General features: G+C 37.1%; 5 protein-coding genes and 1 long non-coding RNA gene across 12 annotated transcripts in view; 2 read left to right on the forward strand and 4 right to left on the reverse strand.

Moving 5' to 3' along the window:
- The window catches only part of LOC143553300 (putative phytol kinase 3, chloroplastic), a 9653-nt gene extending 6527 nt beyond the window's left edge, over nucleotides 1–3126 (reverse strand). The window contains exons 1-3 of the mRNA XM_077043329.1: nucleotides 2553–3126; nucleotides 2112–2179; nucleotides 1902–2033 (exon numbers count right to left, since the gene is read on the reverse strand). Of these exons, the coding sequence (XP_076899444.1) occupies nucleotides 1902–2033; nucleotides 2112–2179; nucleotides 2553–2822 (470 nt within the window). The 5' untranslated portion in view covers nucleotides 2823–3126. The remainder of the gene's footprint in view (nucleotides 1–1901; nucleotides 2034–2111; nucleotides 2180–2552) is intronic.
- A 15447-nt stretch (nucleotides 3127–18573) lies between these two features.
- On the reverse strand, nucleotides 18574–22630 carry LOC143553310 (uncharacterized). Of its 3 annotated transcripts, none has more exons than XR_013138809.1 (4): nucleotides 22336–22630; nucleotides 21877–21980; nucleotides 21481–21787; nucleotides 18574–19618 (listed from the first exon to the last, which is right to left on the reverse strand). It is a non-coding gene; the product is annotated as an uncharacterized LOC143553310 (long non-coding RNA). The 3 variants fall into 3 exon arrangements; XR_013138811.1 differs by lacking the exon at nucleotides 18574–19618 and adding an exon at nucleotides 20505–20987; XR_013138807.1 differs by lacking the exon at nucleotides 18574–19618 and having other exon boundaries at nucleotides 20505–21787; nucleotides 22336–22629.
- A 5561-nt stretch (nucleotides 22631–28191) lies between these two features.
- Nucleotides 28192–30963, forward strand: LOC143556009 (uncharacterized). The gene is made up of 2 exons (XM_077045449.1): nucleotides 28192–29296; nucleotides 29390–30963. The coding sequence occupies exons 1-2, from the start codon at nucleotides 28192–28194 to the stop codon at nucleotides 30961–30963; spliced, it is 2679 nt and encodes an 892-aa protein (XP_076901564.1).
- A 2074-nt stretch (nucleotides 30964–33037) lies between these two features.
- LOC143553320 (uncharacterized) lies at nucleotides 33038–35675 on the forward strand. Of its 5 annotated transcripts, none has more exons than XM_077043350.1 (4): nucleotides 33038–34522; nucleotides 34926–35263; nucleotides 35362–35432; nucleotides 35503–35675. In XM_077043350.1, the coding sequence occupies exons 1-3, from the start codon at nucleotides 34362–34364 to the stop codon at nucleotides 35382–35384; spliced, it is 522 nt and encodes a 173-aa protein (XP_076899465.1). In that variant the 5' UTR covers nucleotides 33038–34361; the 3' UTR covers nucleotides 35385–35432; nucleotides 35503–35675. The 5 variants fall into 5 exon arrangements, with proteins under 5 accessions (XP_076899465.1, XP_076899484.1, XP_076899478.1 ...); XM_077043369.1 differs by having other exon boundaries at nucleotides 33038–34266; nucleotides 34342–34522; nucleotides 35362–35675; XM_077043363.1 differs by having other exon boundaries at nucleotides 33038–33641; nucleotides 33747–34522; nucleotides 35362–35675.
- Nucleotides 35676–44367: 8692 nt separating this feature from the next.
- Nucleotides 44368–45550, reverse strand: LOC143553354 (RING-H2 finger protein ATL2-like). The gene has a single exon (XM_077043380.1). It carries the CDS (start codon nucleotides 45429–45431, stop codon nucleotides 44595–44597), a length of 837 nt encoding a protein of 278 aa, XP_076899495.1. The 5' UTR covers nucleotides 45432–45550; the 3' UTR covers nucleotides 44368–44594.
- A 24122-nt stretch (nucleotides 45551–69672) lies between these two features.
- LOC143555042 (pyruvate decarboxylase 2-like) overlaps nucleotides 69673–72089 on the reverse strand; it is a 3805-nt gene continuing 1388 nt past the window's right edge. The window contains exons 3-6 of the mRNA XM_077044678.1: nucleotides 71451–72089; nucleotides 71232–71349; nucleotides 70181–70369; nucleotides 69673–69938 (exon numbers count right to left, since the gene is read on the reverse strand). The exon at nucleotides 71451–72089 is cut by the window's right edge and continues 12 nt beyond it. Coding sequence (XP_076900793.1) covers nucleotides 69768–69938; nucleotides 70181–70369; nucleotides 71232–71349; nucleotides 71451–72089 — 1117 coding nt within the window. The 3' untranslated portion in view covers nucleotides 69673–69767. The remainder of the gene's footprint in view (nucleotides 69939–70180; nucleotides 70370–71231; nucleotides 71350–71450) is intronic.

The following is a 72089-nucleotide window of genomic DNA, read 5'->3' on the forward strand; positions in this document are numbered from 1 at the left end:
GTTTCTAATGACTTGATGAGGCTATACTGTGATAGTCAGTCAGCTATTCACATAGCCAAGAATCAAGTATTTCATGAGAGGACAAAACACATTGAGGTCGACTGCCACCTTATCAGAGATCGGGTAGTAGGCACACAAATTGATCCTCCTTCCATTCAACCAGTTCATGTGAAGACAAATTTCCAGCTAGCAGACATTCTAACTAAACCGCTCCGGAAAGCTCAGATAGATTTTATTTGTAACAAGTTGGGCATGATTAACATCTATGCTCCAACTTGAGGAGGAGTGTTAATTGTATTTAGTTAGGGTTTTAGCCCATTTGGTTAGATAGAGCCCATGGGCCTTTTATGGGCTGTTAGCTAGGGTTTAGTTGTGTATATATAGATGTAGTGGCTTATGTATTAGATACACCTTCAAGTAATAAACATTACTTTCCTACAAACCATTTCTTTACAGTTACGTTCATTTATGTTCATTAGTTTACGTTCATTTATGTTTATTTAAGTTTGTTCGTTTTTGTTCATTTAGAAAACTAGGCCCGTTACGTATCGTTAAATTAAATCATGCAAGTTACTAGATGAAATCAAAAAAGACATATTTGATTAGGCCTGCAAACGAACTAAACACTCAGTGAACCATTCGGCGGGAAGGTCGTGTAATAAACAAAGGAACGAAGATGAACAAAACTTTTTGTTTGTTTAGTTAAACAAATGAATGTGAACACATGTCTCGTTTGTCCATTTATGTTTGTTTGTTTACATTGGTTTATGTTGGCACATTTACGTTCAATTATGTTTGTTAGTTTGCGTTTGTTTGTTTATGTATTTGTTTAAATTGTTAGGCCTGTTACAACTTATTGAGTCAAATCAAGTTAATAACGCAAATCATAAAAGGCATATTTGATTAGGCCTGTAAACGAACCAAACGTTCACTGACCCGTTTGTGAACCGTTCGACAAGATGTTCGTTTTATTAAATAAACGAATGAACATGAACAAGATGTTTTGTTCAATTAGTTAAACGAACGAGCGTGAACACATGTCTCCTTTGTCCATTTATTTTTAGGAATGCCCGTTTATGTTTATTTGTTTACTTTCGTTTATGTTCATTAGTTTACGTTTATCTAAGTTCCTTTGCGTTTGTTAATATACTCATTTAGAAGATTTAGGTCCATTGCAATATTATCTAGTTTTAATAACTTTTTAAGCCCACCACATTGTTGGTCACGTTTTTACTTTTAGTGGGTCTTTGCTCAATTATGTTTTTCATCTATGTTCAGTTACATTCGTCCGTGAGTGGTTCATTTATATTGTTAACAAACGAACACAAACAGGTTCATTTTCTTAATGAACGAACATAAACAAGAAAACCCCATTCACTTAATTGTTTGTGTTTGATCGTTTGTTCGGTAAAGTTAAACGAACGAGCACGAACAACTTCGTGTTCGTTCAGTTCCTTTTCAAGCCTAAGGCCTGTAAATGAGCCAAATGTTCGTGAACAAAACTTTTTGGTTATTTAGTTAAACGAATTGGCATGAACACATATCTTGTTTGTTCTTTTATGTTCGCTTGTTTACGTTAATATATGCTCTTTTGTTTAAGTTTTTACATTTATGTATTCACTTAAAAGAATTAAATTGTTAGGCACATTATAATTTAGTCTAGTTTTCCTTAACTTAAAATATCACATGTTACAATTCAGTCTAGTTTTTAAGGCCCACTCAGTTATGTGCGTTTTATCGCTTATATTCATTCACCTATGTTCAATTATATTCATCCGTCTATGCTGTTAACATTCATAAACCGTTCGTTTATACTATTAACAAACGAACTAACACAGTTCGCTTAACTATCCATGTTCAATCATTTATTCAGTTAAAGTTAAACGAACGAATTACCGAACCTGTAGTCTCCATCTCTGCTCATAGACTTCACAGTTGCTTCATCTTTCCAAATCCCGAGTCCTATAAGCAGCACTTTTATTATGTTCACACCAGGGATAAGAGCTGCCATAACTGCACCTTGACGACCTGAACTGCACAAGTTCATCACTACCTTAATCATCAAGTGACATGACAAATAAACCCCTTCGTTAATCACGCATAACTATTACCTGAACAGAGGCCAACATAACATGAATGCCAGCCCGATCGTTGTATGCACAAGCTTCCTGTTTAGTTTCTGAACAAATGATCATACCAACTTAATCAATATAATCAAATTCAATGCGGGATACATTAATATCAAAAACCCATATCAAAAATCCCAAATTTAATTTAATAAAATCAAATTCAATGCGGGTTACATTAATATCGAAAACTCATATAAAAAATCCCAAATTTGAATGCGGGTTACAATAATATCGAAAACCCAGATGAAAAATCCCAAATTGGAATGCTGGTTACATTAATATCGAAAACCTAGATAAAAAAATCCCAATTTGAATGCGGGTTACAATAATATTGAAAACCCAGATGAAAAATCCCAAATTGGAATTCGGGTTACATTAATATCGAAAACCCGGATGAAAAATCCCAAATATAATAAGACCAACCTGATCAAAAATCTCTCTTGTGGCAGTTTCTTCAAAAATTCGAAGAATGGATAAGGCAAAGCAGCCGGAAAACACCATGGCGAAAGTATCTCCGACGAGAGGATTATCCGGGAAGAACATTGGTCCGGCAGCTACAGTTGAGCTAATTCTCCGACGATCCGCCTGCAGATGCAACCGTAGAGCAATAGAAGAAGAAGAATTAGGGTTGGTGAAACGGAATCTGGGATGAGGAGGCGAGAAAGTGTGGATTAAGCAAAAACTGCAACTCATTGTTTGTTTGTTTGTCACAGAATTCAATTGAATTGAATTGAGACTATTATTATTATTATTATTATTATTATTATTATTATTATTATTATTATTATTATTAAGGTGGGGTTGATTGAGTAGTTGAAATAATGGCTGATGATTCAAGGCTTGTGGATTTGAATTTGAACCTACGAACAAAACAAGAGATTATTGTTGATGATGATTTCGGATTTGACGCATCAAGCGCCATTTCTGAATTTTGCCCCCAAAATCAACCTTTTCTTATTTTGCAATAGCAGTGTTAATTTTACAGTCTGTTTTTTTTATTTTTTACTTTGGCCATACAAACTGCTCTGTTCATCTGTCCCTTGGAAAATACACGCTTGATTTTGGCTCGGTTTGTAGATAAACTGATTAGCTCGGTTTGAAAATGAGCCAAACACAAGTAAAGTTTCGCTCGTTTCATTTTAAACAAATAACTTTTTAGTAGGGGTGAGCATATAACCGAATTAATCGAGCCGAAACCGAATAAACGAAAAAACCGAACAGAAAAAAACCGAACCGAAGCATTAACCGACGATTAATTTTTTAGTTTTTCGAAAAACCGATTTTTGGGTTTAGGTTAAGTTATCCATTTTTAAAAAACCGAACCGATTAATCGAACCTATATTTTCTACGTGTTTTTTTAAGATGTTATGACCTAAAACATAACACCAAAGAATCTACTATTGATGGTGATGAATATGATCAAGATTAGGTCTAAACTTTGAAGATGAATAAGACAATGAATGAAGATTCGAAAAACCTTTAGTTTTTTCCATTAATAACGTTGTTTAATTTTAAACTCTACTACTCAAACAACTTTGTATTTGTTTGGTTCCAAATAACACATGCTTATTTTTGTATTTTGAATTCAATATGTATGAGGTACTCTATTTTTTTTTAATTGTTTTTTTTTGTAATGTCTTCTCACAATAAAAAAAACCGAAAATAACTTAAACCGAAAATAACTGAAAACCGAATAATCGAATAACCAAAAACCGATTGGTTGTTGTTCTAAAATAACCGATAGCTTAGGTTTAAGTTTGGGTTTCACCCAATAACCGAACCGAATCGTGCTCACCCATACTTTTTAGTTTAATACAGGGAAAGTATATAATGATAACTTAGTTGTATTGTAATATTGAAACTCAAATGTGTGGTCTATGGTTAGCCACATTTACCCATTCATTATTAAATTCAATAAACTTAAAAGGGTATATTAGACTTTTCACTCTTCTGTCATGTTCTTTTTATCACCATTTTTGTCATTTTTATTCTTATCACCTAATTCATCGTTCTCTCTATTTAAACTATTATTCTTCATCTTTTTCTCTCTTTCTTCAAAATCCATCAACCATCTTCAAGATCCATCCAACATGGATGCACCGCCCCACCACCAACAGTTTGAAACCCTAGCCCCAATTAGAACATCGACACATCATCGTCATCTTCCACCTTGAAATTTCAAGTGGCTGCGATCGTTGTTTGAGTTTCCGGTTGTCGTCGTCGTCATCTTCCACCTCGAAATTTCAACCATAACTCGGTTGACCAGATCTAGTGAATCTCAAAGAGAATGACCTTTCCCCATCCTTCTCCTTAAGAGCATTGAAGAGGTAAGTCCCGGCAGAGCCCAGTTGGACCCGCAAGACTCACCTTGAAGAGGGACGTCTGCGCAAGGACCAACTGGTTCCGCAGGACCCACCATGCTCAGAGATGAAGACCTTACGCGCAGTATGCCAGCTGTTCCCCCAGAAAAAGCCTCCCAATGGTGAAGTACCCCGCCTGTTCCCGCAGCTGCGGATACAAGCCATCAGGGAAGGCTACCCGCACTAATAGCAAGGCTACACGCATGAGGCACTAACTCTCAATAATTCAGTGTCACCTGAAGGAATGAGCAAGGCGGGAATACTCCCGCCCAAATGAGCCAGTCCGTACGCTTCTGGAAGATCTTTTGTACTATACCTGCCAAGGTATGGACAAAATAGACAAGATCTGACCAAAGCAGCCCATGAACCAATCACAGGGTGACAGCTCACCGACAACAGTACGAGGAGGAGCACGCTCTAGTACTGTTTGTCACTATTAGCCGCTGCCTACTCACCAACCCTTGTCGTGGCACGCACACAGCCTGCAGTTGGTGGAAAATGAACAGTACACAGCCGGCCTTGTCACTGTCAACCGCTGCCTACCCACCAACCACTGGCATGGCACGTGCGTAGCCCACAGTTGGCAGAACATGAATATTATACAGCTGGTTGTACCTGCTTGGAAACCTACCTTCGGCTATAAATACTCCAACACCTTGGAAAGGTATTATTATCTTGTATCTTACCTTCACTAGCTATTTCTCTCAATATACACTTATATTCAGAGCAATCTAGTCTGATTCTCACGCCGGAGGGTGGTCACAAGGAGGAACCCCCCCCCCCTTCTCAGTGACGAGCTCACGGTGTCTGTTTTGCAGGTCATCTAAAGAACATCCATCTTTGCCGGACCTAACCCTCGTGGGAAACATTACTTAGCCCCAGATTATCCGTAATCTGCCCGGGGTCACTTAGTGTTTCTTCATTGGCGCCATCCGTGCATAAAAGCTAGAACTAATTTTCTCAGTTTTTTCAAAACCTCTGAAAAGATGGTTAACGTTACTCCGGTCCCAAGGCCAGTGAGTGACCAAGAAACCCCGGTAACCACAACCCCAGCTACTGGGGGGAACACCGGCGGTTACACAAATCTTACGAACACTACCCCGGTTACCCAAGCCGGGGCAAGTGCAGTAAACAATCTTTCACTGGGATTCACCGATGCCCAGTTGGAGAAACAGACAAGGCTCCCCCGCCAAACACTCGATCAAGTTAAGGCGTGGGCCGAAACACGTCAGAAGGAATTCCAAGCTGAGTTGGATGAACGCTTGCGTTCACTCCAACAGGCTGACGAATTCGGAAGCACTCGACAACAACTCAACGAGTACTCGGACGATGATCGGGAGGAATCCGACACCGACGCAAACCCTCGCCATAGGGCGAAAGGGAAGCGTAAGGAAACGGACTTCCAACCAAGAAGGAATTTCGGAGAAACCTTCAAACCAAGGAAGGCGGGGGGAAACCCACGTGACTTCTCCAAAACCTTTAGACCAACTGCTGCAAATGCGGGAACATCCAAGTTTGCAAGGGACATTGCGGAAGCAATCGCCCCGAGAAGTGCCAAACAGATGTCCAACATCGGCACTTATGATGGTATATCCGACCCAGATGATCACTTGAACAGATTCATAGCGGGGGCAACCGTCAGCAACTGGACGGAACCCACGTGGTGTTATATGTTCCAGATGACGCTGGTTGGGGCGGCCAGAGCGTGGTTTGATCGTTTACCGGTCCACCACATCTATGATTGGGCGGACTTTCAACACAAGTTTAGCCAACACTTCAGTCAACAGAGGAAATACACTGAAGAGCAGTGGACGATCCTCAACTGCGTTAGAGAGGAGGATGAATCTTTACTATACTTCATCACTCGCTTTAACTCCAAAAAGTTGAGTCTGGGCACAATAAGCGAAGATCTTGTTCGCAGCCGCTTTCATCCAGGGCGCCGAATACCCAGAGCTTATCCGCACGTTGACGGGTAAGGACGGCATGCTATCCACATGGGATGCCATCATGACGGCGGCCAAGCGTTTTGCCGAAACGGAGAAGCAACTGGGAAGGGATCTTCCCCAGAACACACACCTCTACACGCAGAGGACTAGAGAAAACAACGTTCGGACCGCCCGGCAAAACAAAAAGAGGAAGCTAGGTATTTGGCAGTCAAGGGTAAACTTTGGCACCTCATCCAGCTCTCACCCTCTAGTAGGCGGAAGGGATAACACGCACCCTTCAAGCCGAAAACACAGGTGGACGCCACTCACCAAAAGCGTCACGGAGATATTTGCCACTGAAAAACTCCCATGGCCAAAAGCTCCAATAATCCGGCAGCGACCTAATGCGGATCAGAGCAAATCCTGTGACTTCCACGGGACAAAGGGTCACAACACTGAGGAGTGTACATCCTTGAAGGATATTGTTGAAACATTCGTCAAGGATGGAAGACTTGCACACCTTGTGGCATCAATCAAGAATGGAGGGAGGAATGATAACCGGTACAAAGGCAACGGACGAAAGCCCGTTGACATCAGCATCCACATGGTTCATAGTAACATCAGAGGAAGAAAAAGACGAACGACAGAACCATGCGCGTGGGAGGAAGCTGAGGTGCGCTTCCCGCGAGTGCCAGGAGGACCCAGCAAAGAAGGCCCTATCGTCATCAAAAGCCAGCTGGGGCACTACATCACTTCCCGCACTCTTGCTGACAACGGCGCCTCGTCAACGGTTATGTACAGGCAGTTCTTCGACAAGCTAGACGACGAAGACAAGGAACGCCTGGAAACGGTCTACACCTCAATGGAAGGGTTCGACGGCAGCACAAACACCCCCTTGGGTATCCTATCTTTCCCCGTCATTCTCACGGACGGGAAACACTCCCGCACAAAATACGTGGACTTTATCGTGATGAAGAAGCCACACCACATATACGACATTCTCTTCGGGAGAGACGGGATGGCAAGATTCAATGCCGTGGTATCTTCAGTCCACGGCATGATGGGATGGCCAACAGCTGAGGGTGTAGCGATGATCACCGGTATTCCCCAGGTATGCATCGCATCTGTCTCATCTAAACCCAAACCACAGATGGCTAAACCAACCATTACCGAACCAGAAAAATGGGCCCTCAATGGCAAATACCCTGACCAGGCTGTTACCATTGGCCCAACAATCACTGATCCTACGCGCACCTTACTCAAACACTTACTACAGAAAAACGCTGACATCTTCGCGTGGACACCAGCTGACATGACTGGTGTACCTCGAAGTAAAGCAGAGCATAAGCTCAAGTGCGACCCGGCTTTTACGCCAGTCATACAAAAGCGCAGAGTAATGGGGGCGGAACAAGCTAACGCGTGTAGAACCCAAGTCAAGGAACTCCTTGACGCGGGCATCGTACGCGTTAGTAGATATCAAACATGGGTTGCAAATCCCGTTATGGTACCGAAGGCTAACAATCAATGGCGCATGTGCATAGATTTCAAAGATTTAAACAAAGCATGCCCCAAATATTGTTACCCGTTACCCGAAATTGACCTCTAAGTGGATTCATTAGCACCGTTTCGCCTTAAATTCTTCCTTGACGCATATAAGGGGTACCATCAAATCCACATGGCCGTAGATGATCATGACAAAACAGCATTTCGGACGCCCGATGGCACATTTTGTTATCAAATGATGCCATTCGGACTTAAGAATGCAGGGTCCACATACCAACGCCTGATGGACAAAGATTTTCATGCCCAAATTGGGAGAAACTTGGAAGTCCACATGGATGACTTGGTCATCAAAAGCCCTGAGCCAGAAGCGATGTTGAAAGACATCGAAGAAACTTTCAACACGCTCAGAAAGATAAACATGAAGCTCAACCCGAGCAAGTGTTCCTTTGGGATGGAAGAAGGGAAGTTCTTAGGAGTCATTGTTACTAAAGATGGCTTCAGAGCGAACCCTGAAAAGGTCGAAGCCATTATCAAAATGGAATCACCTACTACCATCAAGCAAGCTCAGACACTGAATGGACGCCTAGTCGCACTTAACCGCTTTTTGTCAAACCATGCGGATAGGTCGTTCCCATTCGTGTCAACATTGAGAAACTGTTTAAAGAAAACGCACTTCCGCTGGACACCAGAAGCGGAAGCAGCTTTTCAGGAAATTCGGTCACGCTTGATCGAACTCCCAATGCTCACAGCACCAGAAGCGGGGGAGGAATTAATCATATACCTTTCCGCCACAGATAGAGCAACCGGGGCAGTCCTGCTAGTAGAACGAAAAGGTATCCAAATGCCTATTTACTATGTTAGCCGTGTCCTAACAGACGTAGAAACCAGGTACTCTACCCTGGAAAAATTAGTCTTAGCACTTGTACAGGCTTCACGCAGGCTAAGATGATATTTCCAAGGTCACCCAATTACCATTCTCACCAACTTCAAACTTGCAAACGTTCTAGGCAAACCCGAGTTATCGGGACGTCTAGCCAAATGGGCAATCGAGTTAGGGGAATATGCGATAAAATACAAGCCGAGACCAGCCATAAAAGGCCAGGTCTTGGCTGACTTTATTGCAGAAGTCCCCGCTTCGCGGGAGAAAGAGTGCCAGGAGGAGGCTAAACCCTCCCCAGCACAGGACATCAATGATGTCTGGCGACTCTACACTGATGGGGCAGCCAGCAACGAGGGTTCAGGCGCAGGGTTGAAACTAACCAACCCAGCAGGCCAAGAATACACTTACGCTATTCGACTGGATTTCCCAAGTACGAATAACGAAGCAGAGTATGAAGCATTCTTGGCTGGGCTGAGGATTGCGCGTAAGATGGGAGTGAAAAACTTGGAAGCCCACGTAGATTCCATGTTAGTAGCCAACCAAATAAACGGGACGTACACGGCCGTGAACGACACAATAACCCTGTACCTCGCACAGGCAAAAACCCTTATGCGCGATTTTAACGATTGTAAAGTCATACACGTCAAGCGTAGCGAAAACAAATCTGCGGATGCGTTAAGCAAGCTTGCATCGTTAGCCTTCACCCATTTGGGTAAGGACATCCGCATTGAACTCCTTGGAGCACCATCAGTCCCGCACAAGGAAATTTGTGTCATCCAAACCGGCACAGAAACGTGGATGACACCGATAATAAATTACCTTGCAGCGGGTATACTACCAGAGTCAAAAACACAGGCAAGAAAAATACGCTTTAAAGCACCGAATTATCAGCTCATCGATGACATCCTTTACAGACGTAACTTTCTTGGCCCACTCCTAAGATGCGTGGACAACCAAGATGCTGGCTACCTCCTAAGGGAAGTACACGAGGGCATCTGTGGAGTACACGCAGGTCCACGCGCTGTTGTAGCTAAGCTAAACAACGGGGGATACTTTTGGCCGGGGATGCATACGGATGCGCTGGCATACATCAGAAAGTGTAGGTCTTGCCAGCTCTACGCACCCAACACGCATCGCCCGAAGAATGAACTTGTTCCAGTCACCTCTTCGTGGCCATTCCAGAAGTGGGCCATCGATGTGACAGGCCCATTTCCCACTGCAACAGGAAACGTTCAATTTCTAGTGGTAGCCATCGATTACTTCACCAAGTGGATAGAAGCAAAACCCTTAGCCCAAACAACCGCAAAACATATTAAAAAATTTATTTGGGAATTTATTATTTGTCGTTTTGGACTTCCACAGACTTTGGTGAGCGATAACGGCACCAACTTTGCTGACAAGAAGCTACAAAAGTGGCTGGAAGAACTTCAAATCACCCACACCTTTACCTCAGTGGCACACCCGCAAGGTAACGGTGAGGTGGAAAGAGCAAATAAAAGCATCGTCGAAGGCATAAAGAAAAGACTCTTGGAACACAGATCCGGCTGGGTGGACGAAGTACCACATGTCCTTTGGGCGAACAGAACGCTGAAAAAGGCCAGTACGGGAGAAACCCCGTTCAGCCTCACTTATGGCACTGAAGCCATGGTCCCGGTCGAAATTGGTTTACCCTTACCAAGGGTCTTGATTCAGCCAGAAGACAATGATGCGGAAAGACGGTTAGACCTTATGCTAACTGAAGAACGCAGAGACTTAGCCGCAGCGCGTGAAGAGAACTACAAGCGACAAATGCAAAAGTACTACAACACGCGGGTAAAACTCTGCAACTTCAATGTAGGAGACTACATATTGCGTAACAACGAGGCTTCAAACCAAGAGCGCCCATGAAAGCTAGCACCGGTCTGGGAAGGATCGTACATTATCAAAGAAGTTTTGGGAAAGGGCGCATACCGGCTCGAAAGGCTCGATGGCACTCCCATCCCAAGAACATGGAACGGAGCACAATTACGCAAATGTTACATGTAGATCAATTCCAAACTTGTAAAGAAAAGGCCAAGAGCCACTTCTAATGGAAATGATTCTCCTTTATTACATTGTGTTGATAGCCTTACCTTTATACTTATGAACTTCCCACACTGATATGCCAGTATTCACCGCATAAATATGGGAAGAAGTAAGTCGTTGCGTGTGGAAGGCGGCAAAACCCGCATAAACACCAAAAACGGTAAAAATTTCTAAGGAAAAGATAAGGAAAACCTTCACGCAGGTCAGTTATAGGTGAAGTTTGGTCATCCCACTAAATGAAAGTGACGGTCCTACCCGTACAATCATGATAGAGGAAACTAAACATTAACCTATTGACAACCGCGCGTCGAAAGGTTAACTTATTCAAAATACTTACAAAATTTCTAAGGAAAAGATGAGGAAAACCTCCACGCAGGTCAGATATATATAAAGTTTAGCCATCCTACTAAGTGAAAGTGACGGTCTTACCCGCACAATCACGAAAGAGGAAGCAAAACTTTAACTTATTATTTGCCACGTTGAAAAGTTAACTTATCCAAGTACTCAAGAAATTGCTAAGTTAAACCAAAATATGCGTGAAATAAACAAGGCAAGGCATTAACAAATAATCTTTATTCCATCAAAATTCAAATATTACAAGAATTGCCGGGCATATACCCGCATACAAGAGTAAATCTGTGCAAAAATAAAAAATCTACTCTAATGGTGGAAAGGGATCTAAAGGATCAAGCTTCAGGACCACTCCCACTTGGACCCGCACCATCAGTAGAGTGTGGCGGTTCAAGGAAAGCCTTGAGGATAGCTAGCCCATCATCAGCAGCAGTAATCTCGTTCACCTTCTCAACCACCGGATGCGGGAAGGCAGCATACTGATTCACTGCTTGGTCATAAGCAGCTTCAGTATCCACATCATAAAGAGGGAAGTTGGAAGGCGGGATGCCTTGTTCAACAAACCCTAGACCAAGCAGGAAGCCAGCCTTTTCCCCATCCTCATGAGAAGCGTTGAGGGCCGCGCTCATCGCATCGTCATATGATGTGTTTGTGAAGACCCGATGCACAACCTACAAAACAGAAGTATATCAAAAACTCTTCTAAGTGTAAGGAAAAGCGTAAAGAAATTGTGAAACTGCGCATACCTGCGACAACGCTTCTCGAAGAAGCCATTCCTTGGTAACCAGAGCCTCCTGGAGGGCAGCTTGAGCTTCATTACGGGCACGTTCGGCTTCGTTCTTTATAAGGTTGGCAAGCAACACATCTTTGGCTGCAGCCTCTTCGACGCCCTTTAGCTTACGCTCAGTTTGGTCAAGCACCCCCCTCTGGTCCAAGATCTCTTGGAGCTTCTTGGCATCTTCCATGGCCAAAGCATCATGAGCCTGCTGGAGCCTCTCTAATTTGGCTTTAAGTTCCTCATTCTCGATGCGTAGAGGCTCAGCAACAGCTTCAGCCTCGGTGGCCCTCTCGGTTGCGTTTCGTGCAGTTTCCTTGGCCAACCGAAGCTGTTCGTTAACAGCTTGGGCAGCCTTGGAACGGGCCTCGAGCCGGGCCTGAACTTCAACCTCGAGGGCATTGAAGGCCTTCTCCTTTTCCGCAGCAACGGCGGCAAGCTTCACATTCTCCTCCCGGATAGCCCGCGCCTGAGCCACTTCAAGGCTACGCGCTGTCTTTAACTTGTCGTTTTCACGACAAAGTAGCTCGACGTGCGGCTGCATCCGGGCAAGGAGGATTCGGAGCTCGTTGGACAGCCTACCTTCCTGGTAGCTGGCCATGGCCTCCCCCAGCGCACCGCTTGGGGCGGCGTGACGCGCCCATTGGACGCACTCCTCAGCAGTCCGGAGGGTCGTTCCCCGGCGGATATTCCACCGAGGAGCGTACACCTCGTTGGAATCACGAACTGCAATAAAACAAAAAACAGTTAAGAGAGAGAAATGATGAAAGGGATATAGGCCAAAATAACCCTACGCACCTGTAGGGTCGACAACAGGCCGATAGCCACCAAACCCATCACCTGAACCTAAGGGATATCCATCCAAAAGGTCAAGGAGATGGGAAGGAGGCAAGGATTGGCTAGACGCCCCAACCCCAAACGTACCTGAAGGACTGGCCGTAGTCGCAGGCGCCGGAGGAGGCATGGTGGAGGCTGCCGCGGTGGAAACCAACGGAGGTGAACTCACCGGAGGTGAACTCACAACCGTGGCCGCGGCTGCGGAAGAACCCGCAAGAGAAATCACCGCCGGCTCAGTGATGGATTCTGTGAAAATGGCACTGACAGCCGGCGGGGATAATGTTACAGCTGGAACAGTTGGCTCAACGGGATGAGCAACTGAACCAGTACTGCAAGCAGGCGTAGCCGCCTGGGTCATCGCCTCGGGTAGGTTGACCAAACCTACCTTCATGGGTCCAGAGCTGCTCCCTCCCGCTCCACTCTGGAATGTCGTAGCATCCACGCCTGCACGAAGACAAGATATATAAGTATAATAGCGGAAAGATATGAAGTTAAAGTTATGTACACTTACGGATCCTTTTGAGCTTGAAGGTGCGAACAGGCGGGGACGAACCCGATGGAGCCGGCCTCTTCGTACCGGTCACCGTCGTCGTCCTGGGCTGCTCGGAGGTGACAGCTGTTTCAACCTCCGGAGCAGTGGTCTCAACACCACCTGGGTTCCCCGCCGCTTCTTCACTCTCGGTCTCCGACTCAGACCGGTTCCCCTGATCGGCAGTGGAGGCAACCTTCGCCTTGCCCTTCCCGCCGACAGCCTTCTTCTTCCGCGCAAGGAAAGGACCATCTGCGGATTCCTCATCAGAAGATGACAAGATTAGAGGAATTCCAGCAGAGGTTTGAGCATTGAGAGGGCGAGAGTTAAATAGTCTTTTACCTGGCCGCGTGGCGCTCAGTATCTCGTGGCCTGGCGGGTAGGCCTCCACAAACCGATCCGCCGTCTGTTCGAGGATGGGCAACTCGTTATCGTCAAGAGCACGAGTACCCAGCCGAGCGGGACCACCAGCTTCCCGCGGATGCAAGAGCGACTGCAAGTCATTCCCCTCGGAAATAAAAAGAGTTAGAATAAAACCCTAAATCAACAAAGAAGACGGAGCATACCGTAAGGGATAAAGTTCAAACCGTATTCAAGGACGATGGGAATCTGTGGCGCCTCCGCCCCAGCATCCTTCCACACCCGGCTCATACCGAGCATCACCATCCCGGACTCCGCAAAGCGGTAAACCGGAGACTGGATCCGGGAAATCTTGGCAAACCATTCCTCCTCCTGGTAGTTGGAGGCGTGAAGGCTGGGGAGTGCTCTCCCGTTCTTGAATGTCATCGCAATAGGGACGACACGGGCAGAGATGTAAAAGAACTCCCGCTTCCAAGACCGAAGACTGCGCTCGGTAGCGCAGATCTTCAAACCCTTGATCCGGGTGACCAGGGTGTACCAGCCTTGGATGCACCTCCAGGAGTAGAAGGTCATCAGGCGGTCAACATGGGGCTCCACGCCAAGAATGAGGCACACCCATTCAAAATGGCAGATCTTGGCGATCGCCATTGGGTGTACCTCCGTCAGGTGTACACCGTGTCTCTCCAAGACACGGTATACAAACTTCGTCAATGGGAACATGAGATTCCCATAGACGAAGAAGGCGGCATATACCCCTATTTTGCCCTTGGGGGCATCATACACGGTCTGGTGAGGCTCAGGAAACTCAGGCTCGAATGGCTCGAGCATGAACTTCCTGATAATGTACTGGTAAAGCTCGATGGGAAGAGCACACTGGCATTCGCCAGCAGTGCTCTTATCGTCCTTATCAGACGTAGACGTCGGGTTCTCGACGTACACGTCAGACTCTTCGGCAGTAGCTTCAAGATCGTGAGCAGAAGACATGTTTTAGAAGTAAAGAAGGAACGATTTCAGGAGAATGCTCGACAAAGCTTAGAGTATTCGCCGGAAATCATTTAGAAGAAGAAGAGAGAAGTGAAAGTGTGGATTAAGATGAACCCTCTCCCCCTTTATATACTCATCGCAATGAATGCGATGAATTTAATGCGGAGGAGAGAGAAAAGAGCTGGTGCAATGAAACTATGACACGTGGAAAAAGCAAGCTGGCAACAGCTGTTGACAGGACGCGCGCCGTAAAATCCGCACCCACGCGCCCGAAAACTCGCGCCCACGCGCCTGAAAAAGCGTCTGGAATGACCACATACTGTCACGTCGTCATAACTTCCTGCACGTCCTGAAACTGTCAGAGGAAACCGTCGGACGCTAACGTCCCTTCAACAGTTTGGACTGTTCTTATCCTTTCACCAACTCTTCGAATTTCAAAGAAATTCAAAAAGATTCAAAGATTCAAAAATAAGAGGGAATATACCCTCTTACCTTGGTATCCAAGAAACCGTAAGACAAGTGCGGGTACAGTGTCAAGGCGAAACCCTTCACATACCTAGCACCTGCAGGGAATTGAAGCCAAGAATACCTTGGAAGTAAAGAAACTATAAGACGAGTGCGGGTACAGTGTCAAGGCGAAACCCTTCACATACTTAGCACTCGCAGGGAATTGAAACCAAGAAGGATCTTCTGGACCGTGCTTGCGGAAAGAGAAATAGCACATCCGCATAGCGGGAACGTTGAGAACTACCTTGTTTGAAACTTTAAGGCGGAATTGGTGGTTTAACATAACTGATCACTATGTCCGAAACTACCAAAATCTCGTGAAGAATCTATGCAAGTGAAACTCAACGCTCCCGATGTGCGAAGGGGTTAAACACCTACCCGCATCACAACCAAAGATCAGGCAGAAAAGTCGGGAATTTCTGCGAGTGACATTACGAAAACCGCGGGAAGAATCCCCACGGAAAACCTTAAAACTAAAAAAAACCCTTTTCAAAACCTCTTGCTTAAGTCCAAAAGTTCACCTCACTTATTAACAATTCATGAGAAGAACATTGGACTGGGGGGACTTGAAGAGGTAGGTCCCGGCAGAGCCCAGTTGGACCGGCAAGACTCACCTTGAAGAGGGACGTCTGCGCAAGGACCAACTGGTTCCGCAGGACCCACCATGCTCAGAGATGAAGACCTTACGCGCAGTATGCCAGCTGTACCCGCAGGAAAAGCCTCCCAATGGTGAAGTACCTCGCCTGTTCCCGCAGCTGCGGATACAAGCCATCAGGGAAGGCTACCCGCACTAATAGCAAGGCTACACGCACGAGGCACTAACTCTCAATAATTCAGTGTCACCTGAAGGAATGAGCAAGGCGGGAATACTCCCGCCCAAATGAGCCAGTTCGTACGCTTCTGGAAGATCTTTTGTACTATACATGCCAAGGTATGGACAAAATAGACAAGATCTGACCAAAGCAGCCCATGAACCAATCACAGGGGTGACAGCTCACCGACAACAGTACGAGGAGGAGCACGCTCTAGTACTGTTTGTCACTATTAGCCGCTGCCTACTCACCAACCCTTGTCGTGGCACGCACACAGCCTGCAGTTGGTGGAAAAGGAACAGTACACAGCCGGCCTTGTCACTATCAACCGCTGCCTACCCACCAACCACTGGCATGGCACGTGCATAGCCCACAGTTGGCAGAACAGGAATATTATACAGTTGGCTGTACCTGCTTGGAAACCTACCTTCGGCTATAAATACTCCAACACCTTGGAAAGGTATTATTATCTTGTATCTTACCTTCACTAACTATTTCTCTCAATATACACTTATATTCAGAGCAATCTAGTCTGATTCTCACGCCGGCGGGTGGTCACAAGGAGGAACTCCCCCCCCCCCTTCTCAGTGACGAGCTCACGGTGTCTGTTTTGCAGGTCATCTGAAGAACATCCATCTTTGCCGGACCTAACCCTCGTGGGAAACATTACTTAGCCCCCAGATTATCCGTAATCTGCCCGGGGTCACTTAGTGTTTCTTCAAGCATCTACAACAACAAGCCCATACAAATCAACACATCATTGCGGCATCAAATTCCAAACTTTTCTTAAAAATCATCACTCTTTTTCACAACAACAAACCTTCACAAACCTATTAAAAACATATTAAATATGTATGTGTACATATAGTATGCGTGTGTATAAAAGATGTGGGGCCCACATTGCAGGTTTGTTGCAAGTTTGAAGAAACAAATCTTTCACAAACTTCAAAGTTTCACAATGGTTGATTTTAAGTCTCCCCAAGTTTGCTTTGTGCCACATAGACTCAGACTTTGGGATATGCAACCCATTGTGGGTGCTCTAAGTTCTTGTCATGCTCCAATCTCACCCTCGTAACTGTACTTCCGTCACTATCTTGCACACATTTGGATTCAGACTTCAGGGACGTTTCGACGTGAACATCCTCTCGATCCTCACAAAAACCGACCAACCCTCAACCAAAAATGGGTAGAACATCAAACTCCAATACAAGCTTGGTTTTCTTAGCTTTTTATACTATTTTATACACCTCAATTCACCCCCAAACCCCAATTTACTACGATTCTTTAGAGTTTAGACCAACAATCTATGAGGAATCTCCTGGATTGTCTCCCTGCAAAAAGGGCAGGTGTCATGAATAGTTAACCACCTCCGAATGCATACAGAGTGGTACCTATGTTGGCAACTTAATTCAATCCCGGTTTCGTTTGGATTTAGGTAATCCAAACACATGCAGCATTCAATTGAATGTTGACAAACAAACTCAGGTGAACAGAATATGGCGGCAGAGGTAGTAATTGCGGCGGAGTGACGGCGGCGGGGTGGGGAGTCAAACTTATGCACGGCGATGATTAGCAGAATCATCGCCGCGATAGGATTATGAAGATGAAAGGGTCGGAATCGGACATAGGAGGCAGACACCGGGGAAGCCCTGGAGGATCAAGCATGTTTGGTAACGGCGATTACTGGCGGAAAATCACGAAAGAAACCATCGTTAAACGCGGTGTGTGTTTGATTAATTGTTTGATTAGGGGGTTTAGGATTCCTTATTTTATCTCCTTCTTATAGCTTTTCTTTAAACTTTTTATTAAGTTAATGAATTATAAAAGTGTAACTTATGAAACTAGCAACCCCAAACACATTATTACTTTTCAAAAAGTTTATAAGTTATAAGTTGGTAAAAAAAGCAATCCCAAACACCCCCTTAGGGTCTTAACGCTTAGGTTTTACCAACATATAAAAAAAATATCGAAAATAACATTTATTCGATCGGTAAAACCCAAACGTTTGGAAAATCGGTCGCGGTCGTTGTCGGTCCTGGACATTACACCGGTGAGTAGACGTGAATTCGGTCATTTAGGTTACATTTTTAATGGTACATGAACTACAACAAAAATGTCGGTAACATCCGGTCATCTATAAATCCCGCACGTTGTCGGTTTCGGGCTTTATGGTGTTGAGTTGACACGAATAACCATTTAATCATCAAGCTTAAAACATATATATATATATATATATATACTAGTAGAAGTGCCCGCGCGTTGCAGCGGGTACACAAAGAGGATTCGGTTGGTAGCGATTTGCCAATTTTGTACGAAAAAAATAAGAAAGTTACATAACATTAGCAAAAAAAATAATAAATTCAACACAATTACGAATAACACCCTTTTCTTGCATATATTAATATTAGTAGCAACAAGCCAACAACATAAGAAATTGGGATTGATTCCAACGTATATATCAATTATATTTGTTTATAGAATTTGAAATGCACACTAAGTAAACTACAAAAAAAAAAAAAAAATTGGATGTCACCAAAAGGGCTTTTACATAGTTTTGGAGCTTGTGGGCACATCACCGTTGTCTCAAGTATCTAGGCTGAGTTGACTCCAACTTAATTTGTTTATCATCTCAAAGTCTTTACTGAATCCAAGTATAGTAACAACCAGCTGCACGAAAATGTCTTATAACGTAAGAAAGATGGAAGGGCTGAAAACTTAATGTAACTTGATTTAGATAGAACTCATGACATATGAATATTAACGGGAAGTTGTATGAAAGCATAAATCTTCAAATCATCTTAGGACATAAAATGGCAATATGAAACTTACCCGGTTTCTGTTTGTCGAAAGAAGAGTACAACCACTCCAAATCCTACCACAAGTGAGATTTTCATTGCCTGAACAAAAATTCAAGATTTAAGTTAGGAACAAAACACGTTACTTTTTTTGAATATTTTACAAATACTAAATAAAAAATATTAGACCTGTCCGAACGATCCATTAGAAGCCTCCGTGTCTGCGCATTTTGAGATTTTGGTTTCTTCACCCTGAAATACATTTTCACAAACACAAAGATCAAGAAAAAGGTACAAACTTTATATGTCAAAATATACGGTTATAGGTTACAATTTCAATTATATAGAATTCCAGTGGTCAAATGGGTAAATATTAAAAACTTTGCTAAATATGCAACAGTCTTATTTTTATTTGGAAAAAAAATCACAATTTTTCACTTAATGCATTTGAGATGTCATTTGACTTGGAAAACATGCACTGCAAAGGGAAAAAATGGTCAAATTAGTAAATAACAGTTACCCGTTTTTAACAATGGGCAATTATTTGACGACAAATTAAAACAGAAACGTGGAAAATCTTTTCAGAAAGAAGGTGTACCTTGATTAGCAAAAAATATATTATTCAAAAGATTGTACCCGACCTGTTTTAACCCGTTAACCAACCCGCCCATTTCGACACAACAGAGATAAAGTCACTAACTTTATCAACTATCCTTTCTTGATGGCATTGTTCTTCAATTGTTGTCTTGTCACCTTGGGCTTTGTTTGGATCATTTCGTTTTGAGTGCATATTCGTTTCCGCTGATTCTACAAAATCGTCATCAGATTCAACTTGATCTTCTTTTGTAATGATACTTGAAAGATCTTTCCTCAAATCACCAGTACTAAAAGAATTTCTGAGCCTGGTTGAACTTGATGCTTCTGAGTTCTTGAGGTTGAACACGTTTGGACTCGAAACTTTTGATTTTTTAGCATAGATGGTTTCATCGCATTAGTTTTTCATTTTTTCAAAAACCATTTTGAACCGTCTGAAAAAGATACATTTCTAAAATGACTCGTTTCGATCCTAATGCATTTAGCTTTATAGATGTATTAACTGCAAGTCGTTTTAGCCCGAAGCAAGTTGATACATTTCTAAAATGACTCGCATTGTTCTAAATACATTTCTAAAATGAACTGAAGGCCGTCGGTATTTTATTTAAAGTTTAAACAGACCTGTACTAAGGATAGGTTACTTTTATAAAAAACAAATTCAAAATGATACCATAAATCAAGAAAACTAAACTAAACCAAAACTAAACCTAACGGATACGAAACCGAACTGAAAAAAAAATTATATAAAAACAGAGCTCGTTTACCCGAACCCGTACCGAGTCAAACCAAAATAACAGTTTTTTGAGCCGACCGGTTATGACAGAAATGTGAAGTGACCTAAACCCGACCATGGTTTAATACGATCTTTTGTCTAACCAAACCTAAATGAGACCAAAAACTGAATTTGAACAAACAAATAAACTGAAAAGAACTGAAATGAGACTAAAAAATGAAACCAGAACCAGAAGAAAAAAACCAACTAAAAGCCAAACTGAAACAAAACTAAAAAACGCAAAACCAAAAAAACTGCAACGAAAATAATCTTTATTGTAACAAAACCAAAACAAAAAATTTCCTATATGTGTTTATAATAACAGAGCTCGTTTACCCGAACCCGTACCGAGTCAAACCAAATAACGGTTTTTTGAGTCGACCGGTTATGATAGAAATGTGTAGTGACCCGAACCCGACCATGGTTTAATACGATCTTTTGTCTAACCAAACCTAAATGAGACCAAAAACTGAATTTGAACAAACAAATAAACTGAAACGAACTGAAATGAGACTAAAAAATGAAACCCGAACCAGAAGCAAAAATCAAGTAAAAGCCAAACTGAAACAAAACTAAAAAACGCAAAACCAAAAAAACTGCAACGAAAATAATCTTTATTGTAACAAAACCATAAAAAGTTAAACCAAAACAAAAATTTTCCTATATGTGTTTATAATAACAGAGCTCGTTTACCCGAACCCGTACCGAGTCAAACCAAAATAACAGTTTTTTGAGTCGACCGGTCATGACAGAAATGTGTAGTGACCCGAACCCGACCATGGTTTAATACGATCTTTTGTCTAACCAAACCTAAATGAGACCAAAAACTGAATTTGAACAAACAAATAAACTGAAACGAACTAAAATGAGACTAAAAAATGAAACCCGAACCAGAAGCAAAAACCAAATAAAAGCCAAACTGAAACAAAACTAAAAAACGCAAAACCAAAAAAACTGCAACGAAAATAATCTTTATTGTAACAAAACCATAAAAAGTTAAACCAAAACAAACATTTTCCTATATGTGTTTATAATAACAGTGCTCGTTTACCCGAACCCGTACCGAGTCAAACCAAAATAACAGTTTTTTGAGTCAACCGGTTATGACAGAAATGTGTAGTGACCCGAACCCGACCATGGTTTTAATACGATCTTTTGTCTAACCAAACCGAATTTGAACAACCAAATAAACTGAAACGAACTGAAAAAAGACTAAAAATGAAACCTGATTGACAAACTAAGCATTAATCAAAGTGAAATTTGACAAAGAAAACGACAATAGGCGTACAAAAGCTATACATACATGCAATCAAATATGTTTGTGAAGCATAATCCATGTTTGTGACTACCATCTTCAGATCCTTGAAGGTCTTTAGAAACATAATCCATGTTTGTTTATTAAGAAACAATATCGTGCAGACTCTGCACCAAAAAAGGAAAACTATCATATAGTTCATATTAAAATAAGAAAAAAAAATCAATACCTGCAAAATTCTTTGAATGAAAGGCACGACATAAGAAGTTTCACAACCCTCATGAAAAAAGTCAACTTGCTCTACTGCTCAATTTCACATTTGAATGGTGTATACCCCGATCATCAAGAAACACAACTAAGACCAAAGGTATATATTAACTGTTTTCTATCAAAACGGATTCTCAGTAAAATTGTCAAATTTGGCAAAGAACCAATGGTACTTACCATTGGTATCTTTTCCATTAGCCATCATCATGATGTCCTTCTTTCTGAATTTCTCTTCTTCCTTCTTGTTCAATTTAATGATAAAATAGAGATGACCAATTCACCTATAAATAACAACCGTAATAATCAATATTAAAGAACCAACAAAGACCAAATTATCACCTAAACACTTGATCAATCTACAAGAATACAAAATCTTCCCTACCGGTTATCTTTGCAATAGCTTAAATTCAAAGCAGTTCACCTTAATGAACATAAATTCTATTTTTATCTTTGTAGAATATCCAAAACCAAAACATAATTCCATAAAAACCTTTCATCATTTTGTGCCTAATCAACCCAAAATTACAGTGACCAATATCCAGATATATTGAAATACAATACCTACAAAATATGAACCCTAGATATCTGCAACAGATTGAGAAACAAGAGTCAATAAAATTAGAATAAAACCCATACCTACGAAAATTAAAGGGATTCTGGCTGCAGAAAACAGAAGAAAAGAAACGGATTTTCGTATATGGTTGGGATTGAGAGCACGGAATGGGATGGGCTGGATCTAGTTTAGGGTTTAGTAGAGATGAGTTTGACGATTGAATGGAAGGGTAAAACGGGTAGCTAAAACATTGAATCGAAATTTATTGTCATTCAATAGACTGTCACTTGACATTCTTGATCGTCACCGGTGGCCGGAGAAGTAGATAAGCGCCGATGGTAATAAATTCAACGGTGTCTCAGAGAGAGAAAAGAAAGAATGTGAAAGGTTGCTAACATGTATTATAATGTAATATATATATATATATAATACTTCGACCAGTCAGGCGCCACAAACTGAACCAAGCATAGTCCAGCGACGCCAAACTCCTCTTTTAGTAATAATAATGATAATGTGCACCGTTACGTAATTAGTCACTAACGTTTCCTTAAAGTAAAAGGGTTATGATAACGAGTAAGCCATGTCGAATTCAAACTTTTGAATGCCAATGTGTCCGTCTTCCTGATGGCAAAACCGTTCTACGTTTGAAGTTGATAGACGTGATTCTAACCTAATCGAACTCTTGTTGTATACAATAGTTGTGATTTTGCCTAATTGAACTTTGAAAGCCCTAATCCAACTCTGCCTATTTGCCCTAGTTAAACCTAAAGGTGATAATACGAAATCACGTTGTAATTATAGTTTGGCAATTTGAGAGATTTGAAGTAAGATTATGTAATGATAAAATTGTCCTCATCTTTTTTTCTTTCTTTTTTTTCATATGTTTATCACTTCTATTAACTTTTAACGAAAATAAAAAATTAGTACCTAACATTGTTACAAACTTAAAAGTTAATACTTATACTTGTGACTTTTAAACCTCAATACACAACCTTGTTAATTTAGAGAAACGACATTGATTAACCGCGTAATTGTGTCTAGATAATATATTTTCCTATCACCGATAATAATTAGTGTAAATTTTATTGGATACATTAACAACAACAACAATAATAATAATGTATTTTTTATTTAGATGTATTGGTTTTTATTAATCCCAACTATAATTTTTTTTTGTCGTTGTCAGTCTCAACCAATGAATGATTCGGGTTGGGAGGAGGTGGGAGTGAATGATTTGGTACATCAACATGGTTCCCAATCACCGACTCCGCTATCTATAGCTCGATAAACAAAAGACAAATTTATTTGTTTTTATAGGTTTAATTGTCTAACTACTGTAAGTGGCCACTGTTATCAAATTTTCAAATAAGAGTAAACTGCCCAGAGTCCGTGAGGTTTGGTCACTTTTACAATGCATCATAATATGGATTGCGGTTTTCGCTTGAGTATCACAAAACACATAATCAATATTTCCCACGCCTATACCTATATATGATAGAGCCTTCTTTGTTGAAATCCGATCTAAAAGTACTCTCTAAATAAAGCAATTTCCTTTTATCGGAACCAAACGTAGACAAAAACTAAAAATCCACAACATGAATATCTTTGTTATAAAATTCCAACCCTATATCTTTCACCAGAAGCGGAAGAGCCAAGCCATCCATGCTCTTCCATAACCAACAGTCTAGTTTGTCTTAATCTCTCACGTGATGGGTTTGAGGCGGACTGACGTGGGCTGGTTTGCGTGACCGGAACAACATGTTTTTAAGAAAAAATTATCCGGTTTGTCAGTGAAGTGAACCTTTGAGTTGGCCGTGGAAGGGCTCTTCCTGTTAGAGAATATTCTAGATAATAGTATTAGAGTTTTAGTATTATAGTGTTATCATAATTAGGAGATTGTATTTGATTATGTTTCCTTATATTTATTTAATTGTACTCCTATATATAGTTGATCAATAATACATTACACCTTACGGGGTTTTCATTATTCTACATGGTGTCAAAGCCCTTAGGGTTCTAGCCTGTTCATTTATTTATTTTTTCTTCTGTTCTTGTTCTCGTCCTGCCCCGGGGACGTCTTAACACACAAATATAGTTTACTAGCATTACCAAACCGTCACCGCTTTCGGATTATCCACAGTAGATTGTGGCATGTCTCTTTCACGTGGATTACGATCTATCGTTGCGATTTTTACAACTATCTATTTCCTTTTCTTTTATCTCTTTGTTTTGGTCCAGGTTTAACTACAGTTGTCTTTTAGTGCTCAATTTTTGAATTTTTATAGTATTCTTTTATTTTCTGTCTATTTTTTTTTGTTTTGGTCGTGAAAGTTCTTACCCCACGGGAAAGCTTTTATATATTTTGTTTATTTTCCTTTTACGAAAGGTTTTGCCTTCATAATTCCTGTAGCTTTTGTTTTTTTTCCCATCATTAGTTTCGATAAGAGGAAATTTTGTAGTTTCTATTTATTTATTTAGTTTTATTCTTCGGAAGAAATAAATTGCCGTCATGGGTTGCCAAGTCGTTGCTTCAGCCGACTCAATCATGGCTCCTGTTGCCGCAGTGGAAGCTCTTGTCATCAAAGTTTACCGTTCTCTGGCCACGGTCAAGACGCCGCTGATCTTCTTAGGTTTTACAACCGATCGAGTTCTTGCTCTACGTGACATCCGATCGTGTATCTTCACAAGCTTTACGCTTTTGCGCTCCAGTCTGATCGTCCGATTTCCTACCGCTCTGACTGCGGGGAAATGTTAGAGAATATTCTAGATAATAGTATTAGAGTTTTAGTATTATAGTGTTATCATAATTAGGAGATTGTATTTGATTATGTTTCCTTATATTTATTTAATTGTACTCCTATATATAGTTGATCAATAATACATTACACCTTATAGGGTTTTCATGATTCTACACTTTCATCTCCGTAACCAACTTCTAGCATTCTGGTACCAAAACATAGTTAACTTTTTCAAAAGAAAAATTGTCAGGTACTGACTTTTCAAAGGCTCGTCAATGACCCATATATCAAGCCTAGTTTGGCAACTCAGTTACTTTTCTTTTATACATTATTTAACCAATTAAGTAACAAAACTTACACAAATTATTTATCTTCCTTTAAAATATAAAACAAAATTCATGTCATTTATATTAACTTTTTAAATTTAAAGATAAAAACGATAGATATTATATTTCATGGGTCAAGTTAAACTAAGAAAAACGAATTTTGTAGGAAATATAATAAGTAATTTAGATCATTAATTTTAAATTTGAAGGGTTGAGATTAGTTAGGAGCAAAACTAAATATAAAATTAGATGAAGGGTATAAAAGGAATTACATATAGTTGTTGCTTTTTTCTATCCATATGCAAGTCAATGTTAATTCCCCAATCATTTTAGAACGTTCATAACATTTTATACGACAAATTTTTTAAAAAAAATCACCATGAACGTTTTTTAATTTTTAATACGAGTAATATAATAGTAGGGCTTTCTATACATTGTTTTATATGTTGTGGACATTATGTTTTATTTTCATTGTGTTTTACTAAATTTTTTCATTGTGTTTTACTAAATTATGTTTTAATATAGTGTTTTTTTACATTGAGTACAGTTGAAATTATGGATATTTTAATTATATAGAAAATAATATTGAAAATATTAAAGATGATGTTATTATATTATATATATATATACAATTTCCAACTTTTGTTGTATCAATCTGTTGTACATTGTGCTACTTCAATTGTACATAGAAACACGTGGTTTGTATTGTATGTAAACTTTAACAAACATGTGGTTTATATCCTATGTTGACAAACATGTGGGTGACCTTAAAGTTACAGTCATCCCCAACTTCAAAGAAACTGTGCGATGTTACAGTAATTTCTCATCTTCCAGTAAAATTCTCATCTTACCAGGTGTGTTTAAGCTTACAATTGCATTTCATTATTTTAGGGTTTGCCTTTCCCTCTTTATGTGGCTCGGATTTATCTCAGTCGGAAAACCCCAATTTTGTAATTCGGTTGATTTCATGCAGATTTGTTACAGTTGGCGTTAGTAGAGTGATAACATGGCCGACCACAAACACCTATCTAAGACATTAAATAGCATAACAGTTAAATACATCACATGCAGATTCATTTGTTTGATGACATATGTTCTTATTGTTCAACTCTATGTCATTTACAGTCACTAATGCCCATGGATTTACAGTTTTTTCACATCTGGTGCTAAAATGACAAAAATGCCCCTGAATCAACATTAATATGCTTTGATAATCCATTTATAGTTGGACTATTTCTACTAAATGAACATGCATTTTTATCATTTTGCAATTCACAATTTTATGACCTTGAAAGTAATTTTAATAACATGTAAACTACACATGACATATTTTGGGCAAGTCATACCTGCCGTCAAGGTACCGAGGTTGTATACCGCTGACTTGACATGTAGTGCAGGTCAAAGCACCCGCACCGTCACAGTTTATGCATTTAGAAACTTCTTTTTCTCCACCTCCAAGCTCAGCTGTTACAATACCACTTCCTGTGCAAAATCTGCATGATTCTGTAATAAAAAAAATGACATCTATCAAAATTAGAATAACATAATAACATATGCAACAAATGTTAAATATTTATTTGAGATCATAAGTTTCATTAATATTTGATTTTACAATGTGATGAGAAGTACATAACTTCACAGTATTAGCATACATAAATATACATTATTCATTTGCTATGTAATATGAATCTTCAAATAAGATCATTTGAAGTTTATTATATAATCTAACTTGATAAATTTACTAGAAATGAAAAGTTTAAGAAAAATTAGAGTAATTACTTACGCGTCCCAGTTCCATTGCAGGGGAAGCATGGTTGTGTATGTTATTATCTGTGTATGTGGCCTAATAGATCATGAATTATATCATTGTTTTCATTAATTTTTTTCCTTTCTAAAGTATAGTGTTTGGTTAGATGCTTTGACTTTAACTATTTTAACGGATGTTATATGGATGCACAACCTTAGCTCATGTGTCAGGCTTTTTTTAAAATTTGAACTATATGTACTATTCTGATTACATAGCAATTGGTTCTTTACTTTAAAAATTTTGTTTTACATTTATAGGTTCTAATTTAGGGTGTGTTTGGGCTTGCTTATTCAACCTCCTTATAACTTACATAGGTCATCAATTAAAAGTTAGATGTGATGTTCAGTTAATGATACTTACAAAATGGTAAAAACAAGAGGCACACGTATTAAATAACATGCTAATATCATATACGAGAACGAGCCATGTATCTTGTCTTTTGTTAGGTTATTTTTAAATCTTAACTAAATGCTGAATTTTTTGTTACGCAGCACCCGTTTGTTTTGTTCAACCTACTTTGCTGCTACTTTGTTTCAGGTTTGTTTTCTTCACTTTTTGGTTGTATGTATATAACGTTTTCATGTATTTACTTAAATTAGCTCTATGAATTGTGTGGTTAAACTTCTTCGTTCACTATAACAGGCGCCTAGATTAGTTTGGTTATAGTAATTTGTTTCTAGCGTTACCGTTCTTAGTTTCTTTACTATAATCTTTGCAATAAACCTAAATGTCCCTACGCAAGAGATCGCGTTCTGCTTCTCACCTACCGTTTGACACGTCTACTTCGTCAAATCAAACTCATTGTCAATCATCTAGGCACGTTGCAAGTCGATCTTCGTTAGTCTCTCATTCGTCATCCACTTCTCTCTATATTGATAATGGGGATTGTGACAGAATTTGTCAATTTTGTGGTGCCCTCTTTTGGTATGACGAACGGATTGTGTCACTTTCTACTAATCGGTGTGTTAAGTATAATCAGTGTTGCAAAGGTGGACGCGTAGTTTTGCCATTTCCAAGAAGACCTTACACTTTATGACAAATATTAGAGCTTACAATTACATGTTCTCCATGACCTCCTTTGGTGCAAAGGTTGACAATAGTGTTAATCGAGGTCCAGGTCCTTATGTTTTCAAGATTGCAGGCCAGGTTCATCACTGGCTAGGCTCTCTTTGTCCTCCTGCAGATGCTAGACCACGCTTTTTACAAATGTATGTCTACGACACTGACAATGAGATTTCAAATAGACTTCACGCATTTAGTAATGAAACTCATTCTGAGCTTAACGCGGAAACCGTCAGCCTAATATTACGCATATTGGAAAGTTGTAATGAACTTGTCAAGCTCTTCCGAATGGCTAGAGATCTAATTTCCTCCGGTCACATGCAAACTTTCAACATATGCCTTTATGGATCTGATCGTGCTCGTGCTCGTACATATAACAGACCCGTTCCTGGAACTATTGGTGCAATAGTATCCGATGGTGATCCATCGTGTCACCAATTTGACATAATCATTCGCCATAAGGACGACACGCCACAACGCATATTAAAATTGCACTCACTATACATGCCATTGCAATATCCGTTGCTTCTCCCATTTGGTGAGAGCGGATGGTCACCAAGTCTAAAGTTGCGTGAACCGGACGGTTCACAAGACAAAAGGCTGACTATCAACATGTACTACAGCTACGTATTACATGATCGATATAATGTTTACACGTTGTTGTTAAGGGGAGGTCGTCTGTCACAACAATATATGGTTGATGCATATGTCTGTGTTGAAGAAAATCGTCTAGACTACATAAGAAACAATCAAAATATATTTCGTATCGAATTTCTTCAAGGCATATATGATGCAGTTCAACGTGGTGATACCGAAGGTCGAGAGGTCGGCAAACGAACGTTTCTTCCGTCTTCGTTTACTGGCGGGCCACGCTACATGTACAAGCACTATCAAGATGCTTTGGCGATCTGTAAAGTTCATGGCATTCCTCAATACTTCATTACCTTCACATGTAATGTCAAGTGGCCAGAGATTGAAAGATATATGTCACAATTTCCATCACTAAAACCACAGGACCACCCTGATGTTATTGCCAGAGTATTTCAAATAAAAGTAAGGTCATTAATCCTCTTTCTAAAAGAGAAGAAACCATTTGGAGAGGTCGCCGCAGGTAATTTATTTGTATGACCACAAACACATATTCATTTATGTAAACCATTATTACAACTTATGTTGACGTTGCTGCCATTATCATTCGATGTAGATTTATACACCATCGAGTTTCAAAAAAGAGGACTCCCTCATTGTCATTTGCTTTTATGGGTAACTCCTGCATGTAAGATAAGGGACGAAAGTGAGGTTGACAATTATATATCTGCGGAGATACCAGACCCTAATGTTGATCCTCATCTACACAAGATCGTTACTGATCTCATGATGCACGGACCATGCGGTCTGTCGAGACCAACATCACCATGTATGTCATCTGGTAATTGTTCAAAGAACTTCCCAAAAGATTACCAAGAAGAGACGTCATTTGATAGTAATGGGTATGTTCACTATAGGCGCCGGTCAAATGGCCTCACTGTCGTCAAGGACAACGTCACACTAGACAATGGATATGTTGTTCCATACAACCTTGCTCTATGTCTACATTACATGGCTCATATCAACGTTGAGTACTATGGTTGGAACATGCTCATCAAGTACCTATTCAAATACATATCCAAAGGTGCCGATCGTGTTCACTATACTATAACAAAGACCCCTGCCTCTACTGGTACAACCCATTATGAAGACGTATCACACCTCAATGAAATACAAAACTTCGTTGACGGTCGATTCATATGTCCACATGAAGCATGTTGGAGGATTTTTAATTTCTTAATCCATGACAGAAATCCAGTTGTACAAGTCCTCGCGGTCCATTTAGAGAATATGCAGAACATAACTTTTAGGGATAATGATGACCTTGATAGTCTCGTCCACAACCCATACAATAGACGTACCACGTTGACCGAGTGGTTACGTAACAATCAATTTGACAGCACTGGTCGTCACCTTCGATATGTTGACTATGTTACAGAGTATAGGTGGGAATCAAAAGGTTGGATAAGAAGATTGTCTAGAAAGACACCACCAATAGCAAGGCTTATATATGTACATCCAAGTTGTGGTGAGACCTTTTACCTAAGCATGTTGTTAGGTTACCAAAAAGGTTGTCGTTCGTACACTTGCATACGAACGGTGACTGGTCAAATTTATCCGACATTTCGTGCTGCATGTGAGGCGTTAGGATTATTGGGTGATGATAGAGAATGGTCATCTACAATTGATGAGGCATCAAATTGGGCCTCCGCGTCAGAATTACGATCCCTGTTCAGCCATATGCATTTGTATTGTGAGATATCAAACCCACTTGAACTATGGAAACAACATTGGCAAAAGATGGCAGACGATGGGCAACGAACATATGGCATTGCAAATGAAGATGACCTAAGGCAGTATGTCTTATTCGAGCTAGAATTATTACTACGATTAAGTCCTTCTGGAAAAACATTAAAAGATTACGGTTTGCCAATGCCAAATGCCAACATGCTACAACGCCTACAAAATAGGCTCTTGATGGACGAAAAAAACTACGATAGGCAGTTGTTAGCATCAGAACATGCATTGTCTCTAACACGTCTCAACCCACAACAAAGGTTGATATATGACCATGTCACATCAGCCATTTCGTCAAGTCAACAAATATTAGCCCTTCGTATATGGTCATGGTGGAATAGGAAAGACATTTTTATGGACAACAATAATTGCTTCATTACGTTCCACTGGTAAAATTGTATTGGTTGTTGCTGCCTCCGGGATTGCATCATTGTTAATGCCATCAGGAAGAACCGCCCACTCACGATTTAAAATCCCACTTGATTTGACGGACAACTCAACTTGCCAAATAAAGAACACTCAAATGTCTCAGTTACTAGATGAAACGTCTCTTATCATATGGGATGAGGCTCCAATGAATGAAAGAAAGTGTCTAGAAACATTAGACAGATCGTTAAAAGACTTATTTAACAACCCTGATCGGCTGTTTGGTGGCAAGTGTGTATTACTTGGTGGCGACTTTAGACAAACTCTTCCTATGATACCGGGGGCTTCCAACGCGACAATCATTTCATCTACCTTACCAAGATCTTATCTTTGGAGGCATTTCAAAGTGTACAAACTAACAGAAAACATGAAAAAATCTGGATCAAACCCTTATTTATCTTAACCTTAGGTTAATTAACTTCGCCGAAAGGGAGCAAAATGGGTCGAACCCCTTACCCACGCTACACTCTCACTCCAAGCTACACCTGCTGAGCAAGATGCATTGCGATTTCCTCTTCTGTGGACGCACCTATGACCCGGGACGGGAAGAGAAAGACTTTTTTCTACGGCGAGCTTTCTCTCGTAAAGCCAAAGACGCCCCAAGACAAGTTCCAACTGTTGGGAAGGGGACATGATCAATAGAACCTGGCTGGATCCGTCTACACAGACCAAATCTAACATTAGAATAACAACATTCAATATCTTCATTCTCATCATGGTTGGTCGCTGTAGGCGATGGTGATATAGGCACGACTGACATTAACGAACCACAAACCACAAAAAAAATAATAATACCACCACAATACTTGATTCCCTTTAAAGAAAATTCATTGATAGACCTAATTAACTTCATATATGATGAAGAAACTTTGGCCAACCCATCTGCTACAACACTATCAACCAAGGCTATTGTTTGTCCTAAAAATGACACGGTAAATGAACTTAATACAACAATACTAAACATAACACCAGGAACAATAACAACGTACATTAGTATCGACTCCATAGTTGCCCAACCAGGTGACAACAATGCCAATGTGTCTTTATACCCGGTAGAGTACCTTAATCTAATGAACTTTAACAGTCTCCCGCCACTCATCCTTGAGCTGAAAGTTAACGCACCAATAGTACTCCTTAGAAATCTAAATCCACTTGACGGCCTTTGCAATGGCACACGATTAATTATCACACAACTGTTACCAACAATAGTTGAGGCACATATAATGACCGGAAAATTTGTAGGCCGTCGTGTGTACATTCCAAAAATAACCCTAACTCATAAAGACAAGCAACTACCTTTTGAAATGAAAAGAACACAATTCCCGATAAGACTTTGTTATGCAATGACAATAAACAAGAGTCAAGGGCAATCACTAGACAAAATAGGCGTTTACCTTCCAAAACCTGTTTTTTCACATGGACAACTTTATGTTGCCTTATCAAGAGCAACCAATCCTGAATCCTTAAAGATACTGATAGTACCGGAAAATAATGAAGACTATAATTTTACAAAAAACATAGTATTCTCTGACTTTTTGAAGGAAATAAACCATACATGTTCCTAATACTTTATCATATCAATTCTTTCTTACACATAAATACTTACCATTGACACACAACACACAATAGCATCATCAATAATTTTACAATCATTTTTTTTCATTTACCCCTAATGTATATACAATTTTTACACTATCCTATGTAAATGACACAGGACAAAAAAATGACATACATACGTCTCTCCGAGATCAAACCATGTCAGAAACCAAAGGTTATTACAATACGTGTCTTGAAGCGTTGGGTCTCAAAAGGAAAAAAACCAGAATTGTGCTACCTATTTGTTGATCAACATGTAAGTACCTTCAATTTACTATGCATATTATATTATTATATAAAGTACGCATATATGTGACACTTGATTAAACTTATAAAACATGAATTTTTAATAATTTCCCTAAAACTATTGACATTTTCTAATTGCTACAGGCAGACGCAATTGAATGCTTAGCTGACCTAAAAGACGAGTCATACTTTGAAGACAAAATCAAAATTCAATCATGCTACAATGTCAGCAACTACATATCAAGTGTACCCCGAAGATCCATGGCAATATGCCCTCATAAAGCATCACTCATAATTGGCAAGAAGACACAGTTTGTCCCTGTTACTAATGACAACATACCAAATTGCTACTATCACTTCGCACGTTATGAGCAACTTCAAGAACGCCTTGAATCTTGGGATCTACTTACAGGTAACATTCTTCATCATAAATTAAATGTAACTATAATCTAACCTAATTCTAACACAACATTCAACATTCGCAGATTACATTGGACGTGTAGTGAGCAACCAAACTACAGAAACCAAAAACAACTTAACATTAAGAAAAATATACATCAGAGATTTCACGTGAAAACATAATTGATGTGCCCTTCACACAACTCATGTTGATTTAAGCTTCCATGTTTCATAATTAATCTTCTATAATATTTTCAAAAACATGCTACTAATTCTTATCTTTTCAAACAGTGACAAACAAGTGCTCGTCACCTTATGGCCTGGTCAGATTGACTTGATCGACGACAGAACAACAGCTGGAGATACAATTGCCATCACATCAGTCAGAGTAACACAATTTGGCGGTATCTACTATAACTCAACAATTCATTTCACAATATTATGCACATTACCCATTCGTCATATATAATGAAAAACAACACCTTAATCTCTAATTCACTCCTTCATAGGTTTAAAACAGCTCGAGTCAACCTTTCTAACAACAATCACAGTGAATCCAACAGGCCCACATACCCAGAAATACATAGACAGGTATTAAATCGCATAATTAAAATGCCGACATAAAAACTTACATCTATCTTATTTTAGTGGCCATTTGATTTGAAAAATCCGTTATTGTTTCAAAAACACTAATAATAGCATGATTGCGTTTTGATTACAATTTGAAAGGAATAAGAGAAAATCTTTTTTTAAGAAATAAGTTATTGAGCTTTACTATTCATTATCAATGTTTTATGATATAAACTACTTTTCATTGTTATTAACTCACAAAAAAATATATCTATTTACATAACAGATTCTCCGTTTCACTTTGCTATCATAGTTCAACACTTAACGTATAATGTGTGTTTGTTCCAACTACTTCACAAAAACAGGTTGATAGAACTACCGGTGACAACCGAACCACCACAACAGGCAATCCCAATAAAAGTTAGCGACATCATTAACAACATACCACATCAAAACAACGTAAGAACTAATTTACCACAACATTTCATAACAACAACAAAAAAAGAATAAAACCATTAATAACTATATGTGCAGACTGAAGGCAAAACCTACACATGCATAGCCAGAATAAACGAAGTGGCAACCAACCGAAACTGGTACTTTGCACATGCTCCAGGTGCCCAAGGACTTTGTACCCAGAAGAAGAAGACGATGAAGACGGTTGCAAAACATCATTCGCTTGTCGAGACCATGAAAATATCACACCAAAATTCCAGTAAGATAATGCTTCTCATATTCCAAAATATCTATTAAACTGCATATATGATGACATATTAATCTTTTAATTATAATTTTTATATACAATTATAAAATTCCGCATGCATATGTGTGGTTCAACTTTTGTACTCCTATTTTTCACGATTACGGTCGTCAGTGGACAAAGTTATTAGTTCCGTATGTTATGTTTCGCTTTAATTTTTTCGTCTTTCAAATTTATTTTTTACACAACTTCATTAATTCTCTTTATTTTGTTTGTAGACTTTTGATTAATTAAGAAGAATCTTAACAACAGCCAAAGTAATTTTTGTTTTTAACTGTATGATATACAATAGGTGCATGTCATACACATACTACATCTCATAAGACTATTGAATGATACCTAAATTCATATATGACAGGTACTGTTTGAATGCCTCGATAACCGACGACACAAACACAACAGATGTCGTGATCTATGATGAAACAATGACTGATGCACTAAGAACAGAATGCCGTGTGATGGTTTTAGACAAAGGAAACATTGACCAGAAAGTATTGCCACCAGAGATCTCTGCAGTGATTGGTGTTCCAAAGTTATTTGAACTAACTAAAAGGGCTGACAACTCAATATCCGTCAACGGAATAAGCGACACACCAGACACTAATGTTCTTCAGCCCAAATCGGCATCCACATCAACAAGCCTCACACCACAAACACCAGATCCAAAGAGAAAGAGGCCAATGCAAGATGTTCCAGGTATACACATCCTTCAATAACCATTAAATATTGTTATGACCAACGACAATATGTTGTTTATTGAACTAAAGCTTCAACTATCATTCTGACAAATTCAGGTGAAAAGAGACAGAAGATGTAAAGGGGACTCCAACAATGCATGCTTTTTGTTAACACCTACTATAACTAGGTAAGAAACATTTAAATAATATAGCCTAAACACCAGCGATCTTAACACATAAAAAATTGAATTGAAACAGGTTTCACATGTCGAAAATTACGGGAAACTTATTTTGGCGGAACTAACGCACATCTCAAAGACATGGCTGTAAAATTATGCAAATATGTAATTACTAAAAGGCCCTACTATGTAAAAAGGCCTAACTAGATGTTATGTTAAACATAAACAAGTAGGTACATGACCACCAGCGCTACGCGCCACTTTTTGTAACTCTGGCTGTTGTACCACTTTACTTCCTTTAGGTTGTTTAATGCTTAATATTATGTAAATTAAGTGTGGAGTATTCTACAGGAGTTTTTTTGATACTATGTTACATTTTCATAACAATAGCTACGAATCAACAGAAATTGCATTACACTTAATATTCATCAAACAACACCTCAAACCTGCCGCAACGCGCGGGTCAACTTTCTAGTTGTAATATAATTTTGTTTGTTTTGTATATTGGATTGGACCAAGAACAATACTGGGTTGAACTTAAAACTTACGCTGGACTGAGCACGTGCTGGTGGGCTTGGAGCTATGTGGGCTACAATTGGCTTTGGGGATTCAAGAATGAAGCCCATTTGTGTTGTGATGATATGAAACAAGTTGCAATGGATATTTAGGCAGACATATTATTCATTGTAATTATTGGGTTTCTCTCTGTGAGTTCATCTCATTTTGTGTTAGGTAGCTTGGTTATATTATTGTTCATCTTTCTTTCATCATCAACTGATTTGTATTATTAGATGATTGTTTGTAATGTTGGTCAAGAACTCATATTTGTGAGTTTTAAAGGTTTAGGAGGTGTTTTTTCCGGTTGGGTTAATATCTAATAAAGTTTTATCGTTTTAATTTCGCCGCTACAACTTTCTTGTTTGTAAGATTATCTGTAAATTCGGACATGTACATAATGTTTTTAATGTATTATTACCATTGTGGTTTTTACAAATGTATTATTTCATTGTGTTTTGGCAAAGTTATTTGACTAGACATTTTGATTTGGGTGTTATCAAACGTACATTCCTTCCCTTTCATTTTTACTAAACCCACCCCTTCCTCAAGTTTTGCACTAATATGATTTAAACCTTTTTGTTTTTCCTTTACCATTTTGTTATCTTTTATTATTATTTTTATTTAATTTTTTTTATTCTTTAAAGAGTTTTTCTTTAGAGTGTTTTAATACAGTTTTTTAAAAAGTATTTTAATACATTAGAGTTTTTATTTTAAATAATATTTAGCGATAGTTTATTTTTTTTTGAAAAAAATTCGCATTGTTTTAAATCAATTAAGGAGATTAAACAACATCGACTTGATCAACAAGTTGGTTATTTTATAATGTGTCAATAATCTTATACACCTAAACCTAACAAGATATATTCAAAGGATTTTATTTGTCGGACGAGAGACGTATAATAAGATAAAAATATACAAATCATTTTATTGCTTTTATAAAGAGATTATATAATTATATCTTTAAATATATAATAATAATAATTATTATGATAAAGAATAAACACAAAAAGATAGAAAATAAAAGAAACCTTTACAAAAGGTAATCAATATTACTGTTATGATAAGTTTTACAAAAAATGCTAGATGATAGTAATATGTCAAATAAAATTGTTAAATGATTGAAATATAGAGAGGGGTAGGATAAGTACACGAGAGTGTACATTTAGCGTAACTATTCGCTGTTTATTGATATTGATTTTGTTGTATGTTTCAAAAAAATATAATAACTTAAAAAAAACTTTTGCAAATCAAGCTTCTGATTCATCACGGTTAACGATCGATGACGGATAAACTTTACTTCCAGATTTGCCACTGATACTCAGCATATTCTTAGGTGATTCCAATTCTCCGGTTGAAGATGACGAAGACGAACCGAATGTTACAATCTCCAATCGCAAATCATCGTCGTTATTGACTGTTAATATGTTTAAATTAAGCTATTTTAAGTTTTATTTTAGCCCATAGCATGTTAGACCAAGAAAATGAAACATCAAGATACTAACTTCATTACAAATGAATAATCCTAAAACCAATGACGAAACTGTAAGCTATTTTTAGTTTAATTCTTAATTTCTACCTGTTAGTAACTAAAAAACCGCAGAAATCACCACCGCAAGCCTGCAACCAGACCATCACATTGCGAACAACATCCAACCAAGCATAACATCCGTTACCAAAGTATAATCCGATATTGACATTAAAATCAATAGAAGAAGAAGAAGAATAATAATTAGGGTTAGTGAAACGGAATCTGGGATGACGAAACAAAGAAGACGGCGAGAAAGTGTGGATTAATCAAAAACTGCAACTCATTGTTTGTTTGTCACTGAATTGAATTGAATTGAGACTATTATTATTATTATTATTATTATTATTAAGGTGGGGTTGATTGAGTAGTTGAAATAATGGCTGATGATTCAAGGCTTGAGGATTTGAATTTGATCCTACGAACAAAACAAGAGATTATTGTTGTTGATGATTTCGGATTTGACGCATCAAACTGCTCTGTTCATCCATCCCTTGGAAAATACACGCTCGATTTTGGCTCGGTTTCAAAAACAAGTAAAGTTTCGCTCGGTTTGTTTTAAACGAATAACTTTTTAGTTTAATATTTCTCTCTCTCTCTCTCTTTATATATATATATATATATATATATATATATATATATATAGGTGGAATTTAGAGAGAACTCTTTTTAAAAAGAGAATTAGAGAACTATTAAAGAATTATTTTAACTATTTTTAAAAAAATATTTTGTGATTTTTTTATTTTCTCCTTCTAATAAGATGATATTGTTTCTAAAAAAATAAAAAATAAATAAAAAAATTAAAAAAACCGTCGATGTAATGCGTATGTGCATTAATGTGTATTGTATATATAAAATAGAGTTTTATTGCATATAATACAACACAAATACATTATCTAATACACACTATTGAATATATGCAAATACGACACTAATAATTGTATGCAAAACACATTATCGCATATATGTAATACAACACTAATCCACATATGCACTATATCGATTTTTTTAAATTTATGTATATAATATAACAGTATTGCAAATATACAATACAAACAACTATATATATGTTATTCAACACTATTTCAAATTTCAAAATGCACACTATTGCACATATGCATTATAAAAAAATCGGTGTATTGTATATATGCATTACTCGTTAATTTTTATATATTTTTTTATATTTTTTTGTGGTGAAGAATAACAATATATAAGAAGGATGAAAGAAAAAAAATTTGAAAAATATTTTTTTAATTAAATTAAAAATATTTCATTATTAGTTCTCTAGTTCTCTCCATAAAATGGAGTTCTTTCATGATTCTCTCCCTATATATATATATATATATATCGTAGTCATAATGCCCCACCCATGGACATTATGCGGTCAGAGTTATGGTTTTTTTCAAAAAGATGATTTAATCATAATGCCCTACCCCTGGGCATTATGCGACACGTGACGCTCAATCACTTTTACACTTTTTTTGTAATAATAATTCATTACATTCTTAAATATAAAATTAAAATAACATACACAATAAATTATAATTTATTAAATTAAAAATACATTAAATAAAAAAAATACATTAACTTCACCAAACTCCTTCTGCTCAACCATATAACTCACCCATCACCATTCTTTCAACATTCCTTCAAATGTTCACTCTCAGGCCAATAATCGATCATTGACTTACCGTTGACCGTCACGAATCAGTAGAAATGGCCAAAGTAGCAACCTGTGGACCGATTATACCACCGTCAATGTCTCATCTCTTTTCCGACGGTGCATCGACCGGTGGTAAGCCTACCTCCAATCCTCCTCAAAATAATCCCTACCTCCTTATTCTCAACCATGTAACGGTCAAAATTGTTTGTATGTTTATCTTTTAAGCGTTTGTAGAAAACACTCTTTTTAAACGCCGAGAAAAAACGTCCCGGGGGGTGCCCGGCGTTTTCGTCCATAACGCGGCAACAACGCTACCACTACGGGTGGTCAGATAGGGAAAGTATACGATGAAATCTTAGTTGAGTTGTGAAAACTATCGAAACCCAAACGGGTGGTCCATGGTTAGCCACATTCACCCATTCGTTGTTAAATTCAAAAATCTAAAAGGGGTATTAAAGACTTTTCACTCTCCGGTCATGTTCTTATCACCTTTTTGTCATTTTCATTCTTATCAAATAATTCATCTTTCTCTTTGTTTAGACTACTCTACTTCATATTTTTCTCTCTTTCTTCGAAATTCATCAACCATCTTCAAGATCCATCCAACATGGATGCACCGCCGTCATCCACCACCAACAGTTTAAAGCCCTGGCCCCGATTAGAACATCGGCACGTCATCGTCATCTTCCACCTCGAAATTTCAAGTAGCGGTTGTCGTTGTTTGAGTTTCCGGCTGTCGTCGTCGTCATCTTCCACCTCAAAATTTCAACCATAACCCGCCGGCCAGATCTGGTGAATCTAAAAGAGAAGGACATTTCGCCATCCTTCTTCTTAAGCAGTGGCGAAGCTTGGACATAATCTTCGAAGGGGCCGAACTCAATATGTATAAAAAAATTCATAGACACGAGTGGGGCGGGCTCAAAATTTCGATCGGAAACGGGTGAATTTACACCATGTATAAAAAAAATTTCGGCTGAAAAAAAATAAATTTACACTACCGAGCGAAAAAACGGAGGAGGCCGGGCTCAAATTTTCGGTCGGAAACAGGTAAATTTACACTATGTATAAAAATTTCGGGGAAAAAAAGATAAATATATATTACCAAGCAAAAAACCGAGGGGCCAAGCTCAAAATTTTAGTTGAAAACGGGTAAATTTACACTATGTATAAAAAATTTTGGCCGAAAAAGGATAACTTTACACTAACAAGCGAAAAAACGGAGGGGGCCACCCCTGGCCCCAACTATGCTACGCACTTGTTCTTAAGTTCTCGTCATGCTCCGGTAACAATACCCATAATAATAATAATAATAATAATAATAATAGAGAAAGAAATCCTGAAATTCAAGATCCCTCTCTCACTTGTTTGTTTGTTGTGGCAATAATATGAAAGACCCCTCAACTTCAAATTATAAATTCAATAATAATAATAATCAAGTTAACAAAAGAAAGGCATGATGATGATGATAATGATGATCTTGACGGTTCGTCAATAAATTACTATTCTTGATTTAGGGTGAGTTTAGACCAACAATCCAGGAGATTCCTCATGGAATGTCTCCCTACAAAGAGGGCAGGTGTCATGAATAGTTAACCACCTCCGAATGCATACGGAGTGATACCTATGTTTGCAACTTAATTCAACCCCCCGTTTCGTTTGGATATATGTAATCCAAACATATGCAGCATTCGACTGAATCATGGCAAACAAATTCTGGTAGTCGGACGACGCCGAAGGGGTTAGTAGCTGCGGCGGGAATACATATACTACTGCATGGAGAGTCGAACTTAAACATAACGATGATCAATAGGATTATCACCGTAATAAGGATGATGAAAATAAAAGGTTCGAACTCCGAATCGGACATAGGTGGACACAGGGGTAGTCATCGGTGGTGACGGTGACGACGGTGTCGTTACGGCGACGAGAATGGAGGCATGAGAAGAGGTAGAGTATGAGGACGGTAAGGATGAGTATGAGAAAAACGGTTGCGAGGGTCAGATTGATGGTGGCGTGGTATGATAGGGTTATGTGGAAGAAGCGAGCGACTGAACAAATTGGGTGATGGTGGTCGTCGGGATCCGCCAGTGGCGGTGGTGGTTCCGGTGAAAATATACATCGTCGTGTTGTTGGTGTTTATTTCACGGAAAATTAACTAACAAACCAACCTCATATATATAGTTAGTTAATAGCGATAAGCCAATAACAACTGTGTAACTAACACACCCACCTCTCACTATCACATACACACATATGGAAATCTAAGGTTGTCGGTGAAACCGGAACACGATGGAAAAACTTGAAAAATTTTTGTGGGTTTTTGGTTGGTTTGGGATTTACAATATGTCCGATTACTTAATAACATTGGCATATTTACCCGATTATATACCATACGGGTTTGGGACAGGCTTTAGTAATTGGGTATGGAGTTTGCAATACCTAAACTCGTCCCAAACCCGACTCATTGTCATTCATATGAAAAAAATGATAAAAATAAGTAATTTATGGTTTAATTTCCGTTATCATTTCATTAATTTCTTGATATCGCAACCCCTAGTGCGTCCATCTACGATGACTCCGCCAGTTCACTCGCTCGCTTTATATCTAACTCTATCCTACACACATGTATATGTGCAAGATGATTTAAATGATGCATCCTTAGGTAAGAACCAAAACACTGCCATTTAACTTTACTTCTAAAATACTAGTTTTAATTATGTTATTAAATCTAGTTATCCCACTTATTTATAAAAGTTAATAGTTTTGTTATTATATATTCTTTTAGAATTAGAGATATGCTTTAAATGAATGGTTTATTAAATCTATGTTATAAGCATAGTTTTGCAAAATTTAAACGTCTGTTTTAATGCATATGTAATATGAAAATAAATTTGAACACTAACATTCTTAGACTCAGACGTCTGAGCACATATGATGACATGTGTTGGAGATGTTCTTATAAAATGCAAGACGTAAGATAAAATTATACTGACTCTTGAAATTTTATCTAATTCTACTATTTTTTCAATATGTTATGCCGTTAAATCAAGGAAGTACTATATCATTTTAATTCGAGAATAATACTTTCATATTATTCACTCTAGTTTTCCTTAAAACTTTTAGGTGTGGTGGCGAAAATAGAGAAATCTTTATACTCCTCTTATAACTTACGTTGTGTTCCCGAGTCCCACTTAAGGAGGAAAAATAAAAGAAATGGATGGAAAGATAGAGTTGGATGTGCCCACAAGTTTTTTTTTTGATAAAAAAGGAATGGAAAGTTAAAACTTTGTGCTCCCAAGTATCATTTAAGGGGAGAAATGAAAGGAGGGGGGGGGGGGGAATGTGAGGTTTTAAAGGGTGAAAGTTTTCTTTTTAATATAGAAAGAATTAGATGAAAAAGGAAAGGAAAACAGATATGAAGTTTGAAAGGAAAAAAAGATAAAAAAAGTTTTCCTTTCTTTTATTTTTTTAAACTAACTCGGAAACACAACGTTAGAGTGCTCTTATTGATGAATACAACTTGTAGGAGAATAAATAGATTACATCTAAAAATGTTAAAGATGTTGACGCGTGAGGAGGAGATTTCAAAACTTCGATTTTTTTTTTCTTTTATGATAACTGATAAGTGGTATTCTTTTGAAAAAGGAATAGTGTCAAGATTTGCTTTGATAGAAATGGAATCCATAAAACAGGTTAACATACTAAAAAATCATTCGTATCTTGAAATCAACTCACTCGGAGTGAGTTGATTATTTATGCTGCATTATGTTGTTGACTTTTCAAAATGAATTCAAGGATCATCTTAGTAAGGGAAAATGTATTGATACAACATACATTTCAATTTAGCATATACTTAGTTAAAAGCAGGGGCGGACCAATTGCCTTCTAAATGGGGCGACCATCCACCTTAAAAAAATAGAAATGATGTTATATATGCGTCAAAATCCTAAGCACCGTCACAAAATTTTGTAATCGCACACCTTAAACTTTTACTGGATTTTGTTTGAGTTTGAATCAAATATAAATAAAATTAACGTGTTAATTGTAATAATCAAATTGTATACTTAATCTATGATATAATTACATAAATACTTTATTTGATTCTCATAATTAGCACGTAAATTTCATTTGTATGTTAACTTTCCTCAATTAATTTAACTAACTAAACTATTTTTTTCAATTAAAATATTAAACAAAACTCATGTCATTCACATTAACGTTTTTAAATTTAACAATAAAAACTTAAGGCGAGCTGGGATATCAGCTAAAAAGGAAGCCCCCGTAAACTTCCTTACAGATCCCACGGAAGGGAGATCCACTCTACGACCGGCAGATTTGCTCGTCTTTGGTTGGGCCGGGGGAAAACACGCTTATGTTGACCTCACAAGGGTATCTCCCTTAGCTGGTTTGAGGGATAATGAGTTTGTAGCTGGGCAAGCAATGAAAGGGCTGAAACGAAGAAGGTGGAGATACATGCTAAAGCCTGCGAAGAGAACCAACATGTTTTTGTCCCTCTGGCTTTTGATACCTTTGGCTCCTTGGCACCGGAAGCTATCCGTTTCCTAACCAGGGTCCAACGGGTTGTGCATAGCAACGTGTCGACTCCAAGGGGGCAGGGATATGTCTTTAGCAGGTTAGGGTTTGCAATTCAGAAAGGGGTGGCGGTGCAGTTTGTTGCCCGCTTACCTGCTATGTTGATATAATATCTATGTTTCTATATAATGAAAGAAGTAATCAAAGATTTGAAGAAAAAAAACAATAAAAATAACAAAGATAACTATTATTTTCTATTAATTAACCCATAAATCAAGATCAGACTTCAGAATATTTTTTTACTACTTACTTAAAACTTAAAATCACCAAAACACTTATTGTTATTTTATAGTTATAAATAAGATTAACATCGTTGGTAAAGCAGATTAAAGTGCTTCATTTCCATAAATAGAAATATCAAGGATGTGAGTGTGAGAGAAGTGGGGTTTAGGCTAAGAGGATTGGGTGATTGTTGTTTTTTGTTTGCTAGACATTTCGCTTTTTATTGGGTGATTTTTGTTGTATGTTTCAAAGAAAATAATAACTTAAAATATAAAATAAATAAAATTTGACTATTTAATTAGGAACACAACTGTCATTGACCTTATTCACACAAACATATACTATTATAAATTTTAATATCATTTAATCTTAAGCCGAAATGCCACACAATAACTCTCAAAACTTTTGTATCGTACGCCGGACGGCGGTAACAAATTCAGCACTTCTGATCTCAAGAATTAATTAATCGAATTTTCTTGATTTCATAATAACCCAAAATTCAACCCTTTGTTCACTCCCAAAAATCCCATGTTCTTTTCACTACATATATTTTTTTTTACAATTTACCATGTAATTAAATTCTACTAAACACAACTTACAATTTTCAAAATCAAGCCACTGAGTCATCCCCGTTAACATTCGATGATGGATAAACTTTACTTTCAGATCTGCCACTTATAGTCAACAAAATCTTAGCTAATTCCAATTCTCCGGTTGAAGATGACGAAGACGAACCGCATTCGTTCACTGTCGCTACATCCGATTCACGAGCCTCCAGGATTTGATTGTGATCACTACTCGTTGTTACTATCTCCAATCGTAAATCTTCTTCGTTATTGACTGTTAATATGTTTAAATCAAGACCCGAATCGACGAATTCAGCATCTGAATTATTATCGATTTTACGACTTTGATTATACTGAATTGTTGCTCTACAAATTGGACAAGTTGAATGAGACTGCAACCACATGTCAATGCATTCAACATGGAATGCATGGCCACAAGCGGGTAACTTTCTTCCGATTTCTTCGTCCTCGAATACGCATAGACAAATTGCGCATTCTAATCCATGGTTACGATCTCCTATAGACGAGAAGTTGTACACGAATAATGGTAACGATGAGATGATTGCGATTGGGAGGCCGAATTTTGCGTTAGAATTATCATCTGAATTGCTTGTGTCGATTATTGTGAAACGTTGGTGGAGTCTGGATCCTAACACGTGTGGGACGTTGACGGATGTGCGGCTTCTGCGGCGGGCTTGGAGGAGGAACCAGCGGGTGTAGAGGTGGAGGAGGAGGACGAAGAGGATGACGAGGAGGAGGGAGATGATTGCTGCGAGCATGACGTTGGTGTCGTAAGAGAGAGTTGTACGGATTAGGCGAGCGATGGAGCTCGAGGATTCCGGCGGTGGTGGTGGTGGTTGGAGTGGCGGAGAGATAGACATGGTAAGGTGGTAAGGGGTGGAGGAATGTGTTGGGGTGGTGGGGGTTAACCAGAGTGGGTATTAGAGAATCAAGTAAAGTAGTGTTGCGTAATATGTACACACACCTTTATTCATATTATACCTATCTCTATATATGTAGTAATTGTATCTTTATACATTATACGGAGAAAGTGTTTATATGGTGTTTAGGTTTTATTTGGCATCTAACCTTAAACGCGAAAACTACCCGAATAACATATTTGGTTAAAAATAATCAAAATTTAGTTACTTGCTAAATTCTTGATTGATCAATGATCAATCAGGTACTCAACGTTCTGAGTTAAGAAGCTACGCAGCTCACTCGCTAACATCATATGTATAACTCATTTTTTACTAAAAGATAATGAATAAATAGATGGCATTTTGTGATTGGATTAAATAGTTTATGAGTTTTTACATACAAACGTGTTTTCACATGATCCATATTTCCGTTATTAGTCCAAAAGAAACTAATGGTTATGACTATGACAATTTCGTAAGAGAAAAGCATTACGATACGATGCATTTTAAAACTCACACTTCACGTGAGTTTGTTAGCTATCAAATCAAATTCTTATTAGATTTTTTGAAAGATCAATTATGTTTCCAATATTGCATGTAGTCACAAATATTCTTATAGTTCAAATTATTATCACCTAATTATTTTTCGTAACTATATAATAAGCAAGTTTATAATGAATGGATATTTTTAAAAGTAAGTTTTAAATTAAAGGATATTTAAAAATCGTATATTAAAAATTCTATAATGGTGACTTCTTACATTTATTAGGATTTTAATCCTTTTAAGTATATCCGCAGTGCATGTTAGTTTAGGTATTTGCATATAAACTACACTTTCTAGCATTTATATATTAAGTAAATTTGTTTATTATGAAGTTATGTTTTTAATGCTAAGATTGCGTAATATTGTTGGTCAATGCCCCCCTCCGTTAGTCTCACTCTTTCTAGTTCCTACCATTCACATGTTTGTGTGATAAGAAGTCAAAAGGAGAGATCCCCTGTTTACCCGACTACCTCAAATCAAATAAAACGTGATCCAAGGGCATAAACGGTACTTTTCAATTATTATTTTCACACATATAAGTTATCAAGAAACTTACCATATTTTTTTAATACCTTTAAAATAAAAAACTATTTATGTCTCGTCCGATACTTATGTTTTACTTTTTTTAATGTTTATTAGTTACGGGCGACTTTATGTGTCTATGGTTATGAAGCACCTTGGGTGAGGTGGCAGAAAGTTATTGGAGAATAGTAAATAGTATACTAATAAAGAGGTGCACAGAAAGATCAGTAATTCCCGTGAAGTCGACGGCATGCAACATTTTTAGTGGTTGAAGAAGATCCCAATGCACCCTTTTAAGTCTAACAAAGGTTGTTATAAATATATGTATATGTTTTGGGAAAACAAAATGATTATTAATGTTATGTGTTCTATAGTTACCGTGTCACGTCACTATTTTGTAGACAAAAGAATTATAACTTAACTAGCGTGTTGTGGGTTAACTTGGTTTAAGTAATATTTAAAATAAAAGAAAAAAATTAAAAAGTAAATAAATGTGTGTATGCTTGAATATGAGTGGTGGGTTTGCAGTGGACTATGACACTTGTTTTCTATCTCCACAACGAAGATCTAAATGCACAATTTATGTGTTTACGATTTAGTTAGTATATGTACAATATTATCGGTTTAAATGAGTATAAACCCAAACTTTTTTTCTTTCTTTCTTTTTAACCAAAACTTGCACAAAATTATTGATGGGAAATATACCTTACATATCATATTTTAATCTTTATTACTCAATACAACTTTAGAGAGTTTCTTGGAATGGTCATATGTTTGTTATCTTATTTATATACATGCATGTTACAAAATTTCAAGAATTCGATACATAAACTGATAAAAGGTTTGCAAATGTTAAAAATAAATAAATAAATACAACAATGTTTGCAAAAGAACATAGAAATGAAACAATAAAAAGGCTTAGAAAATTGCAAAGCATATATACAACTCAAGTTTATAAAACTAAATTATTAGTTTAAGGAATACAAAAACTAAATAAAGTCCCTCAATATATGCTTTCTCAATAAAGGATCCCATCAACTACCTCTCTAGCTTGTCTAGGAACGAAACAAAAAAGAAAACCTGTTTAAATAGTCATACTTATAACATGTTGGTGTTTATGACAAGCTTGTAACAACAAAGTTCTCTCCAATAAATAAACATGCATGTTTTCACTTTATTTGAATTGATATCAAATTGCTTGGATTTATGTAGGTTATAAGTAGATCCAGTCTTATGTTGCCTAAATTGGCAAGTTTGTGTAATTGAACTTCACTTGTGTTCCTTAAAAGTGTTTTAAGGAATCATGTGCTAGGGGATAATTAATATTCTAACGTTTGTGAAATAAAATTTCGTCTAACATTAAACAAAAACCGAACAAAACACTCTAAATATATATGTTTGAATAAAATACAAATGAATCTTTACGTGAAAAACGTACACATAACTATTATTGTTTAAAACTGTATAGTAATAATAATTACTCTGACCACTTATATGTTTTACTATGTTAATTTCATATATGTAGCGGATCACATCCTAAATATATTAAGTAAAACAATTATTTTAAAATAAAAAATGTGAACTTAGCAATTAGCAAATGACAAAAGTTGACCCTACAACCACCATATCCTAAAGTCATAAAATTATAATAGAAGGGTCAGCATGAGTCCATGACTGAATTTAATAAAAGTAGGAGCTGTTCAACCTTCCCCCAGCTTTCATGCATGTTTCAGGGAGAAAATGGGAAACAAACAAAAACAAGATTTGGATTGTGCTCGATTGACCAACCCATGGGCCACGTCCAACCCGAAAATAGGTTTTTTCTTTTTGGAGTTTAATTCAATATTTAATCAATTATTTAAAAAAAAAAACAGGTTTTATATCTTGAAATTTTATTTAATTACATAAATGATTTTATGATACGGATTTATTCTCAACCTCATGTTTCTGTCACTATTGCAAAATACCAATGGAAAAAAACCTTTAAACACATGACTCTGGGAGACGGAAGAGAAGGAGATATTGAGTTCAAGTCTCACAGACCACACAAATCAAAAGAAATTCGCCACAAAAATGCAGTTGTGCAAAATATCATTTTATCTTTCCATAGGTTACACTCGCCTTTGAACTTAAAATTTTGTTCTTGTTGTCCCGTACTTATAAATAGGTGTGTAGCAATTAGCAAACCACATCGAGCCATTCCCCGTGATAGCATGTTCATTAACTTTATCTTAGAATCAATCTGTATGCCTTTATGGTTGTACATTATGTATCGTATCATCTTGCCTGTTAAATCATCAAACTTATAAGTGTGAGATACCATGAACACAAATCGCCTTTCACAACGATGCCACATCAAAATGATATGTACGGGCTTATCCTCACAAGAAAAAAGGGTAACTTGGAAACAAAGTACATATGCATATATATAATACTAGCTTTAGAAACCCGTGTATTACACGAAATAAATTAATGTATAAATTACAATGAATAATTTAATATAAATAAAAAAAAAGATAACAAAGCCTCTTTATATTATGTAAAAAATGTATTACAAATATAGTCGTATTATATCATCAAATATATTTGACTTTTAAATCGAGAATGTGTTGTTCTACAATCGATTAAGATAACGAAGCAATGCCACTGAAGAAAAATTTAAAACAATAAGGTTTTTCGATGTGAAAAATATAGCTAAAGTCTTTCACAAATTTTCAATATTTAATAAACATGGTTTGTTGTATATTTTTGAATTTCACCAAGTATGTTGTGAAATATATTCTAATAATGTACATTAGTATAATATGTAAATATTTATTTGTATAAAAATGTATAGATATAATACAAATAGAGTTTAAATAAAAGTGAATAATTTAATTAAATATAATATAAATAAAGTGTAAAAGGAAAGTGAATAATTTTTTATATTTGACATATATAAGTTTTGGAGGGAAAAAAATTGTAAGAATTTATCACAAACTGACACATGTCACAATTATTTTACTTTATTAGAATAGATAGATATCCATCGTGATCGTAAACTTGTAATTAACATGTAAGCTTGTACATGTAAACATATAAACTAACTTTTTAGCATGTGCAATGCATGTAAACTTGTGAACTTGTAAACTAGTTATTAAATCTGTAGACGTCAAAACTTATAGTCTTATAAACATTATGCCGGGAACATGGGCGGATCTACGCAGTTAGGTATGGTGTCACGGGAATCCACTGAGTTTCGAAATTTATATAGAATACTTATATAAGTTATGAGAGTGAACCCATATATATTTTGAGAGTGAATACAAAAACATTCTGAACTCTTGCTCTAGTGGTAAACACTCCACCACTGAATTATGTTAACCCGAGTTCGAGCCTCTCAGCCAACGCTTATTTTATTAATTTTTAGCATTAGTTTTAATCATTTTTTTACCAGTTAAGGAAGTTAGGGTTTTTAGGCCTTTACTTCTTTACCCCACCCACATTGCAGCCTAGAAGTCAGATTCCATAACAAAACAGCAACAACCTCACCACTTCAATTCTTGTCTCCACCCTTGTGTTCGTTCAGTCCTTCGCTTTAGTTTTTGGGGTAAGGTAATTAATTATTTTTATGTTTTGCTTCAAATATTTTAGTTTATTTGTTGAAAATAGAATTAGAAAGATTGATTCTATGAAATTTGTTAAATTAATTAGACAATTAGTGATGTTTAAATTTGATTCGTAGGCATTATGAATATTAAGAAATATTTTTAAAGTGAACCTTCAAGCGTTCAATCATCATCTTCAAGTAGAAAACAACACTCAAGAATAGATTTGGATGATCTTCCGTGGGATTCTTCGGAAAGGAAACCAATTTCATTATGGAAATTGGTTAAAGTGTATTCCTTATATTGTTACTTGTTTAAGGAAATTGAACACAATTATGTTTTTGTGAGTGATGGGGTACGGTGTTGGCATAGAATCCCAAGATTTACTACTCATGCCGGTAAATGCAATAGTTTACACGACAAAGCACACAAAAATGAGGAAGACTTACTCAATCAAGCTCAATTTGTACATGTGACACTTGATAAATAAAATTGATAAAAACAAAAAAGAATATAGAAGTGATTGAGTGCTTCGTTTATATCTGCTAAAGGATTTAAAGTGAACCTTTGATAAAAACAAAAAAGAATGGTGCGTTATCTTTTCGTGGTCATGATGAGTCTGAAACATCTCTTTTTAGAGGACATTTCATACAACTTTTAAACATATTTGGAGTCATAAATGAATAAATTGGTAAAGTTATATTAATTAATGCTCCGAGTAATAATCAAATTATGACATCGTCAATCCGAAAAGAGATTTGTAATTGTTTTGCGTCAGAAGTGTGAGAAGATATTTGATGAAATCGTAGAGAACAACTATAGGTAGTTTTTTTTAAGTTTAAAAAGACAATCGTATCTTTATCATGTATGTTTTCGTTTCTATGACGATCTTTGTTTTTGGATAATCGATTGTATTTATGTAACGTAATAAACCTTACCTTACCCGAACCAACCTGAACTTTCAAACCGACCCAAAAATTTTTATGGTCGGGCGTATAACATGATAGCATTTAAAATAGTGAACCAACTGAATAAAAATTCTAGATCTGCCACTGGCCGGGAACATGTAACTCGTAACCTCACAAAGTTATACACTCGTAAACCTATTAACTTGTGAAAACTTATAAAGCGTCACATGCATAACAATTTTCAATTAAAACTTCAAAACATTTTAAATATCTTATAAACTTGTAAACCTTTAACTTATATATATTTTAAGTGTGTATTTGAACACGTAGTCTTGTAAACTGCAAATGTGTAAGCGTACAATCCCGTAAACATGTAAATTGTAAGCTTGTAAATTCGCAAACTTATTCACCCACCCGTAAACTTGTAAAAACTTATAAAACGTCTCCTTCAACTCATACAACGTTAATCCTACCTCGTCATTTCCCTCCAGTAACGGAGGTGCAGCCATGACATCAGTAGTTTAGGATGCTCTTCGAATTGATTAATAAACTGTTAATGCAAAATCAATAATATTAACTTGGGACAGAATTAAAAGCATCATCTATTTGAAAAAACATTGGTTTGACTGTTTATAATTATGCAGCAGCCATGTTGGTATCTGTGATTCCAACTGCCTTGAAGTGAAGGCAACTCGCAATTTTCTCAAGCAGGATTGCCTTTTGTCGCCTTTGTCAGCCGTTCTAGTGACAAGAACAACAGTGGAGGATGGACAACTCATAGTTTAGTATTGACATTTTAAGTTGTTGTCTTCACAACACTACATTATTTGTCCGTGATAACATTTAGCCTTTTCGTAAAAGTTTAGTCAAGTGGTAAGTGTATTTAGTACATATATGCATGACCAAAAACAAGAACCATAATTCATGACTTATTTTTGCGTGTTTTAATTAAGCACATTCAAAATTTGTTAAGAGGGATGTCCAACTCAGCCAACCATGATGGAAATTAAAAGGGTCTTGCTAACCATACCTCACACCCCCTTATTTGCCATGAATAGTGGTATCCGTGGCATATAAGGGTATTTTTTAAGAAAGACGTTTTTTTTGTCTTTTTGTGTTAATTTTATTTTACTTTTAATTTAATTTTATTTATTTTAATTATTTTTTTTATTTTGTCGTTTTATTAAAAATAAGTTTTTTTTATTTTCTTTATCAACAATTATAAAAATTATAACGAAACAATGTAAATAGATGATATATACATACACACAAGCATTACAACGAGTTTGTACAAATAATAATAAAAATCTATCTTAATGGCAGTGTCACGAATGTGATAGTTGTCGTCGTGCTATCAAACCTACATCTGAATCTCGGTCTATCGTCGTCCTCGCGGCCACGCCTGACGCCCGGTGTGCTCACTTAATGGTCAGAACGTGATGGTGATTTTTTGTGTTTTTTATTGTCACATAAATCCTAAGATTTAATTATCAATACCCTGATGACGTTGTCATTTATATATATTTCTACATTTTGTTATTATTTGTACAAACTCGTTGTAATGGTGGTGGTTTTTATGTGTTTTATTGTACAACGTCGTCGTTGGCCTCGCGACCACACCTAATTATCGATGTGCTCGCTTCATGTTCAGAACGTGGTGGTGGTTTTTTGTGTTTTTTATCGTCACATAATCCTACGATTTAAGCATCGCTTGTTACCACACTAGTGACGCTGCCATTTAGATATATTTCTACATTTTGTTATTATTTGTACAAATTTGTTGTAATGGTTATGTGTGTGTATTGTAATACCGCGTCTGTAACCCTATAAAATTTTAGCTAAATAAACTAACTTATAAAGTATAGGGACTAAATTTGACAAAATTGAAATATTCATCCATCGCGATACGCGATGGGTAGGCATAAAGCCCATCGCGTAGAACGATGGATGTGCACACCAACCCAGAAATGGGCGGTGTAGCGATACGCGATGGCTCACCCTATGGGACCATCGCGTAGCGCGATGACGAGGATAAGCACTCGGGGACACGTGTCCAACCACGTGTCAACACATGGCACGATATGACAGGCCACGTGTCACGATCTGATGAGGAACCGTCAAATTGCTGGCGTCGCGATACGCGATCGGGTTGAGAAAACCCATCGCTTATCGTGATGGGACCCTAAATTCGCCTATAAAAGGGGTGACGGGTTTGAACCCAATTTCATCCCAAATTCACCTTACTTTTCACACACTTAACATAGAAAGGCGTGCCATATTGCCGTGACGAGCCGACGTGCTATTTTTTCGAAGTTCGTGCTAGAAGCGAAGTCATAATCAAGTAACAATCACATAAGCGAGTAGATCAAGATCCTGCCTTTTTCTTATTATCATTCTAAGTATCCGTACAAAGGTAGGAGTTACGTTTAAGTTATTTACATTATAGCTTAGACAATGAATCGAGACTATGGCCTTTAACCATGAAAGTATTTTATAAACATTCTATAATCATTCATAAACGAGTTTTCATAAGCATTACTTAATAGCAAAGTAATGTTAACAAAAGATATATTTTGACGAGTATGTAGTAAACTGTAAGGGAGATATCACTAGTAGTAAGTTTCTTGCCTAAGGAAAGTAATTCGTATAAATCCCAATCAACCGAGGGACTCGTTTACTTACCTGGAGAAACTTACCAACGTGTTATAACCTATTAAGCCAAAGCATGCTATATCAAACGTCACATAAAACTAAGTGTTTTTCATTCATAATCAAAGTTAAACGATTTCAAGGTTAAGTTTAGCAATCGTAACTTAATCAAGAAACACCATACAAAACATTCATACAAACCTATTTATGTATAGGTTAAATATCATTCACAATCAATCAGTCAAGGTTTCCAACACTGACGGTACAGGTGAATACGTTAACATTTTTCAATCAGTCAAAACATATTTATACTCAATAAGATGAACGGGTGTTTGTCTTAACGAGTCAGTCAATGCTTATATGGGATTACATGATCTCTAAAACGTTATAATACAAAGTAGAAAATAAAATCAACTCAGACCAAATACGCATGTGTCTGGATCCAAACATAACTGTTAAGCCTAATCAGTCAAAGGCTAGGTAGCCCCGGGCTAAACAATCATGACTAGTTCTCTGTTCAGGGCTATGTGGCTCGGAGAATACCGTTGTGTGTGTAGGGCAGTGGTACATATACCGTAAGTAGACATACTTCTGCTGAGATTGTCAAGAAAACTATGTTTGTATTGTAACTGTCATTCAAAATGTTTTATAGAGTCATACGTGTTCAAAAGCATATAGCTGACGTATTTTTCCAACTCATTGTAGGTAATTAAGCATAAGTAGCAATAGCAAGGATTTGAGTCTATATGAAGATAGAAGCGCGTTACAAGATGGCTCCGCTTTTTAGAAACTAAATCCTTGTAATATATGAAACATATATTTTGTAAACCAATACTTGAGTATTTAATTCCCAAGTAAATTTTCAATATAAATTAATATTATATTCAAACCTAAAGTCTTCCGCTAAAATTAACCCATAAACTCTGATATATTTACAAAGCAGGTACCAACTTGTGGTTACACGCCTAGGCCATAAGTCGGGGTGTGACATATATCGTTTATTTGCATTGCTTCGTTATAATTGTTGTAATTCTTAATAAAGAAATTCAATAATTTTTTTAATAAAACAACATAATAAAAGAACAATAATCAAAATAAATAAAATTAAATTAAATTATAACTAAAATATACATTAAACTTAAAACGACAAAAAAAATGTTTAAAAAAAACACATGCCACATATAGAGCTATAAGCAATGGTTAGACAAAAGACAAAAACACGTCTTTTTAAAAATCACTTATATGTAGTGTCCATATCGCGTTCGGAACGCTGTCTTAGGGATGTCTGCCTCCTTCACCTTCAATTGATGATAGCCTGATCTAAGATCTATTCGTGAGAACCAACTTGAACCTTGCAGTTGGTCGAACAGATCATCAATCCTTGGCAAAGGATATCTATTCTTTACCGTAAGCTTATTCAACTCGCGATAGTCTATGCACATTCTCATGCTCCCATCCTTCTTCTTCACGAATAACACTGGTGCGCCCCACGGGGAAACACTTGGTCTAATAAAACCCTTGTCGAGAAGTTCTTGCAGTTGGGACATCAATTCTTTCATCTCAGACGGTGCTAGATGGTAAGGCGCTTTCGCGACGAGTTGGGCTCCTGATACTAAATCTATCTGGAATTCTATCCCTCGCTCCGGTGGCAACCCCGGAAGATCCTCTAGGAATACTTCTGGGTAGTCGCGCACGATAGGAACATCTTTCATTTCTTTTGTCTCGGCCGTAGCGTTAACAACATATGCCAGGTAGGCACCGCATCCTCGCCTTAACAAACCCTCGGCTTTTATCATCGAAATGACATTAAGCCCAGAACTCTCCTTATCACCATAAACCGTCACCGCACTACCATCCAAGGACTTTAATCTTATTATCCTACTCTTACACACTATCTGAGCTTCATACTCAGACAACCAATCCATTCCCAAAACCACATCGAACCCTCCTAAGGTCATAACTTACAAGGTAACAGGGAACCCATGTCCCTCTAACTCTATCTTACAGTCCTTAACCATCCTCATTATCTTAACAGAGGTATCACTAGCGGTTTCTACTATAAAAGTTTCAGACACTCTATAACATTTTATTCCAGCTAATTTACTAAATGGTGTGGCTACGAAACTTTTGTTCGCACCCGAATCAAATAATACTGAAGCGGATACACCGTTTACTAGAAACGTACCTGTGACAACATCTGGAATCTGATTGGCTTGTTCATGGGTTAACATGTAAGCTATGGTCCTCAGCCTAATCTGATCAGCATCATTCTTTCCACTACCTCCAGCTCCACCATCAGTACACTCCTTAGCAAAATGGCCCGGCTTACCGCATTTGTAACATGCGGGTTTTGCAGTACAATCGGGAGCATAATGCCCCACCTTTCCACACTTATAACAGGCATTCGATCCCAGCATGCATTCCCCTCCGTGAGCCTTACCACACTTATGATAAACGTCAGATCCTTTACCCCACTTGCACTCACCACCGTGCATTTTACCACACGTCTTGCACGATCTTTTCTCCCACACCTTCTGCTTCTTATCCTTGGAGTTCCACAACTAAGTACCGGGTCGTTTGACAGGATTGACCCACTTCTTATCTTTCTTCTCTTCCTCCACCACAACACCATCCGCAGCCAGGTCTGCATAAACCATCTCTGCGAGCTCGACAATAGAGTCAAAGGTAGCAGGTTTACTCGTCCTGACTAGCGTGCGGACTCTCTGTGGCAATCCTCTAACATAGCACTTGATCCTTTTAGCCTCAGTGTTAACCATATCGGGTACCAACCTAGACATTCGGTTGAACTCAGTGGTATACTCACGATGTGTCATCGTTCCGGCTTTCTGGTTCAGAAATTTCATCTCCGCTCTCTCAACCTCGGCGTCAACACAGAACTTCTTTATCACTAACTCTTTCAGATCCTCCTACTTCAGAGCCTTAATCTCATCCCGGGTCTTCCTCTGCTCCACACTCTCCCACCAATACATAGCTTCATCCTCGAATGATTGGGTGGCATAACCGACAGCTTGGTCGGGACGACACTCGCTGATTCGGATAATTTTATCCATGGCAGTTATCCAGTGAAGAGTAGCGATTGCGTCTCCCAAACCAGTCAGTTTCGGCGGGTCACAGCCCTTGAAGGACTTATAGTTGCACCCACCTCGGCCCCTTTTCCTACCATCGGCCTTCACAGACTTAACCTCACTCGAGGCCTCTCTTTCTTCTTCTTCATCTTTCCTATCACCTCCTCCCGCTCTGTCACACCCTCAAAATCCACTAACGGAGTTTTGCCGTCAGAGGGTGTGAACTAACAGGATCGGAATCATTAGTTATAATCAAACCATAAATAAAGTTTTCACACCACGAAAAACATTTGAGTGTAAATAAATGCGGAAGCGTAAAAGCATAAACTAAGTGTTGCGTCACGCATGACGACTTAAAACCCAATTAATAACAGTTTAAAAATAAGTTTGCAAAAACGATAGAGTTCAATGATGCATGTTCCTATACCGCGCGCCCGCTTCGGCTACCTGAGAATAACATACTAAAAGGGTCAACACGAGGTTGGTGAGTTCACAAGTTTATATAAAATAAAGCGTTTAGCGTTTTGCGTTACCAGATAGTGTTAAATCAATTATATATCGATAGGTAGCTAGCATATACAATAAGTATTACTAAGTGTTCGACACCGAAGCTGACTGTTTTCATGTGCCTTGCCACCAGGTCTATCCCGACCATGGTAATGTGTTTAGCCAAGATTACACCCACTCGACCTCCAGTCGAGCTTAGCGTTGGGTGGGGTTTGTCAAACCCAGTAGTACTACTCAACAATGACTCGCTATTTTACAATACTAAACGATTCGATGTGTGAAGGACTTCAATTATTTCGTTTGCCACTTAGCCTTTACAAGTGATATATAATCTACTAACAAAATCTAAAAGCGTTTCGGAGTATGTTATCTCCCCCAAGTGAAAAGCGTTTAAAGAGTTTAAAAGGGGAAAGTGAAACTCACTGTTTACGAAGAATTCCCAAAAACAAGTCACCCAAGTGATGCGCGTCACAGAAAACTCTCACTAGCGTTCTATAACAACAAGGAGATTTTCTAAGAGTCGGAACTATTATCGAGTCTCTAGACCCGGCACATAATTCCTATGCACAAGATACGTTTCATGTTTCGTTTGTGACTCGTGTGTGACTTAACAAGCACATTTGTGATACGTTACATGTTGTGAACAACTATCTACGTGTCACGTGTTAATAGTGTACATTACTAGCAATTATCCCCCGCAAGGGCAATTTGGTCCAAAACATAACAATTATCTAGCAATAAGCACGTTTCATGTATTTTCACAAAGTTCAGCAGTTAGTTTCATCACGACAGAATTCTACTTGAAAGACTACTCTATTCAACAAATCATAGTATCACAATTAATTCACCAAAAATCGTCACAGAAACATACATGTGTTAGGTTTCCAAAACATATTTTATTGTATTTTTATTCTTCATAGATTTCTTACAATGATCAAAACATTACAGCAACTCACAACAGTCAAATTCATGCGCAACAGAATGTTATTTGTTATTCCCGTTAAGTGAAAAATCTAATTAATGCAAGACCAATTGGGTTAGGTTCTTAACTCAACAAGTTAACTTCCAGAAGTGGAACCAACCCATTTGGTCTTGTATTTCATGAGATATGCTAATTACAAAACAACTTAACAGCAGGTCTCACAACTCAGATTTGCACTTCAGTTTTGTAAAATCATAAAGATTAACTTTTACTCGTCCAAAAATTACAAACTTGGACTTTATAGAAACTAGACTCAACATAGCACCCTGTAGTGTTAACAACCTCAACCAATTTCCACATTAACAATTCGTTACAGTTGTCTAAATATAACTTACAATCTGTCCAGTACCAGTTTTGACCTTTAATCACATTTAAATCATTTGACTAACCAAAACACCTCCAAATTAGGCGTGGTTGGACTTTCTGAAAACTAGACTCAGAGTACTACCTTGTAGACTCATAATTAGCTCAGTTTGCTTTTATATTCAATAAGTTACACATCGTTCAAGTTTAACAATCACTGCTGTCAAAACTCAGCAAACATAAACAATCATCTAACATGCATCCTAAACATACGACATAACTCAAAACATGTAATACACATAATTAATCATAGAAATCAGTAGTAACCCTCTAGGGTTTACAAACAATCAATGATTCAATAATCTTTCACCGTTCAAAATCACATATGATCATCAACATCAATAGCTAACACATAATCAATCATCCTCTAGCAACAATCAATCATATAAACACTTAATACATAATTTGCAAAGTTAGAGTTTCATATTTATACCTTAAAAACGCAGAAACAACCAAGGGAAACGTGAGAGATGCTTAGAAACGAGTGTATGATGCTCCGATTATGAAGAACAAGATCAAAACTAGGTGATATGTGTGTGTGTTGGCTGCCGATCGCAAGAGAGGGGAGGGGAGGGGGGCTGCCGTCGGGTAGAGAGAGAGAGGGAAGAGATTAGGGTTTAATATTATTAATAATAATATAATAATATATTACATCAAGGTCCCTCAACTCTTTAGTATTACTTTTCTAGCTTAAGTTAACTCGTTTGCATCTTGAGTTAGCGTTTTATACCATGTTATCACATAACACATAAGTCTAACACATAATTATCACATAATTATTGTTTTGATGTTTTTCATTTATTCACCAATGGTTTGCGTCAACTCATTTGCGTTTCGGTGAAATCCCGAAAGACTACACATGTAGTAATTGTCAAGCGTCATTTAAAGCTTTAGTTTAAATGTAATGAGATGTGCGTTATAGATCCAGTGATCTTAAGTTTGAATTGACGGAGTTTGAGTTAACGGAGTTAACCTGAAATTGACGAGTGTCACACGCTCCATCAGCTGTTCTTTCACGGCCTCCAGCAGACCCCTCCGGATTCATGTTTTTCACAGCCGTGGCTACTCCTTGGACAATAGCTGCTTGGATTAAGGGATCTAGCTGAATCCCTTCATTGTTGTTAAGGTTTCCTCCAGCTGCACTTCCTTCTTCTTCGGTGTTGGAAGCTGTTTCTACCGAAGGTCGTTGGAAGCGACGAGGCCTGCCACGACGTCCGGTGCGGCCTCCTGCTCCAACAACTGCCCTAGATCCAGCCATCGTATTCTGGAAAGGAAAACACAAACGTCATCACTCAATGAACTATTTAGTACAAGGATAGTAAGGCTAACAGGTAATAACAGTGGCCAGTTGTGATTAGTTGATCACGTTACTTTCCTTGTCCTATACACTTCCCCTTATGAGTCTATTTGTGCTGGTTCTACCTTAAACAGTTAATGAATCAAGCAATCCATTAATCCTATCCCTAACATTCACGTATCCTTTATTTAGCAATTAAGCTAACGTTAACATACATATTTAACCATACACTTTACCTTTGCTGAGCTTGCTTGAGTGACACATGGCTATCTTGAACTGTCATCTTCTTTCTTTTCTTACTTAAATCCCATTCTCTGTTTGAGTCTAAGCATGTAGGATGCTTAAATCTCTCGAACTTTGCTCTGATACCAACTTGTAAGGCCCCGTTACCGGTGCCTCACATTTGGACGTTGGATTTACTCATAAACACAGTTCTAAATATCAGAGTTAATTAAAACTTTCGCAGAATAATATAAAACGTCAACCATGCATTACAATTATCCATAATTTGTCCTTTAAAACATAACATAAATTATAACATTCAAAACATCATGACAACCTCCAGATGCCAGCCTCTTCAACCTGCCATGTGTCCATCTCAAACCAGCTGTCTCAATCTGTTAACCTGCGTGCATACTAAAAGTCAGCTACGCTGAGTGAGTTCTAGTTAATCACACATTATACCATACATACACTTACTTTCGATTATGCATCCGAAGACACATAATCATCACTTTACTAATTTACTCTCATTACATACGTTCATACTTTATTTCTTTCATACTATATAAATTACTATCCTTTTTCTATCTCGGATAATATCAGGGTCCGATCCCTTCCTTTTCTATCTCAGATATTATTAGGTTCTGATCCCTCTTTCCTTTATCTATCTCGGATAATATTAGGGTCCGATCCCTTCCTTTTCTATCTCAGATATTATTAGGGTCTGATCCCTTTCTTGTCTATCTCAGATATTATTAGGGTCTGATCCATCTTTCCTTTATCTATCTCAGATATTATTAGGGTCTGATCCCTTTTTACTTCTCTATCTCAGATATTATTAGGGTCTGATCCCTTTCTTCTCTATCTCATATATTATTAGGGTCTGATCCCTCCTTCTTCATCTTCGTACATACTGTCTATACATGCCCATAACATACATACTTTCTTTAATCATTCGTACGTATTCATGTGTTGTACATATATCTATCATACACATTTACCTATCATAAACATACCTCCCTTGTCAACATGTGCAATATCCGAAGATCGTTCACGTACCGAAAAGCTTTCAATTTACATTTAAGATATACATACATAACATATAAATAATACATGGCATACACTTACCGTTTAAGGTAAGTGTATTAACTATCACATCGAGTATGCACACAGCCCCGAAAACATAACAAGAAAATGGGGCTAGAAACTCACCTGAATGCGGTTACGTTCACCGTTAATAGTTATTCCCTTCTTGAGCTGTGCACGACTAACTGTATAATATTTACATGTATTAATTAACTATTACTACTCATATCGTATTTCTATCTTTATATAACCCACAACGAACGGGGGTCCGGGGGCAGCGCCCCTGGCAGCGGGGTCTAGGGGCGGCAGCCCCTAGCAGGGTCCAAGGGGCAGAGCCCCTGGCTGGGGTCGAGTTTATTTCCATTAACTCTCTTAACAAATTTTCCATTAGAATTTTAAATCATTTTCTAATTCGCTAACTCATTTTCTATAACGAATTAAGCCTAATTCGTTAGCTAATTCGTTAATTTTCACCCTGGTTCGTTATCTTTGTTCGTCATCGTATCACCATCTGATTCGTTAGGTTAGTTCGTTACCTTTCCTGGTCTGATTCGCTAGCTGATTCGCTAATCTAGTTCGTTGTCTTCTACGTGACCTGATTCGCCATCTTAATATAACGAATTGACATCTAATGACTTAAAGGTCCATTCGTTATCACTTCACACGAATGAGACCCATTCGTTATGCACGCGTAACGAATTGATTCACCATAACGAACTATCAACAGTTCTTATCCAGATCTTTGACTCTAGGGTCAAAGTCAACATTGATAAGAACAAGAACAGTCAAACGTCATCAGATCTACGATTAAACCTTCGAATCTCAACGAAACAACATGAAATTGGTATCAACGGATTCGTATTCATCTCGCTTACAAACCCTAACCATTAAATCGGCCAAACATCAATGTTTCAGGGGTGCGATTTAGACATATAGGTTACGGGTTCTTTTAGGTTATCGATTAACCTATCAAATGCTAATCCATTTCAGTAATATTTGTTTGGTTAGATTCGTTTTCAACATACTAAAACAGATCTATGATTTCCCTAATCAAACCGAACCTATATGAACGATTTCTAAATATAAACGTACCTTAAACGAGTCGAACTACGAACACGAGCTGGTCCTTGATGTTGTTTTGGTTCTTCACGACGATTTAGCACCAACAAGCTCGGGTTCTCGTCTTTGGATCTTGGTTCGGGTTATAGGATGATATGTGTGTTTTAGAAGGTGTAGGCTAAGGTGTAGAGATGGATGAAAATGGGAAAGTTTAGGGTTTGAGGGGTATTTATACTCCCTTAAGCTCATGGACTTAACGCCCATTCCATCTTATATTCCATCTTCTAAAGTCCAAGCACAACCGTGTACATTTTATTATCTAAACCGATAAACGACACAATATAAAATAAACGAAATTTATTTTATTATTATAACCAAAAGTAAGATGTTACAGATGTGATATGATATGATATGATACAATGTGATATAATCTGATATAATATGATTACTGATATATGGTTATATGATATAATGGAATACATAATATGATATGATATGTAATATAATATGTAACATGATATAATATCATATTAAATGAAAATGTTATGCGATAAGATAATTAAAAGTTGAACCAAATCACTAATTAGTTGAATAAACTTTATGGTTTATGCAAATCAATCTCACTTCAGACAATGGTATGGGAGAATTAAGCGATCGTGTTGAATCAAAACTTATCCATAATATCAATACTGATTGGTCTACAACCAATTCACCATTTGGGGTCTTATAATCCCAACCCAAAGAATTTCTATGGTCTTAAACTGGTAAAAAATAGAGAGAAAAACTAGTAAAAAGTTGATAAGAATGCAATAAATACTAGTAGTAGAATTGAGTTGATAGTCCACTCATTAAGTCCAACGACCATTTGATTCTTATGAATCAGTTCTAAAGAAACTGTAGAATTTATTTACAGTATTTATGAAGTTGAAATTTCTGTAACTGATATAATTCTTTTCTCTTTAATGAAACTTTAGAATTTAAACACTGTGTTTGAAACAAGTAATTGTAATGTAATGTTACTTAGGGATACGACTCGCAATAAGAAGTTTGGTCATCACCGTGTTTGAAACAAGTAATTAGATTGTTCTATTTACAGTATTTATGAAGTTGAAATTTCTGTAAGTGATATAATTCTTTTCTCTTTAATGAAATTGTAGAATTTAAACAACTATTATAAAACAATAGTTTAATCATAGAAATCAAGTTCATCTTCTCATTCTCACATCGTATTAAGATCTTAACAATAAATACAAGATATGTGGAAAGTGGAATCTTTAATTTACATAGAGGATATCATTCATATTACCCATTACAAGACACATGCTAAAGCACACATGTAACCATAAGGCATCTCGCCCTCTACTTTGTACATGGTAGGATAAATTTTGCGGAGATCATAAGACATCTTGATAAACCTCCTTGTATGTCTGTGCTTGGTAGGATACGTTTTTTGGCGGAGATCAAACTCGTCAATGTCTGAGCCTCGCCCATTTTCGGGGCTAGTTCCTCAAGCTTTTGTTTAGCCTTGTCATATACATCCTCACAAGAAATTTGTCCAGCTCGTGAAGCAGCAACCTTGGCCTCGGCTTCTGCCTTTTTCCCCTCCGCCATCTTTAATTTACGACTTTAAAGCTTAATTTCATCTATGAGTTCATCAATATCATCTTGTGCCCGGTTATAAACGATTCATCTTTCTTCCTCCTTGGAGAATTATAAGGCTACTTGGTCATGGGCAGCTTTTATCTCAAAATCAGAATGCAGTTCTGTTTGTCTAGAGCTTCTTTGTCACACTGGTGACTAATAACTAGAGATATCTTTTTCATAATCATCTTCTTAACCACTCCTAAGAGATTGATTATTAAAAATGGTAAAAGCTTTAACTAAACTCAACAAAAAATCGATCCATTTCAAAACAAGTAATCGTTATCGATAGATTCAACAATGAATGAACTAAATCAAAATATAGATGTTCTCGATTTCAGTCATTGCACCATATCGTTGATTTGGTTGACGTGGGCAGAGACCATAAGGCATCTCGTCCTTTACTTGGTAGGATGCATCTTTTGCGGAGATCATACGACATCTTGATAACCTCGGTGTGTGTGTGTGTGTGTTTGCAAAGATTGGATTAACAGAATTTATAGCAAACATATAACAAACCACAAAGACAATGCTATGAACAATCGACATGTTATGATCCGGTCCAGATAAACCAAGAAAACTAATAAAATCAAACATAAAAAGTGAACTGAAAACACGTATATCTGAAAACCTTTCTTCAATAGAGTACATATTTGATATTTGTAACCATGATAAGAACATGTACAATGGATCGAAATATGAAAAGGACGACGATTTTGATATTGGTTAGGAAAGAAAGAAAAGAAGAAGAACGCAAGGATCAATAATAATTATAAAAAGATGATTTTGTTATTGGCCAGCTTCAATCGTAAGTATAGAAACAGGCTAGGGTTAAAGAATGATTTGTAAATTCTCATAAAACAAGCAATGGTATTTATAATGCAAATGATAATGATAATTAAATGCAATGATATAATAATTATAATTAAATGCAAAGATATCATCTATCAATATTTTCACACTTTTTTAATGACATATATATAATAGTGAAAATATATGAAATTAGATATGATTGTTTTACTAAGTCAATAAAGTTACTTATCATTCATTGTGTATTAACTATGATTTATGATTTTTTTTTTTTTGAATAAGCTAAATCCAAACCCCTGTAGTTGCTCTTTCAATGTTTTTTCCTTCCAAAAGGCAACAATTTGTTCGATCTTACACCAGCTATTGATTCCCTACCATATCCTTGTAACGATATAACAATAGTTGTCTTTTGAATGTAACAACCTCTTGATCAGTTTGTTAGATCTAAAACTTTACATAATTAAATTAAGGTAAAATAATTGACAGTTTAACTTAACTTTTCTATAAACTCATGTTTATCTAAAAGTTATCACCATGCAGTGCCGTTTGTTTGTGTATGTATTTTTTGTACAAAAAGGACAACAATATTATCTAAGCACATGTAAAACTTAATTTTATGAGGGTTTCAAAACAAAGTTGTTTTTTTTTATGCACCAAGTCAATGTACCACCCCACAATCTTGATTCATTTGTTAAATCTCAAATGTTCATAACTAAATTAAGTCAAAATAGTTTTGATGGTTTTAACTTAAGTTCAATATAAATGTGCTATGTTAGAAAATATCATGATGCAATGATGTTTGTTCATTTCCGTATTTGATGTACCAAGAACGATGCATGGATATTTACTTCATTTGAGACTCTATATTTTTATGGGAATATTTGTGTGATACGTAGGATTTAATGAAGGCCAAGAACGTTAAGAAAAACTCGGGTCATTCATTTTCAATATTCAATCGAACATATGCAAACTGTCTCACTTCAATTCAACTTTATGGGTTTTTTTCAATTAAAAAATATAGTTTGTGCATTCTAATGACAATGGTATAAAATCAATCAAGCAAGAAGCTTGCCCTTCCTCCTCTACCATAGAAAAAAACTTATATCATAGGAAAACATTGGATTTTACAAGTCAATGTATAAAGTTTAGTTAAAAGGAAGTGAAAATATCATAAAATTAAAACACAAAAAATGCAAATTTATACTTAATACAGTAATAGTAAAACGAAAATCTTTTGAAAAGACTAGCATTTATCAAGAACAAAGAGGGTAGTTGTGAAGACGAGAACACTTAATATGATGTAAAATGATACACGATATGATATGATATGATATAATACGTATATTAATACATGTAGAATATGATATGTTATTATATTGTATCATATGATACAAATACTACTTTGATATAATAAATCATATTATATTAATATAACATGGTATGTGAATAGACAATGGTAAACCTAATATTAAAGTTGGTTGTCATACATTCCTTTGAAATAAATCGTGTACTTCAGGCAATTAAATTGAACAATACCATCCTATCTTAAACAACTATTTGGAGTAATCCGTGCCCGTTTTTAACAATTAAATTCGGCTAATGTCAACCCATTTTTCAAATTTAAACAGCTATATAATGAAATTAGCGTCAATTTGATAATTCATCAATTACCATTGATCATTAGTGTCACGATGAGGAACACTCGAGCAATCAACCAAATGCACTACCCCCACCCCCGACCAGAGCGCCGCAAGAAGGCAACCAATCTCCAAGCGCCTCCTCCATAGTCCACTCATCTACAACCACTTGATTCTAATGAATCAATTCTAAACAACTTTCAAATCCTTATATTACTAGTTGTAATTGTAATGTTACTTAGGGATATGACTCGTAATAAGAAGTTTGGTTAACACTATGTTTGAAACAATTAATTAGATTGTTCTATTTACAGTATTTATAAAGTTGAAATTTCTATAAGTGATATAATTATTTTCTCTTTAATGAAACCGTAGTATTGAAATAACTATCATAAGACAATAGGTTATGATAGAAATCTAGTTCCTCTTCTCATTCTCACATCCTATTAACATCTCAACAATAAATACGAGATATGTAGAAATGTGGAATTTTTTATTTACATATTGGATATTATTCCTATTGCACATTACAAGACACATGCTAAAGCACACAGGTAACCATAAGGCATCCCGCCCTCTACTTGTACTTGGTAGGATACGTTTTTGCGGAGATCATAAGCTTGATAAACCTCAGTGTGTGTCTGTGCTTGGTAGGATACGTTTTTGGTGGAGATCAAATTCGTCAATGTCTGAGCCTCGCTCATTTTCGGGGCTAGTTCCTCAAGCTTTTGTTTAGCCTTGTCATATGTCTTCTCACAAGAAATTTTTCAGCTCGTGAAGCAGCAACATTAGCCTCGGCTTCTGCCTTTTTCTCCTCGTCTTCTTTAATTTACGACTTAAAAGCTTAATTTCATCTGTGAGTTCATCAATATTATCTTGCGCCTCTTTAAGCACCCGATTATAAATTATGCATCTTTCTTCCTCCTTGGAGAATTATAAGCTCACTTGGTCATGAGCTACTATGGGTTGATTTTCCTCTAAATTTAATATTTCCTCACTGGATGAGGGGTTGTTGTTACATGTTGTTTGTGATTCCAATGTTGGCCCTTGCGAGTTTGCAAATACTGTACCAATGCGAACTCACTTTGTTCGGCTTCTTCTAGCAGAAATTTCCAAGAAATTACTATTCTCAAGACCAATGTGGTGTCTCGATTAGCAATGTTCCGTCTTCATCGTCTGTAACATTAAAAAAACAAAATATGAATCACATAATCCAAAAGTTAAAACAAAAGTAATCAAATGGAGTAGAAAAAATTATTTGACTTTCTTTTTTTCTTTTTTTATATTTATAATGTAAAATTCAAAACTTACATATTATATATATTTTTGAAAGCAATTAAGTTTAAATATGGTAATTTATTTTTAAAGATTAAGTTTTTTTTTTGCATATAAAAACCCAAATAGATCTTAGTTATTACATAAACACATTTAAAAAAAAAACTAAAGAATTAATAAATAAGTTAAACACGCCACCTCGCGAACTCGCCAGATTTGACACGAACACGACCCGTTTAGCGGAACGTGCTCGCCTTTTGACCCGAACTCGCTTACACTAAACGCAAAATTAGGCAACTAGAGATATCTTTTTCACAATCATCTTCATAACCACTCCTAAGAGATTGATTATTAAAAATGGTAAAAGCTTTAACTAAACTCAACAAAAAATTGATCCATTTCAAAACAAGTAATCGCTATCGATAGATTCAACAATGAATGAACTAAATCAAAATATAGATGTTACCGATTTCAGTCATTGCACCCTATTGTTGATTTGGTTGACGCGGGCGGAGACCATAAGGCATCTCGTCCTTTACACGTGGTAGGATGCATTTTTTGCGACATCTTGCTATAAGTGAATTTATAGCAAACATATAACAAACCACAAAGACAATGCTATGGATATTTACTTCATTTGATATTTACTTCATTTGAGACTCTATATTTTTATGGGAATTGTGTGATACGTAGGATTTAATAAGGGCCAAGAACGTTAAGGAAAACTCGGGTCATGCATTTTCAATATTCAATCGAACATATGCAAACTGTCTCACTTCAATTCAACTTTATGGGTTTTTTTTTCAAATAAAAAATATAGTTTGTGCAATCTAATGACAATGGTATAAAATCAATCAAGCAAGAAGCTTGCCCTTCCTCCTCTATTGCCTTAAATTATGTTCGCCATAAAAATGATTTTACAACGCCACCTTTTAAAAAAAAGAATTTTATATTGTAGAAAAAACATAGGATTTTACTGGTCATTGTATAAATTTAAGTTAACAAGAAAGTGAAAATATCTTAAGTTTATGCAGTGACACATAAGCTGATTTATCAACAAACATATAACATCACGAATGTCAATTTGACTGAATTATTAGTGTGTGGATTAAATGTTGAAACTTTCCTTCTATCTTTGAGAATAAAATCCTCGACAATTAAACGCATACATATTCAAATGTTTAATTCGGTTCCATAATATGTTATCACGTACAATATGGTGTTACCTTTGGCCAGCACTCCACCCATTTCAGGTCAAGTTCCCTTAACCAGCCTTGGTTTGAGTTCTAAATTTCTAATAACCAACTTATTTCGCCCGAACAAATAAGTGATAACCTAGTCTATAAGATTATTAGGTGTTCTATAAGTTCATTTCTTCGGTGTCTTGTTAGTAGTTTCCATATCAAATAGAAAACGAAAGCAAGAATCAAAAATACTTGAAAAGGACTCCAAATTTTTTTTCTTTATTTTGAACCCCTGGAAATTTTAAGTTGCCGTTGATCTTCCATAGATACGCGTTCGATGCCCTTGGCTGCACAGGGGCCAACTATTCGTATCGCTTACTGATACAAGTCACTTGTTGCCATGGACTCATCTCATAGTAACCCAAGATCACTAGAACACGCTTCCATTTCACGAATTTCCTTAATTGTTGAGGTATTCCCAAATGAGGTGCGGGCGTCACGAGTAAATCAAACAGTTGAACACAATTTCAATATCAAAATAATTGTTTTAACGAATTTTCGCCTACTACCAAACCGAGCAATTTCAATACTAATACCAAGTTTTAAAAAAAATCAAATCATTATCGGTATGATACCAAACTCATCGTTAATTTGATATTTATTATTCACTTTACAGTGGAAGAAGAAACGCGTGAGGAGATTGAAGAGGAAGCGTAGAAACAATAAAACTTTTATAAATTACATTCGAGTATTGTTAGATCCTTCATTATTAATTATTTGTGTTAAACATGACTGAATTCTGTTAAGAACCTTAATAATAATGACATTTGTGCTCCAATTTCCATAAACCAAAACAAAAATTACTCAAGAGTTTTAACATCTAAACGAAGGAATTCATGAAATGAATCAAAATTAAATCCAAATTATTAATTAATTAATTACTGAGGGTTCGGTGGGCGACTATTAGCTGAGCAGACTCTTGAACCCCATTCTAGAAGCTCTTTGCTGGTATCATCTTTATGAACAAACACTTCTATGAAGCACAAATGATCCTCTTTCTCTCCTGTTGCTGTTGCTATCGCTTCAATTAACTCCTCCTCAGTTTTTACCTGTTCATTATCATCTATTAGTTCATGGTTGAGGGCCTTTTACGGATGTAAACGAGCCAAAAAGCTTAAATCGAGTCGAGCTTACACAAACCCGACTTTAAAATAAGTTCGTTTATATAAATATAATATTTTATTATATATATGTATTAAAAAGAAGTATGTTAAAATAATTAATAATAAAGAAGCCAAACTCAAGCTCAAGCTCTTATAAGTTAAATGAGCTCGGGCTTGGTTCGTATTACCTTTGCTGTCCAAAGCTTGCCATCTTCGTTATTGAAGGCTTCCACGACCCCTGTGTAGTTCCAGTTCTTGATCACGTTATAAGGCCCATCATGGATCTCGACTTCTATGGTGTAGCCACCGTTGTTAATCAGGAATATTATGCTCTTTTGCTCTTGACGTATCATAGTTGTCACATCTTGTGCTGTTACCTGCAAGTGCATAGAGGTTGGTTAAACATCTCAAATAAGGTTGTTTGAACAATAGTTTCGTCTATAGTGTAGTTTTTTAAATTATAAAACCCTGAAACTAGTTTTAATCTTTTTTTTTAAATATGCTTAATGCAATAAGATTTAAACTCTTTAACCAAAAATAGTTCATATAAACCCGATGTCCCGATCCATCGTACAATCTGCTTATATAAGGTGTGAATGTTACCAAAACTATCAACATAGCGAACCGGCCTGACTGATCTTAACACAAAATCAACAATTTGGTTTTATGTTTTATTAAAACCTAATTTTTGTTTCGGTTACGGTTTTGCATGTACTGAAGTAACTGAACCCGAAAAAACTGAACCGAACCTGTAAAACCAAATGGACTGTCATAATCAAACTGCACTTGTATAACTAAAAATACCGTCTTTAGTTAATGAATTTATGAATTATAATTCTTTCTAAAACAGTTTAAGTAATGTATAAGAAGTTTATGAATGATGCAACCAAAAACTTTTAGGTTCAAATGTGTAATAGTCAATAAATTTATTTTTTTAACAATTTTTTACACCTAATTTACAAAGAGTTTTAGCTCAAAGTTTGATGCACAAATTCATTACTTCGGAACAATTGATTTAGGCCCAAAAGTTTTAAAGCCCGAATGGCAAAATTAAAAAAATCTAACTGAACCAAACCCCTTGTGAGAACCAAACGCCAATAAAAACCAAAACTGAATGGTTTTCGTTAGCCCAAAAACAGAAGTTTTGGTTTTTGCTTCAGTTTGAGCCCAAAACCGACCCATGCACACGGCACACCCTTAACTCATATTGACTTCGGCTACACTGTATGATATTTATACCTGAAAACTGCCATCACCAATGCAAGCAATGACCCGTTTGTCGGGTATAGACTGAGCGAAGCCAAGAAGCGCACCAACTGACCACCCGATTGACCCATACTGCATTTGGAATTCATACCTGGAAGAATAACACACACTTTTCTCCTTCTTTATATGCATGGATTATACTAAATTATGTTAAAACATTTTGAAAAAACAGTATTCGATTAGTCATCGTACCCACATCCTTCAGGTAGCTTCAACTTCTGGCAGTTAAACCACGAGTCTCCTGTTTCAGCAAGAACCGCAGTGTCACTGGTCAACATTTTCTGTATATGCTGGAACAAAATGTTAACCCGCAACGGCTCTTCAGGCTCGGGTGGAGTCGGTTCACCATCGGGTACAAAGATCCGCTCATAGTTCTCATATGCAGTAGTGTTTTTAGTTATTACTTTTGCAAGTGCTTCTAGAAAATCCTTCATTAAAACGCACCCGAAAGAGGGCCCGTTAGCAATAACAACCCGATCGGGCTGCACAACAATGGCTTTTTCCTTCTTGAGCAACAATGAGTACCCGACCGAACTGTAGTCGTTGAATATGGGGCCCACAAATATATATGCGTCAGCTGACTCGACAATTTCAGAACAAAATGAAGTCCCGACCGCGCCCCAGTAGGTCCCGATAAAATGCTCATGAGTCTCGGGAACCATTCCTTTACCCGCGGGCATTACTGACAATGCATAACCACTCGCGTCTGCAAATTCTACAAACGCTTCGGTTGCCTTTGCTACACGGAGTTTTGGGCCGCCAACTGCTACCGGCTTTACCGCCTTGTCTAAGAAGGCAGCTGCAGCCTCCACTGCTGCTTCTAACTCAGAG

Source organism: Bidens hawaiensis, unplaced genomic scaffold (assembly GCF_021521415.1).
Source record: "Bidens hawaiensis isolate Kalapana, Puna unplaced genomic scaffold, B.hawaiensis_p1.1 tig00001032_1, whole genome shotgun sequence".
Classification (NCBI taxonomy): Eukaryota; Viridiplantae; Streptophyta; class Magnoliopsida; order Asterales; family Asteraceae; genus Bidens; species Bidens hawaiensis.

Coding starts and splice junctions, on each gene's coding strand:
- LOC143556009 (XM_077045449.1), top strand. CDS start 28,192: ATGACCTCCTTTGGTGCAAAGGTTGACAATAGTGTTAATCGAGGTCCA. Junction 29,297..29,389: donor ATTTGGAGAGGTCGCCGCAG/GTAATTTATTTG, acceptor CATTCGATGTAG/ATTTATACACCATCGAGTTT.
- LOC143553320 (XM_077043343.1), top strand. CDS start 34,362: ATGCATAGCCAGAATAAACGAAGTGGCAACCAACCGAAACTGGTACTT. Junction 34,523..34,925: donor AATATCACACCAAAATTCCA/GTAAGATAATGC, acceptor CATATATGACAG/GTACTGTTTGAATGCCTCGA. Junction 35,264..35,361: donor GCCAATGCAAGATGTTCCAG/GTATACACATCC, acceptor TGACAAATTCAG/GTGAAAAGAGACAGAAGATG.
- LOC143553354 (XM_077043380.1), bottom strand. CDS start 45,431: ATGTCTATCTCTCCGCCACTCCAACCACCACCACCACCGCCGGAATCC.